The sequence below is a fragment of the Triticum urartu genome, chromosome 1A (genome assembly GCF_056163025.1).
Source record: "Triticum urartu cultivar PI428250 chromosome 1A, HENAU_Tu73, whole genome shotgun sequence".
In the NCBI taxonomy this organism is placed as follows: domain Eukaryota; kingdom Viridiplantae; phylum Streptophyta; class Magnoliopsida; order Poales; family Poaceae; genus Triticum; species Triticum urartu.
The window spans coordinates 376,734,987-376,807,075 of NC_141873.1; the positions used below are offsets into that span (position 1 = coordinate 376,734,987).

Genomic DNA, 72,089 nt, shown 5'->3' on the forward strand with positions numbered 1-72,089 from the left:
ATCACTTTTCCATCCGAGGTCATCTGGATTACCTTTCGAGCACATCTTCAGTTTCATTCGGATCCGAGCTCATCCACTCAGATATTAGAGTTTTTCGTCCGACTAGACCTTTTCACTCGGATGTTAGAGTCTTTCACTCGGATGACTATAATTTCACTCGGAAGATAATCTTTCACTTGGATGACTATATTTCGCTCGGAAGGCAATATCTTACTCGAACGTCAAGTTTTCATTCCGACGGTAATCTTTTCACTCTGCATAACTTCACTCGGATGATAATTTCACTCGGATTACTATATTTTCACTCGGAAGCCAATCATTTACTCTATCGATAAGTTTTCACTCGACCTTTTACTCGATCGGTAGGTTTTCACTCGGATGGCAAACTTTTCACTCGGATTTTCCGACTGAAAACACATCCTGATCTTGATTTGACTCTCCAGGTTGCATACGACCTCGGATTGAGACAAATTTTGTATGAAAAACAACCGGCTCGACGAGATGAAACTTTTTCGTGTTGAAGGTTTTTCAATTCAAGGCCGTCTTGATGATCGAATTACTCGCGCAATCTCTTAGACAAGTGTGTGGCACCTCACGCCATATTTCCGTTAAGGTTCGGTCTGCAGTGTATTGCCTCTAACTTTTGCATATGAACTCGGATTGAGATGATTTATATATTAAAATCGATTGCCTCGACGAGACGAAGACAATTCCTTAAGAGTGATCCTTCATCCGAGGTCATCTTGAAGACGTGATTGGCCAAAAACCACTCGGAACATTGAATTATGCCACTCGTAGTATAGTTTCGGTCCGTAAGATAAGGTCGAATGAATATAACCGAAACATCAAAGTTGTTCCACTCGGCGACGTGAATCTTTTCATGCCGAAAACCCGTTCACTCGAGACCATCTTCATTGCAATCTGTATCTTGCCAAAATCAGGTGTCAACACCCTTTTCTTACGAGATGGAGTCAATCGATCGAGGGATCCGCAGGGGTGAATACTGAAAGTGATGCTCAACAAGTTAGTATATTATGAGAATTGGCGGATTATGATAGAATGGTAATAGCCGGCATTTTGCAGGAGATTCAGGAGCTCGATGCAAATTTTCAGAGCTTCCAAACAAGATTTATTAGTAGGGATGTGAACAAACGGCTCACATGTGTGTTAAACATGCAAGTGAATCTGGGAAGAGGTGTTGAAATATGGGCCCATGTAGGTGTGATGACAGGGGTGATGAGAAGTTTAGTCGCACCCCGCTAGTGAAGAACGAGTTGGACCTCTTTATAAGGGATTCTCTTTCACATCCTATCGAAGCTTGAGAAGAGAAGAGGCTCTCGCGCACTCCTCCTTCGCTGCCGCCTCGCCACGCCACGGGTTTGAGTCGAGCTAAGCTCACACCTATGCGCTTATTTTTGCCGGTCAGAAACGGAGAGTCTTTGACAGACGGACCACGATCTGAGATGTCCGATCATGGGATGTTACCGACTTGGGCGTGGGTTCGGCTCACGTCTCTCCACCCGGATGCACATATATATATGTGAGGTGTTGGCCAACCCTAGCCGCCATGAACAGATCGCATCTGCTCCATGCACACCACCCCTGTCATTCCTTTTGTCGTTGCTGCCATCGGCAACTTCATCCCGTTCACCGCATAGACGGTCGAGGGGAGAGCAGGCCTTCAAAACCCGCCTCTTCAGATCCTGTACGGGAGAGGGGCGATTAGGTTTTTGGAGAGTGACTACGCGACTGCTCGTCTCCGATCGACTACTTCCTCTATGCTGCGTCGTCTTCGTCATCACCATGTCCAGCGACACCTAGGGATGAAAATGGAGTGGAAACTTTCCGTTTTTCCGGAGAAATACGGAAACGGAGAGGAAATATGAAAACGGAAATGGAAATTTGCAAAATGGAAGTGGAAATGGAATTTTTTACGCGGAAACGGAAACAAAAACGCAGCAGTGTTTTCCGGTGGAACTTGCATGGAAACAGAACTTTCCGTTTCTGTGAATATGGAATTTCTGTTTTTACAATAGACCTATAGCTACGACCACTAAAGAGAACACAATGACACAATTAGTAGAATGGATCTAAGACCCAACTGCTACTACAACACATGTACGCAGCTTGACCATATACGCAATTGTCTGGTACTACTACAATACTATGCTAAGTTGCTATTATTTTGTAGTGGTGTGAACAACTCATTAAATTTGTTTTTTTGTGTGTGTATTTCTCTATGATTCAAGGGGTTTCTGAAGTTCCGATCGATGCCTATTTTTGTTTCCATATCTGCTTTGTATTTGCTCCGTGTCCGTTTTCGGTAGTATCTGTTTCCGTATTCATTTCCGAGGTTTCTGTATTCGTTTTCGCTTCTGCAAAAAAATGTGAAAACATTTATGATAGCACTCAGTTTCGTCCGTTTCCGCTCCGTTTTCATCCCTAGCGACACCGAACGTGTCGCTGCCGAGAAGCCCGCCGCTGACCAGAAGGCGGTCGAGGAGGCCACCGCCGGCGCTGCTGCTACGGCCAACTAGAGGGTATAACATGTTTATCCCGCTCTTGTTTTTTTTGTCTTAGCCATACTAGCTATTTGTATAGATATTTCTACTATATGTGTAGTACGTGTTTATTTAGATCGCAATCAGTATATCATTAATTTTGTCAATGCCATGTTTATGATTATTTTCTGAATTAAAATAATTGAAAAATTGCCTATTTACTCAGCACGAGGTGTCTTTGGGTAAACTGTATTCCATCTTTTCTTGCTGATGTTCTGCGGCATGATTGTAATTCTGGCTAAGCATCAATTAATAAGGCCCGTTGATTCGAAAAAAAGGAGTGAGGTTCGGCATCAGCTAATATATCGGACCAGGCTATGATCTGATTTGTGTTTTTGTAGGTTGAAGCCCTGATCATATTGATCCCCGGTTATCAATTCATCATCATCTGAATTCTCGACAACCTTTCTGCCAGGACACCAAATTGACGCAGTTACCGCTAACTGCATGCCGACCGATGCCACATGCTCAATCCAGTAATAAGCAAATAAATACAGGAACTGGACGGAACATGCATTCGGAATATAAGCACATTTGAAGCTATCACGGATGCATATGCATACGATCGAGTCCAAATGAAAAGAGGCAATCAACCCTGACGCGCCAGCTCGGAAGCACATGCACGGCCCCATCTCATCTCACACCGCTTTCCCATTGGAGGCGAGCAATCAGATTCACAATCTCCCTCTATAAATACCACTCGCCATGCACACACCCACTCACACACAGAGCAAGCGCACATCACAAGCACAAGCAGCTCGATCGCACTAGCTTTGCTGCACGACCTGCTAGCTCCGTTGCAAATGGCCATGGCACCCAGAGCGCTGCTCCTCCTGGCCGTCGGGCTCATGGTCGTGGCCTCGGCGAGCGCCCACGGCGGCTACGGGTCGTGCCCCAAGGACGGGCTGAAGGCGAAGGCGTGCGTGAGCGTGCTGGGCCTGCTCAGGGTCAATGTCAACCAGCCGCGCGACGAGCACTGCTGCTCGCTCCTCGACGGGCTCGTCGGTCTGGACGCGGCGCTCTGCCTCTGCACGAATCTCCATGTCAACTTGCTCGACCACAACCTCGACCTCCCCGTCGACCTACGCCTCATTCTCAACAACTGCGGCAAGGTCTGCCCCACCGATTTTCAGTGCCCACACCACTAGATCGAGTATCTTGATGGTGTCATGCCTGGATTTTTGAGCCCTGTTTGTTTATTTGTTGGTACAATGTTGTATTCTTTTGTTTCCCATGATTATTTTGGTTGAATGTTCATCGAATAAAATCAAAAGGTTATTCGTTTCGTGAAGTCGGGCTTTTGGCACTTTGATATCGCCATTGTTAATTACCTGACCAATACGCATGCGCGCGTCAACTAAATGAACGGCCCAACCTGAAAAGTGAAACGGAATTACTGTACACACAACAGTTGCTGGCCGAACTCTGGATGATTGAAGAATCGAATGATGCTGTTCACCTTTGCTCTACGCATCGATGGCTTGATGTGCTGCATCATCTGAAGATCATTCAGAACCCGTCGGCTGTGTAGCAGTGCTCAAAGTGAAAACATTATGGACCAGCAAAAGGATATTATATTCGTATCTGGATAATACTCTAATGTTTCTAAGCAACATGAGATCTTGGACTGTTCTACAAGGGTATACGGTGGGATATATAAATGCATAAAAGCTTGGCCCTTGCGGACTTTTCTTGGGAAAAAGAAGATATGTTAATGCGGAGGAAATTGCATAAATCATCAACTGTTGAGGTAAACCTTGCATAAAACATCGTACCATGCAGGTTTGGTGCAAAAAACACACCATCTATTAGTATAATCTGTTGCAGCTAGCTCTAATCCACTGTTTAATTCCGTTGACATGATTCGGTGGGTGAGTCCCGCTTGTAAGTGTACGTGTGGCAAAAAAAAGGCCACACCGGTCAGCTTACTAAAGCGGCCAATATCACCCAAATCAGTGGTCAAAATTAACCAAAAATAATTAGATCAGTACTAGTTACATATATGACTTATTGGATTTCTTTGCGTTTTCTTGAAAACATGGAACTTTGAATAATTTCATTGTATGAACCAACTAAACTACCAAATCCTCTCAAACATGTGACCTCCTTAAGGTAAAAAATATATTCTAATACCGGCATACGTATATAATTTACTATGTTTTTTTAGATTTTTGTATAACATTGAATTTTGATACAAAAAATTGAATGGTGGTCAGCTGATGTGGTCAGCGGAGGAAAACCCAACTACATGTGTGGAAACATAAACACCAAATTGATCCCTAGTCATGCCTCTGCAACTAGCTCATGTATTGATGATGATCTTGCTCTCCTGATCATGAGCATTGTTATAGTAACAAAGGTGTTATCAATAATGAGAACATATTGTTATCAAAACAATGGTGTTGGATAGACCTAACTTATGAATTACTAAGAGATCGTATCGTTATTATGTTGTCGGTATTTTCATATAAAGTGTTAATGTTTACTTAGTTCCTTAGACCATGAGAATATTGCAAGACAACATACCAAGTAGTTACTTTGGGGTTACCGAACGTCACTCTGTAACTGGGTGACGATAAAAGTATCTTACGGGTATACCAAAAACATATGTCTCAGTATCGATTGTTCAAGACTGAGATTTGCTCCTCTGGTGATGGAGAGATACTCTTTGGGCCCACTCGGTGTTACGGTCATTATTGTCTGGCCAGACACATGATATGTACATCACAGGGATACCGAAATACGGATACGAGTAAAGAGAACAAAAACTGATCGCGAGGATAACATGTATAGTGATCAAGGAGTTAGTTCTAAAGTGTTAATGTTTACTTAGTTCCTTAGACCATGAGAATATTGCAAGACAACATACCAAGTAGTTACTTTGGGGTTACCGAACGTCACTCTGTAACTGGGTGACGATAAAAGTATCTTACGGGTATACCGAAAACATATGTCTCAGTATCGATTGTTCAAGACTGAGATTTGCTCCTCTGGTGATGGAGAGATACTCTTTGGGCCCACTCGGTGTTACGGTCATTATTGTCTGGCCAGACACATGATATGTACATCATAGGGATACCGAAATACGGATACGAGTAAAGAGAACAAAAACTGATCGCGAGGATAACATGTATAGTGATCAAGGAGTTGATCACGGGGATATATAACGATAATATCTAGCCTCGGGTTTTGTAACATATCGCGAAGCAAAGAGAATGGTATTCGGGAATTAAATGTTCACTTGAGATATTCGTGAAAGTTAACAATGGTGTCCAGATCTTGCTGTTAACTATTGACCGGGAAGTGTTCCTGGTCATGTCCACTTATTTTCAAACGTGTAGGGTCACACACTTAATGACTACTACCTCTGTAACTAAATACAGAATGTTTTTGTAGTTGAGGAAAATCGTCTTATATTTAGTTACAGAGGTAGTAGTAATTATAATAAACTAGAGGAATGGGAGAATGTGTGTCAAAAGTATTTCAAATGTATCCAGAAGTGTTCTAGATGGCCCCGAAAGGGTTTCAGGGAAGTTTTCGGAAGGTTCCAAAAGAGTCTAGAAAACTCTGGAACAATTTTTAGGAAAGAAGTCCCTCTTGGACCAACCCAAGAGGGCAGCCTGTAGTTGGCCAAACAAGGCCAAAGTGGGGCGCCCCAAAAGAAGGAAAGGGAGGAGGTCAAATTCTCTTTGGGGGAAATTCTACTTGGGGATAACCCTAATTTGCCTCCTTCCTTTCCTCTTCATGGGGGGGGCCTTGGGACACACAAAATCCTAAGGGGTCTCTCTCATATAGGTATGCTCAACCACTGTCTAATTGGTCTATTGGGTTAGAATTCTAGTTAGACAGGCTCTACTTCCGGTCTAATAGAATTAGACTACTGATTAGATGGAATGCTGCTAGGCATGTCTCTCTAGTTTTCTCAGAACTCTTCTTCACGAATATCGCAGTGCTGTCAGATTAATTACTACTTTGGAACACGTGGCTACATAAGAGGCATCATGTACTTCGACTCTTGATCGGCGAATCGTCTTCGAGAAATTCTCGCGGCTGGGAGGTATAACCCAGCTGCAGAAACTGTCGTGCTTCACCGACTAACTACACTCATTTAGGTACTCTACTCGTCTGTGAGACATCGTTACCCACCATCTTCATAGTGTTCCTAGGTGCAATCGTGTAGCATAATTTCTTTGTTTCATAACACGTTCCCCTATGCGGCATAGGGGGAGGCCTAAATTATCATGAGAAGTGGCGTTGATCGAGTATATTTTTGGGTCGAGAGGGGCGGCACTTAAAAATTTAGTCCTCTAATGCCGATAAGTGATCAGCTAGGTGCGGTTTAGCCACTTGAAATGAAAAGTTTACTCGTCTAAAGCGTCTTAGGGGATCGACTAGAGATGCTCTAAGTTCCCAACTAAACATCCACTACACAGTCACACTGGTTTTAATGGCGATCCTCAAGGCCCAGTACCTGTTGCCGATTTTCGTGCCCCTTGTCCACACCCTTCTCCGCTCTCTCTGCTCTAGGCGATGTCATGTCCTTGTCCATTGGGCTTGCAAACTTGAGCTTGAAACATAATAGGTAAACCGGATTCTGTTTAGCCTTGTATATGTTTTGAGATTTTGCTTCTCAACATCTTTATTATTCAGTATAGGTTCCTACCAAATTAATAAGATTGATGTAACCCCAACAATTGTTGTTGTGGAGTTTGTGCTTTTTCATAAGAAGGTCTCCTTTTTTGTTTACCAACCATGTTAAACAAGAAAAATGGATACTACTCAATGGCCAATGTGTATTCCACGCAATTCATGGGAACTATGTGCTCTCTGATGGACCACGCAGTTTGGAAGGCATGGGCACCACCGAGAGTCAAATTTTCACCTGGTTGGCCATCCAAGGTAGGCTTTGGATCGCCAACCGATTTTTTAGCGACGAGGTTGGACAAATTGTTGTATTTTCCTAATTGCAAGAGAGAGCAAGAATCCGGGATGCACTTTCTCTTCAAGTGTCGTTCCACAATACGTCTTTGGAACTTGCCCAATGAGTGGCTACACCTTTAAAAAAACTGACACTTCCACTTGGAACCTTCAGTCCTCCATCAAAGATTGGTGGGTTAACCTCTCTGGAAAGAATGTCCTGGACCACAAGGCTTTGGCATCTCTCACGATGCTCATTAATTGGATCATTTAGAATGAAAGAAATGCCTGATTTTTTTGACATAAGAGCAAGCCGCCACCTATCTCGTTTAACGCCATCAAGGACGAGATCAAGCATTGGGCCACCCCAGAAGAGTAGTTTCTCCATGTAACATGGGTGCCTTGGTGAAGGAAATATGCCCTAGAGGAAATAATAAAGTTGTTATTTATATTTCCTTATATCATGATAAATGTTTATTACTCATGCTAGAATTGTATTAACCGAAAACTTAGTACATGTGTGAATTCATAGACAAACGGAGTGTCCCTAGTATGCCTCTACTTGACTAGCTCGTTAATCAAAGATGATTAATTTTCCTAACCATAGACATGTGTTGTCATTTGATGAACGGGATCACATCATTAGAGAATGATGTGATGGACATGACCCATCCATTAGCTTAGTATAAATGATCATTTAGTTTTATTGCTATTGCTTTCATCATGACTTATACATGTTCTCTGACTATGAGATTATGCAACTCCCGAATACCGGAGGAACACCTTCTGTGCTATCAAACTTCACAACGTAACTGGGGGATTATAAAGATGCTCTATATGTGTCTCCGATGGTGTTTGTTGAATTGGCATAGATCGAGATTAGGATTTGTCACTCCGTGTATCGGAGACGTATCTCTGGGCCCTCTCGGTAATGCTCATCACTATAAGCCTTGCAAGCAATGTGACTAATGAGTTAGTTGCGGGATGATGCATTACGGAACGAGTAAAGAGACTTGTCGGTGACGAGATTGAACTAGGTATGATGATACCGACGACCGAATCTCGGGCAAGTAACATACCGATGACAAAGGGAACAACGTATGTTGTTATGCGGTTTGACCGATAAAGATCTTCGTAGAATATGTAGGAGCCAATATGAGCATCCAGGTTCCGCTATTGGTTATTGACCGGAGATGTGTCTCGGTCATGTCTACATAGTTCTCGAACCCATAGGGTCCGCACGCTTAACGTTCGATGACGATTTGTATTATGAGTTATGTGATTTGATGACCGAAGTTTCTTCGGAGTCCCGGATGAGATCACGGACCTGACGAGGAGTCTCGAAATGGTTGAGAGGTAAAGATTCATATATTGGAAGGCTATATTCGGACATCGGAAAGGTTCCGAGTGATTCGGGTATTTTTCGGAGAACCGGGGAGTTACGGGAATTCACTGGGGGAAGTATTGGGCCTTATTGGGCTTTAGTGGAAAGGAGAGAAGGGCCACAAGGGGAGACAGCGCGCCCCCATGGGCTGGTCCGAATTGGACTAGGAGGGGGTGGCGCCCCCCTCTTTCCTTCTCCATTTCCCTCTCCTTCCTTCTTCTCCTACTTGGACTAGGAAAGGGGGAAACCTACTCCTACTAGGAGTAGGAATCCCCCCTTTGGGCGCGCCCCTTGAGGCCGGCCCTCCTCCTCCTCCCCTTTTTTATATACGGGGGAGGGGGCACCCCATAGACACACAAGTTGATTTCTTAGCCGTGTGCGGTGCCCCCCTCCACAGATTTCCACCTCAGTCATATTGTCGTAGTGCTTAGGCGAAGCCCTGCGTCGGTAACTTCATCATCACCGTCAACACACCGTCATACTGACGAAACTCTTCCTCGACGTCAGCTGGATCTAGAGATCGAGGGACGTCACCGGGCTGAACGTGTGCAGATCGCGTAGGTGTCGTGCGCTCGGTACTTGATCGGTTGGATCGCGAAGACGTTCGACTACATCAACCGCGTTACTCAACGCTTCCGCTTTCGATCTACGAGGGTACGTAGACACACTCTCCCCTCTCATTGCTATGCATCTCCTAGATAGATCTTGCGTGATCGTAGGAATTTTTTTAAAATATTGTGTTCCCCAACAGTGGCATCCGAGCGAGGCCTATGCGTAGATGTTATATGCATGAGTAGAACACAAAGTGTTGTGGGCAATAATAGTCATACTGCTTACCAGTATGTCATACTTTGTTTCGACGGTATTGTTGGATGAAGCGGCCCAGACCGACATTACATGACGCGTTCATGAGACTGGTTCTACCGACGTGCTTCGCACACAGGTGGCTAGTAGGTGTCTTTTTCTCCAACTTCAGTTGAATCCAGTGTGACTACGTCGGTCCTTGTTGAAGGTTAAAACAGCACACTTGACAAAAAATCGTTGTGGTTTTGATGTGTAGGTAAGAACGGTTCTTGCTAGAAGCCCGTAGCAGCCACGTAAAATTTGCAACAACAAAGTAGAGGACGTCTAACTTGTTTTTGCAGGGCATGTTGTGATGTGATATGGTCAAGACGTGATGAGATATAAATTGTTGTATGAGATGATCATGTTTTGTTAACAGTTATCGGCAACTGGCAGGAGCCTTATGGTTGTCTCTTTATTGTATTAGATGCAAGCGCCATATAATTGCTTTACTTTATCGCTATGCGATAGCTATAGTTGCAAAAGCAATAGTTGGCAAGATGACCATGTGACGACACATTGATAGAGAGCAAGATTATGGAGATCATGGTGTCATGCCAGTGACGATGGAGATCATGACGGTACTTTGGAGACAGAGATCAAAGGCACAAGATGATGATGGCCATACCATGTCACATATTTTTATTGCATGTGATGTTTATCTTTTATGCATCTTATTTTGCTTAGTACACTGGTAGCATTATAAGATGACCTCTCACTAAATTTCAAGGTATAAGTGTTCTCCCTAAGTATGCACCATTGCGACAGTTCGTCGTGCCGAGACACCATGTGATGATCGGGTGTGATAAGCTCTACGTTCACATACAATGGGTGCAAGCCAATTTTGCACACGCAGAATACTCGGGTTAAACTTGACGAGCTTAGCATATGCAGATATGGCCTCGGGACACTGAGACCGAAAGGTCGAACGTGAATCATATAGTAGATATGATCAACATAGTGATGTTCACCATTGAAAACTACTCCATCTCACGTGATGATCGGACATGGTTTAGTTGATATGGATCACGTGATCATTTAGATGACTAGAGGGATGTCTATCTAAGTGGGAGTTCTTAAGTAATATGATTAATTGAACTTCAATTTATCATGAACTTAGTCCTGATAGTGTTTCCAAATTATGTTGTAGATCAATAGCTCATGTTATAGCTCCCTGTTTATTTTTGATATGTTCCTAGAGAAAAATAAGTTGAAAGATAATAGTAGCAATGATGCGGACTGGATCCATGATCTGAGGATTATCCTCATTGCTGCATGGAAGAATTATGTCCTTGATGCACCGCTAGGTGACAGACCTATTGCAGGAGCAGATGCAGACGTTATGAACGTTTGGCAAGCTCGGTATGATGACTATTTGATAGTTTAGTGCGCCATGCTTTACGGCTTAGAACCAGGACTTCAAAAACATTTTGAATGCCATGGAGCATATAAGATGTTCCAAGAGCTGAAATTAGTATTTCAGACTCATGCCCGAGTCGAGAGGTATGAGACCTCTGACAAGTACTTTTCCTACAAGATGGAGGAGAATAGCTCAGCTAGTGAGCATGTGCTCAGAATGTCTGAGTACTACAATCACTTGAATCAAGTGGGAGTTAATCTTCCAGATAAGATAGTGATTGATAGAGTTCTCTAGTCACTATCACCAAGTTACTACAACTTCGTGATGAACTATAATATGCAAGGGATAACGTAAACGATTCCCAAGCTCTTCGAGATGCTGAAATTGGCGAGGAAGAAATCAAGAAAATGCATCAAGTATTGATGGTTGACAAGACCACTAGTTTCAAGTAAAAGGGCAAGGGAAAGAAAGGGAACTTCAAGAAGAATGGCAAGCAAGTTGCCACTCCCACGAAGAATCCCAAATCTAGACCTAAGCCTGAAACTGAGTGCTTCTACTGCAAAGGGAATGGTCACTGGAAGCGGAACTACCCCAAATACTTGGTGGATAAGAAGGATGGCAAAGTGAACAAAAGTATATTTGATATGCATGTTATTGATGTGTACTTTACTAGTGTTCATAGTAACCCCAGGGTATTTGATACCGGTTCAGTTGCTAAGATTAGTAACTCGAAATAGGAGTTGCAAAATGAATAGAGACTAGTTAAGGGCAAGGTGACGATGTGTGTTGGAAATGATTCCAAGGTTGATAAGATCACCATTACACACTCTTTTTACCTTCGGGATTAGTGTTGAACCTAAAATAAATGTTATTTGGTGTTTGCGTTGAGCATGAATATGATTGGATCATGTTTATTGCAATATGGTTATTCATTTAAGTCAAAGAATAATTGTTGTTCTGTTTACATGAATAAAACCTTCTATGGCCATACACTTAATATAAATGGTCTATTGAATCTCGATCGTAGTGATACACATATTCATAATATTGATGCCGAAAGATGCAAAGTTGATAATGATAGTGCAACATACTTGTGGCACTGCCGTTTAGGTCATATTGGTGTAAAGCACATGAAGAAACTCCATACTGATGGACTTTTCGAATCACTTGATTGTGAATCATTTGATGCTTGCGAACCATGCCTCATGGGCAAGATGACTAAAACTCCATTCTCCGGAACAATGGAGCGAGCCACTGACTTATTAGAAATAATACATACCGATGTGTGTGGTCCAATGAGTGTTGAGGCTCACGGAGGTTATCATTATTTTCTGACCTTCATAGATGATTTGAGCAGATATGGGTATATCTACTTGATGAAACACAAGTCTGAAACATTTGAAAAGTTCAAAGAATTTCAGAGTGAAATCGAGAATCATTGTAACAAGAAAATAAAGTTTCTATGATCTGATCGCAGAGGCGAATATTTGAGTTATGAGTTTGGCCTTCAATTCAAACAATGTGGAATAGTTTCACAAACTCATGCCACCTGGAACACCACATCATAATGGTGTGTCTGAATGTCATAACCGTAATTTATTAGATATGGTGTGATCTATGATGTCTCTTACCGAATTACTACTGTCGTTTTGGGGTTATGCATTAGAGACAACTGCATTCACGTTAAATAGGGCACCATCTAAATCCGTTGAGATGACACCATATGAATTGTGGTTTGGCAAGAAACCAAAGCTGTCGTTTCTTGAAGTTTGGGGTTGCGATGCTTATGTGAAAAAGTTTCAACCTGATAAGCTCGAACCCAAATCGGAGAAATGCGTCTTCATAGGATACCCAAAGGAAACTGTTGGGTACACCTTCTATCACAGATTCGAAGGCAAGTTATCTGTTGCTAAGAATGGATCCTTTCTAGAGAAGGAGTTTCTCTCAAAAGAAGTGAGTGGGAGGGAAGTAGAACTTAATGAGGTAGTTGTACCTTCTCCCGAATTGGAAAATGGTTCATCACAGAAATCAGTTCCAGTGATGCCTACACCAATTAGTGAGGAAGTTAATGATGATGATCATGAAACTTCAGATCAAGTTACTACCGAACCTCATAGGTCAACCAGAGTACATTACGCACCAGAGTGGTACGGTAATCCTGTTCTGGAAGCCATGTTACTAGACCATGACAAACCTACGAACTATGAGGAAGTGATGATGAGCCCAAATTCCGCGAAATGGCTTAAGGCCATGAAATCTAAGATATGATCCATGTATGCGAACAAAGTATGGACTTTGATTGACTTGCCCGATGATCGGCGAGCCATTGAGAATAAATGGATCTTCAAGAGGAAGACGGACGCTGATAGTAGTGTTACTATCTACAAAGATCGACTTGTCGAAAAGGGTTTTTACAAGTTCAAGATGTTGACTACGATGAGATTTTCTCACTCGTATCATGCTTAAAGTTTGTCCGAATCATGTTAACAATTGCCACATTTTATGAAATTTGGCAAATGGATGTCAAAACTGCATTCCTTAATGGACATCTTAAAGAAGAATTGTATATGATGCAACCAGAAGGTTTTGTCAATCCTAAAGGTGCTAACAAAATGTGCAAGCTCCAGCAATATATCTATGGACTGGTGCAAGCATCTCGGAGTTGGAATTTATGCTTTGATAAGTTGGTCAAAGCATATAGTTTTATACATACTTGCGGTGAAGCCTGTATTTACAAGAAAGTGAGTGGGAGCACTACAGCCTTTCTAATAAGTATATGTGAATGACATATTGTTGATCGGAAATAATGTAGAATTTTCTGGAAAGCATAAAGTAGTATTTCAAAGGAGTTTTTCAAAGAAAGACCTCGGTGAAGTTGCTTACATATTGAGCATCAAGATCTATAGAGATAGATCAAGACGCTTGATAAAAAATTTCAATGAGTACATACCTTGACAAGTTTGTGAAGTAGCTCAAAATGGAACAGTCAAAGAAGGAGTTCTTTCCTGTGTTGCAAAGTACGAAGTTGAGTAAAGACTCAAAACCTGACCATGGCAGAAAATAGAAAGAGAATGAAAAGTCATTCCCTATGCCTCAATCATAGGTTCTATAAAGTATGCTATGTTGTGTACCAGACCTATTATGTACCTCACCATGAGTTTGGCAAGAGGGTACAATAGTGATCCAAGAGTGGATCATTGGACAACGGTCAAAATTATCCTTAGTGGAATAAGGAAATGTTTCTCGGTTATGGAGGTGACAAAGAGTTCGTCGTAAAGAGTTACGTCGATGCAAGCTTTGACACCGATTTGGATGACTCTAAGTCTCGGTCTAGATACATATTGAAAGTGGGGGCAATTAGCTAGAGTAGCTCCGTGCAGAGCATTGTAGACATAGAAAATTGCAAAATACATACGGATCTGAATGTGGCAGACCCGTTGACTAAACTTCTCTCACAAGCAAAACATGATCACACCTTAGTACTCTTTGGGTGTTAATCACATGGCGATGTGAACTAGATTATTGACTCTAATAAACCCTTTGGGTATTGGTCACATAGTGATGTGAACTATAGAGTGTTAAATCACATGACGATGTGAACTACTGGTGTTAAATCACATGATGATGTGAACTAGATTATTGACTCTAGTGCAAGTGGGATACTGAAGGAAATATGCCCTGGAGGTAATAATAAAGTTATTATTTATATTTCCTTATATCATGATAAATTTTTATTATTCATGCTAGAATTGTATTAACCGGAAACTTAGTACATGTGTAAATACATAGACAAACAGAGTGTCCCTAGTATGCCTCTACTTGACTAGCTCGTTAATCATAGATGGTTAAGTTTCCTAACCGTAGACATGTGTTGTCATTTGATGGACGGGAGCACATCATTAGAGAATTAGGTGATGGACATGACCCATCCGTTAGCTTAGAATAAATGATCGTTTAGTTTTATGCTATTGCTTTCATCATGACTTATACATGTTCCTCTGACTATGAGATTATGCAACTCCCGAATACCGGAGGAACACCTTGTGTGCTATCAAATGTCACAACGTAACTGGATGATTATAAAGATGCTCTACAGGTGTCTCTGATGGTGTTTGTTGAGTTGGCATAGATCGAGATTAGGATTTGTCACTCCGTGTATCGGAGACGTATCTTTGGGCCCTCTCGGTAATGCTCATCACTATAAGTCTTGCAAGCAATGTGACTAATGAGTTAGTTGCGGGATGATGCATTACGGAACGAGCAAAGAGACTTGACGGTGACGAGATTGAACTAGTTATGATGATACCGACGATCGAATCTCGGGCAAGTAACATATCGATGACAAAGGGAACAACGTATGTTGTTATGCGGTTTGACCGATAAAGATCTTCATATAATATGTAGGAGCCAATATGAGCATCCAGGTTCCGCTATTGGTTATTGACCGGAGATGTGTCTCGGTCATGTCTACATAGTTCTCGAACCCGTAGGGTCCGCACGCTTAACGTTCGATGACGATTTGTATTATGAGTTATGTGATTTTATGACCGAAGTTTGTTCGGAGTCCTTGATGAGATCACGGACATGACGAGGAGTCTCGAAATGGTCGAGAGGTAAAGATTCATATATTGGAAGGCTACATTCGGACATCGGAAAGGTTCTGAGTGATTCGGATATTTTTCGGAGAACCGGGGAGTTACGGGAATTCACTGGGGGAAGTATTGGGCCTTATTGGGCTTTAGTGAAAAAGGGAGAAGGGCCACAAGGGGAAACTGTGCGTGCCCCATGGGCTGGTCCGAATTGGACTAGGAGGGGCGGCGCCCCCCCCCCCTCTTTCCTTCTCCCTCTCCCTCTCCTTCCTTCTTTCCTACTTGGAATAGGAAAGGGGGAAACCTACTCCTACTAGGAGTAGGAATCCCCCCTTTGGGCGCGCCCCTTGAGGCCGGCCCTCCTCCTCCTCCCCTCCTTTATATACGGGGGAGGGGGCACCCCATAGACACACAAGTTGATTTCTTAGCCGTGTGCGGTGCCCCCCTCCACAGATTTCCACCTCGGTCATATTGTCATAGTGCTTAGGCAAAGCCCTGCGTCGGTAACTTCATCATCACCGTCAACACGCCTTCGTGCTAACGAAACTCGTCCTCGACCTCAGCTGGATCTAGAGATCTAGGGACGTCACCGGGCTGAACGTGTGCAGATCGCGGAGGTGTCGTGCGTTCGGTACTTGATCTGTTGGATCGCGAAGACGTTCGACTACATCAACCGCGTTACTCAACGCTTCCGCTTTCGGTCTACGAGGGTGCATAGACACACTCTCGCCTCTCATTGTTATGCATCTCCTAGATATATCTTGCGTGATCGTAGGAAATTTTTTGAAATACTGCGTTCCCCAACACTTGGGGCCTTGTAACACAAAGCCTTCTCTCTTCTTAAATAATAGCAGATGAGGCAAAGTTTTTGCCTCCGTTTCAAAAACAAAACACTAAATCCCTTGTATATAGAAAAACCTGTGATCTTATAGGTCAGGTTTTTTCTCGAGAAACACAATACAAACACAGAAAACTAACATATATACACGCACGTACACTCACCTCTTTCAATGTATAGATACCCGTCCTATAAGCACCTCCCACAGATTGTGCCTGTAAATTTAAGGATGACAAACTCATCACAGGGGTCTCGTAGGAGATGGGACGTCGTCTCCCATTGAACCAATATCATTAGAAATCCTGAAATAAATCAAGAAAAATGCAAACATGTGTACCAAGTTTAAGACTTAAAATCAGATGGGTTGGTTTCGCCACAAGAAACCTTCTCTATCAGCTACCCCTGAGTTCAGCACACTTGTGTCTAGTCTGCCCAAAGAGGCAAGCCCAATGAACAAATAGGATAGACTAGACACAAAAGTGAACTCGTGTGTGACAAATGATAAAGTATCGTTCCTAGAGCACCCAGGGATCAAAGAAAATAAACTGGTTGCCGAGGAAGGCAAACAAAAGGGGGGAAGTAAATGCAAATTCAAGCTAAGGCATGGAGATTTCTATCCCTAACAAATATTTTACTTGGTCCAATAATCAAGATGGTCATATTTTTGTTGTATTAGATAGAGTTCTCATTTCTGTGAGTTGGGATGCTCATTTCCCTATCTTCTTTGGTGGCTTTTCCTAGGGCAGGGAGTGATCACACTCCTTTAGTTCTAGATAGGAAAAAATTCTCCACCAAGATGTTTAGATTTGAGAAGTTTTGGTTATCTCAACCTGGATTCAGTGAGCTAGTGCCTAATGTTTGGAATACTGAGTCAAATGCTACTTCTGGTATTGAGAACTGGCAATTTAAAGTTAGACTCCTTAGAAACACAATTAAAGGGTGGAGTATTAATATTAAAGTTGGCACTAAGAGAAAGAAGAAGGCTCTCGTTATGGAGTTTGACATTCTTGGTGTTTTCTTCTGAAAAAAATTCCTTAAACAATGAGGAGATGGATAGAATGAAAGTAATTAAAAAGGAACTAGATGAGAAATGGGAAATTGAGGAAACTACCTTGTAGCAAAGGTCCAGAGATAGAAAAAAATTGGAAGGGGTCGCAATAACTCTTATTTTCACTCTCTAGCTAATTATAGGCACAGGAAAATTCATTTGGCCACCCTTGTGGGCGGAAATGGTCATGTCTCTTCAACTTCTGACATGCTTGATATGGCTACTTCCTTTTATAAGAAATTGTTTGCTTTCGAACCTGCCATTCATCTAGGGATAGGGTTCTGGAATGATTCTGATCTTGTTTCTGTGAGGAGAATGAATTATTGGAAAGACCCTTTTCTAAAAGTGAGATTAAGGAGGCTATTATGAGCTCTTATGCACTCGGTGCTCCTGGCCTGATGGGTTTTCCTTTCTGTTTTATCAAACATTTTGAGACCTGATTAAGAATGATTTTATGGCTCTGGTGAGAGATTTTTGATAATTGTTCTTTGAATATTTATCGTCTTAAAATTGCTATTATCACTTTGATCCATAAAGAACCTAATGATAAGGAAATGAAGAAGTTCCGTCCTGTTCATCTTAATAATTGCGTTGTCAAGATTTTTACTAAGGCCATGACTACCAGGGCCTCTCCTATTTGTGATAGGCTTATATCTCCAAACCAAACTACCTTTATTAAATATAAATTTATTCTTGAATGTGGTTATGGCTCATGAAGTTCATATGACTGGCTGTAGTGGCTTGATCTTGGAACTTGATTATGAGAAGGCTTATGATAGAGTGAGTTGGGATTTCCTTGTGGAAATGCTCACTTCTAGAGGTTTTGGGAGTAGATGGATTGGGTGGATTTGTAGTACTCTCTTTCAAAGTTCCTTCTGTATGAGAATTAATGATACTAATGGACCTTACTTGGGGGGGGGGGGGGGGTAAATGTCTCAAACAAGGGGACCCTCTTTCTCCTCTACTTTTCAATTTGGTGGTTGATGTCTTTTCTAAGATGTTGATCAAAGATTTTAATCATAATTTGACTATTGTTCTACTTCCACATGTTGTTCCTAGAGGCTGATTAGTTTGCAATATGCTGATGACACCATCGTGTTCCTTCAATTATATTGAGCAGGTTGGGAATTTAAAATGGATGTTGTCATGTTTTGGAAAGCTTTCTAGTATGAAAATTAATTTTCATAAAATTGATCTTGATACCCTTCATGTGGAGGATCGATGATGTTGACAATGGTTTTGCACAAATTTTATGTTTCATATTAGAGCTTTCCCCTCCAAATATTTAGGTATTCCTTTGCATTATAAAAGTTGAGGAGGGAAGATTTCCAGCCTACTATTGGTAGGATCATTAAAACAACCTAGTTGGCTTGGTAGAGACCTTTTTTTACAGGGGTAAGCTCATATTTATTACTACCTGCATTGCCAACATCCCTACTTAACTCATGTCTATGATCAAGTTCCCCAAATGGGTCATTAGAGCTATTACCTCTCAGATGGCACACTTTTTGGGGGCAATATAGGTGATGATCACAAATATCATTTAGCTAATTGGGGACTTGTGTCTAGGTTGAAAGATTGGGCTTGGGGCATGCTTGCTTCTTGGAGAAAAATATATTTTGATGGTCGCCCTAATGACTGGATACCCTCGTTAATTTTAAATATAATAGTGGAAATCCAAACCTGCTTTGGTCTAAGACTAGGCTTGGTTCTCCTTTTTGGAAAGGGGTGACTTGGGTATTATCTTGTGCTAAGGTTTTCTATTGATGGAAACTTGGGAATGGCCAAAAGATTGCCTTCTAGCATGACGCCCGGTGCGGTGATTGTTCAATTATGACTAGTTTTTGGGACTTGTTTCAATCTGCCAACAACAAGATGCTACTTTTAGTTTGTTAGCCAATTATGGGACTGTATTGAGCTGAAATTTACTTTTAGAATATTTGTGGATGAGAAATTATTTGCTAGATGGTTTGAACTGATTACTTGCATTAAAATAGTTTCCTTTAGATCTGAGGATGATGCTCCTACTTTTTTTTGCGTGAGAAACTTCCAGTCTATCCATCTTCAATCATGGCAGTACAAAGAACACAGAGGTAATAAAAATGCTCCTATTTGGTTACTTGAACAATCTGGTATTTATTTAGTTAAGTCCTTTTATAAGATGATCGATTGGGGGGGGGGGGGGGGGGGGGGGGATGACCATGATCATAAAGGCTGTATTTGGAAGATTAAAACTCCTCCAAATATTCATGTCTTCTTGTGGCTTATATATAACAATAAAAGTTTGACTAGGGACAACTTAGCGAAGAGACGCCATGTGGCTGATCCTACCTATGTTTTCTATTGTAAACTAGATAGCATTCAACATTTATTTTTGTAATGTATTGTGGCTACCAAAATGTGGGAGACTATTGCTGAAATCCTGGAGGTACATGTTCCTCATTGCTTTGTGGTCTTGTTGTTTTTTTTTTGGGGGGGGGGGGGAGGAGGAAGAATGTTGTTGTTATCAACTTGATTACATCGCTACTTGTGGAGCTTATGGTTGCTATGAAATGAATTTGTTTTCAGGGCCACTCTTGGCGAAGTCTTTATTTAATAATATGGCTGCATGCATCATTCTAATGCAGAGGCCGGGGGTTATCCTCCTTTTCAAAAAAAAACTCCTTGCGAAGTCTGAAGTGTGTCCTAGACATGATAGGATGTTTTGTGCGTCAATGGAGGGTGCTTTGCAACGGTGCTCAAGCTTCACTGCTCCTTGAATGTCTGCACCTATCATAATCGAGGGGGAGCTCCTGAAAGTAGCGTGGGTCGGCTCTATGATATGCCACTCTTCTGGTGGTTAGCATTGTGTGCTTCTGATGTATATCTATGGCTTCCTTCCTGTTGAGTACCTATCAGACTGCTTGCTAGTTTTCGTTAAAACATTGTAATAAGTCCATTGCAGCTACTTCTGGGTGTGACTGAGAGCATTTCAAACGTTGTAGTCTGGCAGTTTGTCTCCGCTTTAATAAAATGTTTGGGCGGGGGGAAACCCCTTTGATTCAAAAAAAAATATCAAGCTGAGGAGGGACTGGCAAGACGCTTATCCTTGGATCACTGTCTCTTTTTGTTCTCTTCGTTATTCTTAATTGGCGATTTTACTGACAGTGAGGCAAAATTTTACTGATAGTGAGGCAAAATAGTAGACCGTGAAGAGGACAAAAGTATGAATATTAGAGTTCAAGAAAGCCCATTAGCCATGCAGGAGATTTAAGTGAACTTTGTTGTGCTATGTAAGAAGAATGTACAAGGCCTCCCGTGTCGCTCTCGCGGGCGGCTCGGGAGAAACCCCAGCCGCCGCCGACAGCCACCCTCGCCTCCCCCCTCCTCCTCCTGCCGCCGCCGGAGGGCGTCCCTGGGCAAAGCCCTCGGCGCCGGCGGCGGCGGGGACGGCTCTCCCTCCTCTTCTCCAGGCGTGGCGGCGCGGGACGCTGGCCGGCGACGGGGACTCGTGGGCGGTCGGGGGCGCGCACCGGCAGTGGTGGCGCAGTGCGCCGGCGTGAGCCGCGCGGAGGCGTGGGCAGCTGGGTCTCCAAGGATCCGACGCCGCTCTGCCCAGGGGAGCTCCAGATCCCGCTCCCTTCGGACGGCGGCCCGTTCCCTTGGCCGGCGGTCCCCGCGGCCGCGACTGGGGGCTGGTGGCGTAGGCGGGTGTGGTGGTCAGCGCAGCGTGGTGAGCAGGCCATGACGGTGCCTGGTGACTGCCATGCCTGGTCTGGGTGCCTCTCTTCGCCCAGATCTGGACCCCTCTGGGGCGGTGGCTCGCACGGCTGGTGCTCTCCATGGTTGCGGCTGGGGGGTCGGTGGTGGCTGCTGTCGGCGGGGTAGGCGTGTGGTGGTGTGGTGTTGTGGCCGGCGGTGAGGGGTTGGGCGCAGGTGGCAGCCGAGACAGAACCAACTCTGTCTGTGCACGTGCTCGAGATGAGCGGCTGTGTTTGCGGATGACTCTTGCTGGACCAAGCGGGGACGCTTGCCGTGGACTGGCAGGAGAGGGGAAGGTCTAGCGCTGCCGGACTCGGTGGCCGGCGTTTGCGGAGTCGGCCGGGCTGGGATGCTTCGGGCGAAAGCCTATTGCCGACCTCGTCGGCAACGATGATGACGACGTCTCCTGGCGCCGTGTCCCTTCGTGAAGGCATCATTGGGGAGCTACCGTTGTCGGCTATTTCTCTGTGTTTTGGGCGAAAGTCTCAGATCCTTCTCTGGATCGGACGATGACGACATCTTCAATGTTGTTTCCCCCTTGGGGGCGTCGTTTCAGGAACCAGGGATCCGCGGTTGGTTGTCTGATGTCTGGGCTGGAGTGTTGGTTCAAGTTGCTGGTTTGTAGGGCGGTGGCGGTGAGGTGCTCTGTGATGGCGACCAGTACCTTGGTCATCCTATGCTGATGGTTGACCTCTCTTTTTGGGGCTCGTGGCGGCGGTGAGGTCTCGGTTTTCGGCACCCTTCGATGGCTTTTGAGGTTTGGTGGCCTGCGGAGTGCTATGGTTCTCTCTATTTGTGATGGTGGCCGTGGTGTCGCTCAGAGGAGGTGTAGGGCTATCTCGGCGGAAAATTGCCCTTCGGGACGGTCTGTGGCTTTCTCTGCCGCGACGTTCCTAGGCAGCAGGATGCTCTTCGATGGTGGCTACGATCTCCTAGCTCTTCAAGGTGCAGAGATCGCATGTAGCAGGCAACTTCTTCTCTACGTCTTCTCGGTGGCGGATGTCCTTTCAACGGATCCAACAAAGCTAGTTCCCGCTCTTCTCGGTCCACTGATGGTGATGGATGCTAAGTTCTTGGTGTTGGCTGCTTGTCATAGCTCGCTTCTGGTTCTTTTTCTGTTGTTCCTTGTTCCATCTTGTATTCTGTTGTTCCTGGTTCCTTCTCCTATGTGTCGGGTGATATCTGTTGTAACTGTCGTGTTGTATCTCAGTCTTATCTATAATGAAAATAGTTCAGGCGGGCTTAGACCGTACTATGCCTTAGACCGTGAATGTACAAAAAAGAATGATGATGATGCACCGTCAAAAAAAAAAAGAATGTACAAGGAACGATAGCACTCTGCCTTAGACCGTGAAGAGTACAAAAGTATGAATAGTAGGGTTTTGCTGATGCATGATCAATGCTCCTTTGAACTGTCCTATGGTTTTCCAGCATCTGCGTTGGGCTCTTTTGCCATCTGCGGCAGCCAAGCCTCTACACTTGACATTTGTTCCAAGTGAACTACGGTTGCTGAAACCTTGACAAATCAGGCAGTGTTTTCAACATCCATCCGTTTACGTTCTCAGCGATTGTTTTTCCGTAGCGATCGTATGAGGAACTCAGAAATGTGTGCCTAGAATAGCATTTGAAGACATGCCAGTTTATGGTGCAATTTCGAAATGCCAAATTCTAAAGGTTGCAGATACTGCTTCAGAACAAGTAAGTACTACTCCCACTACAAGCACCGAACACAAAATAATTTTCTCATGCCGACATAATTTGTGCTTCAAAGAAGCAAATGCCAGCAATGCACAGTTTTTCTAACGCAATACTTCAAAATCCACATGCCCGAGAGCTCCAGCCAAACGAGCATAACATCATCATCACGCTGAACACCACGGCCACAGCCATACAGCCAAGGCACGGGGAACTTCAAACTTACGAGTTTTAGTACATGAGGACATTACGCATAACAGATTTTCATCGCCATCTCCAGATCAGCTACTTTCTAAAGCCCTAACGCATATTGTCTTGATATGCACAAGCAGTATATTATTCTCAAATCAGATTGTTTTACTGCGGTAGACTGTCCTTGGTGCACAGAACCTGGCCTTGTTGTGAGGATTGCTTCGCAGGGTTCAGTTCATGGCCTTGTAGCACCTGAACGCTGCGAACACGGTTGCAGCAGAAGCAACAACAGCAAGAGTGGTGTAGGTGTCGGACCTGTCCCAGGTCTCAAACCAGGTGGGCGTCCGGCAAATCTTCATGCGCCCCTTCTTGCTGGCAGCACCGTTTTCTTTGTCACTCTCTGTCGTAGAGCTCTTGTGGTTCTGCTCAGCTGGAATGTTCTTATCCTGTTTTGCTTCTGGCACATCACTTTGGCAGCAGGTTAACCCTCCTCCATTGCCCTGGCAGCATCCACCTGCAGGTGCAGGGTTGCAAGCAGCACCGTTGGTTCCATTTGCTTCAGGGGATTCTTTGGCGCTTGATTCTTCCTCAGTCAGGCCATTCGTCGCGTGCCTAAGCTCCAGAGCTTTCTTCTGCTGCTCTTCAGACAAACCCAACTGGCCCCTGCAAGGTAGGATAGCACGTGTAAGAACCTCACTTCAAACTTCAAAGAGGGGTATCGCTCTATGGAGCAAATATTGGGCAAAAGATCAATTAAACATGAACAAGACATATCAGGGCTTTATACAACATTTGCGAAACAAGATCACAATCTTTGTTATTTGTTCGATTGCAATGAGATTGATGACAGAAACGACATTTTCAAATTTCTGAAGTCACTCAAAATAAATAATCGAGGGCATCAAAAATACAACACAGTATCCTTGTGTGGCATCACACGAGCAGAATAGTTCATGGAAATGCGTGCTTCAACATAATTCATGAAAACTACACAGGGAGTAAAAACTACCTACAACATGCTGCCTAGATGCTTGCAGTCTGTAGTCTTTAACTTGGCTTACTTTACCATAATAATGCTCAAGAAAAAGAAACATCAGTGACACGTTTTCATCGCTGTATCTTCCCATAACTCAAGATTATGTTACTTGAAGTAACCAGTCATTTGGAAACAGATTAACCAGTGCTGTAGACACTGGCGGAGGAGCCCAATGGGCAAGGTGTGGCAGCCGCCACACCTTGATTCAGCACCAATTTTTTTATACGTAAGCATACACCTTTTCTTTGCGAGAATACCTAAGCATATACTACTTGTCGGTTTTTGATCACACTAGATCGATTCACCCAAGCAAAGCTAGATGGAAGCACACAAATTTTTTCGTACTAGAACACACACAATGCGGTTTTTATAATACTATCAGATTATAAATCAGGCGCAGAATCTATAATGTATAAGCATGTCATTGTCAGGGTCCAGATACAACAGCAACAGAGAAGGACGCAGAACTGAAAATGTTGATAGTACCCAACGACGCTATACAACATAGATACAATAAAAAATGATGGGTTAAATACTACAAATATCATCTTCGGTCACAATTAGCCCATGTAATAATTAGAAGGGGAAGTATACCTCCATAGATGGCCCACAATCTCTCCTTGTCCGATATGTTGACGCAGTAACACAGGCACATCATCAGGAGCAACATAACCATACCTAGAATTAGAAAGACAGTAATCAATAACTGGATTATGATGAGGTATAATCAAAACAGAGTACGCTACAGGAAGGTATTGAGATTATTGGTGCACAACAATGTAGATTTTATGATAGCTTCGGGTTCTTACCAATGACCAGTCACTTCTCCCTTGGCATCTGGACTGAATATGATGACATTTCCTGCATACTTGTGACCTCCAACGTGTGAGCATGCACTAACAGCCACCTGACCATCAAGACCTTGTCCTTCAATCTCTTCCTTGAACCTTGTAATCAGAGCAGGACCGCAAACACCACACCTTTTATCCCTGCTTCCATGGCAGCAGACAAAAACAAAGGAACCTTTTATAGCCTCAGGAGATCCAGGAAGCCATTCAGTATCTTTCACGAGTACTTCTTCCACAAAGTTGTCGACATCAAGGTGGGTCAGCTCTCTGCAAACAACACAACACATATTGAAGAAAACAATCAGTTGACTCATGTATTCCATTACCTAACAGTAGAAAGGGAAAGGCTACATGTTTATTTCTTTCCAGCCTTGCAGGTACCTGTATCGGATCATATCAGGAAAGATCAACACGTCTCCAAGAGATGACTCAGTGCCATCTCCTCCTTCACAAATTGTCAGTTTGGTCTGAGAAAAGTAAAATAGACCATTCATTAGCAATAAAAAACAAACACATGGGAAAGTCTTGTCAAGTAATCTAATTATTATTATTATAAGGTGTCGTGTGCTTCCGTAAGCACAAGTCACATTGCTGAACCATTGGATCACATTAGGATCAGACACATGCACATCTCAGAACTAATTAAAAAGGAAGGGAAACTGACATGCCTTAACAAAAATAATCAGACAACTTTCAAAAATAAAATAATAAGAAGAACACCAGCCAAAGTATACATACTGAACTTAAAAGTGAATATAAGAAGAAAAGTACATAAGGGGGTAAACTGGCGAAGTGTATATGAAGAAGAACATAAGGCTACTAGCTTAGAAAGATTAATAATATTGAACAATAACACTCCAGATTCCCAGAAGTTGTACAGTTGCGAAACAGTGACATACTATCAGAAGAACATACACTTACTAGTTAGTTTGACATGCTTTTCATTAACTTTGTAACTATGTACCAATATCTTTATATGGTGTAACTGCAATTTTTTAGTGTTGTCCTACCATCCAATACCAAGGAGCAAAGACCACATAAAGGAATAAAGAAGCGGAACTTCTGCATTCAAATGCACCATACAAATCATGCACGTACACCTATACAAAAAGAAAAGGAATCGGGCAGTACTTTTCTGATTCTAGTAATATCAACTCCATATATCACATGATCAATGTTCCATAACATATACTCCCTCTGTCCCACAATATAAGACGTTTTTGTAGTTTCAAATTGAAGTGCAAAAACGTCTTATATTATGGGACAGAGGTAGTACTTTACAGATCATGTGATCAATGTTTCATAACTTCAGCTCCATGTATTGCGCTATGTGGATAATATAAAGACAAAAAAAAGAGCAAGCTCTTTGTCCTCTGCACATACATATATGATTACAAAAGTGCATGATGATGAACTCTAGCCAATACTGATGGCAAGCAAGTAACATAGCAAAGGATGCAATCAAATAATGAAATAACATCTAAACAGGAACAAACTGAGCCTAAATTTGAACCAAAATAATTCCCTATTTTTATATGCCTACAAAGATAGGATAACAGGATATACAGACATCAGCCAAGCCACCAAAAAAGTACAGCGTGTGGATTTAAAACAAGCCATATAATCAGAGCCAGATGGGCCAGAAAACCATATGAAACTGCTACAATGAGTCAAGGAACCATACAATTGGATACACAAATTCGTGAACAAAATCCACATAGCGCAATAAGTAAATTGAGAACCCGCCGATTTTATTAACACTGGAAATGGAACCAGATACACGAATTCGTGAACAAAATCCATTATATGCAGTGAGAATCCAACAAAATGACGTTGCGAGTCAAATAATTGGATAGAGTGATCCAATCACCCAAAGCATACCAAACACGTCAACAAAAACACCGAATCACCACCGAAATTCGACTCGCATGGCCCATGTGTACACGCTAGAGTGTGTGGATTCCGAGATAAGTTCAAACCCGAAGAGCACAGTAGTTGAAATTGAAACAGCAACAAGATGATAAGTACAGAGACCCCAATCTACAAACATAACTGACACGAAATAGTAAGCATACCAACACAACTAATCACCATAATTAAGCGAGTTCTACTGGCTAATTCAGAAACAATAAACTGAAACAAGAGCACTCGGAAACTAAATACACTAATCGCAATCGGATCGACTGATTAGCTTTAAGGGTCGCGATCTCCTGCAGCTTCAGGAACCCAGCACCACCATACGCAGTGCTAGCCTAATACTAGTACTAGTAGCAGCTAAATCCGACGCTCGGAGCGACCAGCAAGCAGTTCCCACTCCCAACAACCAAAATAAAATAACACTACCAGAGCAGAAGCATACCAATACCACGTCACAACTCAAAATCAGCCAATTACGAGCAAACCGAGAGGGAGAGGGAGAAGAAATGCTCACGCTCTTCTTCAGATTGGGCTTGCGGGCCTTGATGGCGGCGGCGAGGTGCCGGGGGAGGTGGTCGGACTCGGAGGCCTCGACGTGGGACGGCCACTCCTCAGGGCCCTTGTAGCAGAGGAACACGTGGCGCTCGTGGAAGCCGACCGTCCCGGCGAGCTTCTCCTTACCGAGCTCCGCCCGCTGGAACCCGAACTCCTTGTCCAGGTCGGGGGCGGCGGCGGCGGGGAGGGTCGCGTCCGGCGCGAGGAGGGCGTCGCCGGCGGAGGCCGCCGTGGGGGAGGAGGGGGAGGGGTCGGCCATGAGGAGGGGGAGGAGGCTGTGCTGCAGCAGTCGCCGACGGCTTGGCGAAGGGAGGACCGGCGGAAATGGGATTTGCTTGGAGAGTTTGGGGAAAATGGAAAGCATCTCGGGTTTTATGGTTGGAGTTGTTCTTGCGGGAGGGGAAAAGGAGGCCCCACTGAGAGCGTGTGTGGGTCCGGCTCGCCAGTGAGGTTTGGGTTTCGTTGCTTAGCGATCGTGGGGCCCACGCTAGTGATAGCGGTCAGCTAAACAGCTGGAGTTTCCGTCTTCTCCTTCCTTTACCGTGGCCCTGGGTATGGAACTCTGCAAGTCATGTTTTGCCATTAGTGTCTGTGAGCGGAGCACATCTGTCAGGGAGCGTGGTTAGTTTTCTTTCGAGGATGACAGTTTCATTTAGTTTTTCTATAAATTTCAAAAAAAAACAATATATAGTTTTTCTACAAATGCACTGTAGAACTTTTCAACGGTACTAGATAATTGCTCGTGCGTTACGACGGGTATATATACTCTAGTATGTTAGCTCATATTTTACCTTTTTATATTAATAATTTAATTATGTTTATCAAATTCTACTCCTAATTTACCTACCTAAATATATGGAGTATTTTAGAATTTTATTTCTTAATCACTTATTAGCTTACCACAAAATATATAAATTTATTTGCTAAGTCAATAAAAGGTGAGACAATAAGTCGGCTTTCAAGAAATGGTGCCAGAAAAGTGATGGAAGGTTAGACCCACCTGGTAGGAAAAGGAACACTATCTTTTTTAAGTATAGATATAGAGAAGATAGAGATAGAGATTAAGTATAGACAAAAGATAAGAATAGAGATATAGAGATAGAGATATAAAGATAGAGATAGAGATAGGTAATTCATTTATAAGCCCAGGCTCATCTGCTACTGGTGAGTAGTAGATTCAAAAAAACTGAAATTTTCAGGTATCGAAGATGCTCATGTGCGTCAGGTGCGTGTAAAATTTCGTGGTGTTTGGAGATCTGAGGAGCTTGTGCTAAAAAAATCATCTTCAACTAGTGTTGTTTTCAAAAGTTTTTGAGAGACACAAAGTTTTCTTTTTTGCGACGACCTCCTCGGTTGTTCAAACATCACCAAATTTCAACAATATAACTATCACACAAAGCATTATTTTCATGATCCATAAGCATAAAAAGTCTGTTACTCTTCACATATGCAAAATTATTCTCATCAATAGTAGTGGGGGCAAATTCAATGAAATAACTAGCATGTGACACTTGATTTACATAAAACCAATTGAACATTAAAATTATGATGAAAAGTTTTATGGTTATCATTACTCTTTATAGCATACATGTCATCATAATAATCATCATAGATAGTAACTTTGTTGTCATAATCAATTGAAGCAATTTCCAGAGTAGTGGATTCAACATTAGAAAGTCATGACCTCTCCAAATCCACCTTTATCACTGTAAAAAAAATCAACATCCTCCAAAATAGTGGGATCATTACTAACTAGAGTTGACACTCTTCTGAACCTACTTTTATCATTGTTGTAATCATCATAAAAAGGAGGCATGATATCATCATAATAAATTTGATCATCAAAAATAGGGGACTAAAAAGATCATTTTCATCAAACATAGCATCCCCAAGTTTATGGCTTTGTATATCATTAGCATCATGGATATTCATAAAGTATATACTAACAACATTGCAATCATGTTTATCATTCAAGGAACTCACACCAAACATTACGTTAAATTCTTCTTTTAAAACTTCATAGCAATTGTCAGAATCCATGTTTTCAAGAGAAACTTTATAAAGATAAACAATTTAACACAACTTCACTTCCATTTTTTGTAGTTTTTTCTTTTATAAACCAAATTAGTGAATAAACAATATTCAATTGCAAGATATGAAGAAAATACCTTCAATCACTCACCTCCCTGACAATGGCGCCAGAAATAGCTTGATGTCTAACTACGCAAATTTATTCTTGTAGACTTTGTTGGGTTTCAAGAGCAGAGTTTTGTAGGACATTAGCAAATTTCCCTCAAGTGGATGACCTAAGGTTTATCAATCCACGAGAGGTGTGGGATTAGCTGGTCCTCTGTGAAACAATACTATAGCCAAATACAGGTAATCTCTTGTGTCCTGAACACACCCAATACAATTGTCAGTTGTATAGGTGCACTAGTCGGCGAAGAGGTGATGATAAATGTGTAATATGGATGGTAGAAATAGATTTTTGTAATTTGAACAAATAAAAAAGCAAGGTAGCAAGTAAAAAAAGTAGGCAAAACGACGTCTCGATGCTTGCAAAACAAGGCCTAGGATTCATACTTTCACTAGTGCAATCTCTCAACACCGTTAATGTTGGGTTCTATGGTAGGTGCATCGGCTGCAATATAAAAAATTTCTACGTGCATATCAACCAGGAACATGCTATTGGAGATGGATCATGGATCGTTACCACTAGACGCATAGTGTCGTGCAGCGGAAGTAGAGTTGGGGCAGCGTGTCTCGGGAGTCGTCTCCTCCTTGTCGATCTCCCACGTAACCGATCGGATCCCACGAACAGGTTCACCTAAGCGTCAGGTGCGTGTAAAATTACGTGGTGTTTGGAGATCTAACGGTATCCGTGCGTGCAGGAGGAACGTCGTGCGGTGGACTACTAGGTCCGATCACACAACCCGCGGCTAGTGGATGTGGCTAGTTGCAACACATGCAAAGCCCTAGTGACGGCGCCGAAGCGATCAGCTGAATGAGTGTGCCACACCTCCACTATATATAGGCATCCGTCGCAGGCTCAACACTTGGGCCTCACACAAATCCTAAATCCCAAATTTTGTTTGGCCCGGATCATAGTCCAAGTAGGATCACATCTGACTCATGGAGTCAGATCTAGCCTAATTGGTTCCTTCCCTTAAGCGTGCGACCCTTTAGGTTCAAGTCGGCTTGGTCACAGGTTAGATCACCTCCGACCTGCTCGGCTGGTAGCGGCTGATATGTCTCCAACGTATCTATAATTTTTGATTGTTCCATGCTATTATATTATCATTCTTGGATGTTTTATAATCATTTTTTGGGACTAACCTATTGACATAGTGCCAAGTGCCAGTTGTTGTTTTTTGCTTGTTTTTTACATCACAGAAAATCAATATCAAACGGAGTCCAAATGCAGCGAAACTTTTTATGGATTTTTTATGGACCAAAAGACACCCAATGGGCCGGAGAAGCACCTGGGGGGTGCCCCGAGGGGGGCACAACCCTCCAGGGCGCGCCTGGGTGGGTTGTGCCCACCTCGGTGGCCTCCCGCACTGCCTCTTTGCTGTATAAATACCCCCAATATTCCGAAACCCTAGGGGAGTCGACGAAAATCAATTTCAGCCGCCGCAAGTTCCAGAAACACCAGATCCAATCTAAACACCATCACGGAGGGGTCCATCATCCTCATTGGTGTCTCTCCGATGATGCGTGAGTAGTCTTTTGTAGACCTTCGGGTCTGTAGTTAGTAGCTAGATGGCTTCCTCTCTCTCTCTCTCTCTCTCTCTCTCTCTTGATTCTCAATACAATGGTCTCTTAGAGATTTATTTGACGTTACTCTTTTTGCGGTGTGTTTGTTGGGATCCGGTGAACTTTGAGTTTATGATCAGATCTATGTTTTTATCCATGAAAGTTATTTGAGTCTTTTGATCTCTTATATGCATGATTACTTATAGCCTCGTATTTCTTCTCTGATATTTGGGTTTTGTTTGGCCAACTTGATCTATTTATCTTGCAATGGGAAGAGGTGCTTTGTGATGGGTTCGATCTTACGGTGCTTGATCCCAGTGACAGTAGGGGAACCGACATGTATGTATCGTTACTATTAAGGGTAACAAGATGGGGTATATTTCTACATAAATAGATCTTGTCTACATCATGTCATCATTCTTATTGAATTACTCCATTTCTCCATGAACTTAATACACTAGATGCATGCTGGATAGCGGTCGATGTGTGGAGTAATAGTAGTAGATGCAGGCAGGAGTCGGTCTACTAATGATCATTGCTTGGATATCGTCATGTTTATTTGAAGTTCTATCAATTGCCCAACAGTAATTTCTTTACCCACTATTGCTACTTTTCTCGAGAGAAGCCACTAGTGAAACCTACGGCCCTCGGGTCTCTTCTTTATTATGTTTGCTTTCGCGATCTATTTTTATTTGCTTTTATTTCCAGATCTATTAATTCACAACCCAAATATACCTTGCTGCAATTTTTATTTATTTATTTTATCTCGCATTCCCGCGCGGTCTATTTATCCAATCTACTACAATTTTACCTATCTTTTTACCCGTGAGGGATTGACAACCCCTCTCTTACGTCGGGTTGCAAGTATTTGTTCTTTGTGTGCAGGAGATGTTTATGTGGTGTTGCGTGGTTCTCCTACTGGTTCGATAACCTTGGTCGCATCACTGAGGGAAATATCTACCGTAGATGTGCTGCATCATCCCTTCCTCTTTGGGGAAATGCCGACGTAGTTCAAGCCGCATCAGCGGCCTCTAGCAGGGCGTGCCAACCACCAAGTAGACAATGAAGCCGATTGGCGAACCTGTACAACATGTCAGACTTCTATTCCCTTTGCCACACGATTTATGTTGTCGGGCTCAAGGCGAGTTTGTCATCCTTGTGCTAGCCTGACCTCTTTCTCGTTCTAGTGATGCTGACCGCAAACCAGATTATTTCATAATCCTTGTCGCATGGCCATGCTTATCTTGGTCGGATCACACGAGGGGCCCATGGTATATATCTAATGATTGGAGGGGCAAAGCCCATCTTGCTCGACCATGTCTCGCGGCATGGGTCTGGACAAGCCCGAAACCTACCTTTCTAACTACCCAGTTACGAAGTAGCATTTGGTCAGCCCAAAGCAGGTATGTAACCATCGCGAGTACATGCGACAACTCAGGTCTTAGAACATAGAACGTATGTTGTTCTAGAGACTCACAAATGACATATCGTTGCGTCTCATAGTTGAGTCTGTTCGACTCAGACCTTATCTGGACTCGAATTTGGCTATGTCAAATCCGACCAGATCCTTCTGAGTCCATATTATCTGGCTAGCATCTGATGCTCCATGGCTAGTGAGACCGAGCCATCCACCTTGTCATATGCTAGTCTAGTCGGTTGCACGTCCACATAACCCTTTCGACTAGGGACCTTTTAGGGCAATCATCATAAAAAACGTAGTCCCACAAATAAGTCACGTACTTGCTGATACGCATCATTGATAATGTCCAAGGACTATCTTTATTCATAAACACATAGGAAATATCATCATACATGATTGCCTCTAGAGCATATCTCAAACAGATAACATAATTGGATCACGTGATAACCCCTCAAAGTGTAGCAAAGAATCACTCCAAAGTATCTATTCTATTGGAGAAAGTAGGATGAAATCGTGTAGGTAGCAAAACCACCTTAAAGTAGTCTTTCCAACCAATCTATTGAACCACCCCCAAAGTGTCACAAATAGTTCTAGAAATCATACTACGACAACACCATATGATACATATTGTTTAAATCTAATATATGCCACCTAGATTGCTGCAATGTCACCACGGGTATCGGCAAGTTAGACATGCATCAAGTGATCTCAATGTTGGAAATATGCCCTAGAGGCAATAATATTGTATTATTATATTTCCATGTTTATAATTAAGAATTTATATTCTATGCTATAACTGCTTGATCCTGAAATGTGCGATTCAGTGGAAAACTCATATGCACGCGTGGAATGATAAAATGATAAAACATGATTCATAGTCTCGCCTCTAAGACTAGCTCAAGTGTTGTTAGTGATCATGTTTTTGGAATCTTAGGATATCGTTAAGTGTAACGGTAGTCCTAAAATAACTTTGAGAATATGACACTGAAAGAATGATCATATTGATTGACCCAAACTTATTTGTTATACTTTGAGATGCCAACGTCACAACTCAATTGTTATAACACAGAGAGTTAACATATGCTTTAGTTCCTTAGACCATGATGCTATGAGATTATGCAACTCCCGGATACCGGAGGAATACCATGTGTGCTATCATTATAACCCATCTGTTAGACTTATACATATTCCTTTGACTATGAGATTATGCAACTCCCGGATACCGGAGTACCTTGTGTGCTATCAAACGTCACAACATAACTGGGTGATAATAAAGATGCTCTACAAGTATCTCCGGAGGTGTTTGTTGGGTTGGCATAGATCGAGATTAGGATTTGTCACTCTGAGTATCGAAGAGGTATCTCTGGGCCCTCTCAGTAATGCACATCATAATAAGCCTTACAAGCAATGTGAATAATGATTTAGTTGCTGGATGATGCATTACATAACGAGTAAATAGACTTGCGGTAACGAGATTGAACTAGGTATGGAGATACCAACGATCAAATCTCGGGCAAGTAACATACCGATGACAAAGGGAATAACGTATATTGTCATAACGGTTTGACCGATAAAGATCTTCGTAGAATATGTGAGAACCAATATGAGCATCCAGGTTCCACTATTGGTTATTGACTAGAGAGCTGTTTCGGTCATGTTTACATAGTTCTCGAACCCGTATGGTCCGCACGCTTAACGTTCGATGATGATTTGTATTATATGAGTTATGTGATTTGGTGACTGAATGTTGTTCGGAGTCCCGGATGAGATCACGGACATGACGAGGAGTCTCGAAATGGTAGAGAGGTAAAGATTCATATATAGGACGATAGTATTTGGATACCGGAAGTGTTCCGGGGGTACCGGGTACATATCGGGTCACCGGAAAGGGTTTTGGGCACCCCCCGGCAAAGATATGGGCCTTATTGGGCCAAGGGCGGGACAGACCAGCCCCTAGTGGGCTGGTGCGCCCCCATATGAGCCGGCCTATGTGGAGAAAGGAAAATGGGAGGAGGAAATGAAACAGAGGGACCCTTCCTTTCCCCTCTCTCCTCTTTCCTTTCCCCCTCTGGAGAAAAGGAAAGGGGGAGGCCGAATTGGAGGAGGCCCCCAAGTAGGATTCCTCCTACTTGGGGTGCCCCATGGCTGTCCCCCTCCCCATCCCACCTATATATATGTGGGGAGGGGGCTCCTAGAACACACAACAAACATTGTTAGCTGTGTGTGACGCCCCCCTCCACAGTTTATGCCTCCGGTCATATTCACGTAGTGCTTAGGAGAAGCCATGTGCGGATCACTTCACCATCACCGTCACCACGCCGTCGTGCTGACGGAACTCTCTCTCGACACTTTGCTAGATCAAGAGTTTGAGGGACGTCATCGAGCTGAACGTGTGCATAATTCAGAGGTGTCGTACGTTCGGTACTTCATCGGTCGAAACGAGAAGAAGTTCGACTACATCAACCGCGTTGTCAAACGCTTCCGCTTTCGGTCTACGAGGGTACGTGGACACACTCTCCCCCTCTCGTTGCTATGCATCTCTGATGTCACTTGAAGCTACGTAGGTATTTCCCCAAAGAGGAAGGGATGATGCAGCACTGCGGCGGTAGGTATTTCCCTCAGATATGAAACCAAGGTTATCGAACCAGTAGGAGAACCAAGCAACACAACGTAAATAGCACATGCACACAAATAACAACTACTCGCAACCCGAACTGTAAAAGGGGTTGTCAATCCCTTTCGGGTAACAGTGCCAGAAATTGGCAAACGGACGTGGGAGAGTTGCAAATATTGATAGATCGAACGCCAAATAAAATAAAGTGCAGCAAGGTATTTTTTTTGTATTTTTGGTTTAATAGATCTGAAGATAAATGCAAAGGAAAATTAGATCGCAAAGGCAAATAATATGAGAAAGAGACCCGGGGGCCGTAGGTTTCACTAGTGGCTTCTCTCGAGAAAAATAGCAAACGGTGGATGAACAAATTACTGTTGGGAAATTGATAGAACTTCAAGTAATCATGACGATATCCAGGCAATGATCATTATATAGGCATCACGTCCAAGATTAGTAGACCGACTCCTGCCTGCATCTACTACTATTACTCCACACATCGACCACTATCCAGTATGCATCTAGTGTATTAAGTTCATGGAGAAACGGAGTAATGCAATAAGAACGATGACATGATGTAGAAAAGATCTATCTATGTAGAGATAGACCCCATCGTTTTATTCTTAGTAGCAACGATACATACATGTCGGTTCCCCTTCTGTCACTGGGATCAAGCACCATAAGATCGAACGCACTACAAAGCACCTCTTCCCATTGCAAGATAAATAGATCAAGCTGGCCAAACAAAACCCAGATATTGGAGAAGAAATACGAGGCTATAAGAGATCATGCATATAAGAGATCAAAGAAACTCAAATAACTTTCATGGATAAAAAGATAGATCTGATCATAAACTCAAAGTTCATCGGATCCCAACAAACACACCGCAAAAAGAGTTACATCATATGGATCTCCAAGAGACCATTGTATTGAGAATCAAACGAGAGAGAGGAAGCCATCTAGCTACTAACTATGGACCCGAAGGTCTACAAAGAAGTACTCATGCATCATCCGAGAGGCACCAATGGAGGTGGTGAACCCCATTCGAGATGGTGTCTAGATTGGATCTGGTGGTTCTGGACTCTATGGCGGCTAGATCAATATTTCGTCAACTCCCCTAGGGTTTTGGGAATATTGGGGTATTTATAGAGGAAAGAGGATGTCTGGGGGCACCCGAGGTGGGCTCAACCCACCAGGGCGCGCCTGGGCCTCCTGGCGCGCCCTAGTGGGTTGTGCTCTCCTCGGAGCACCCCCCCAAGCGCAGCCATGGCCCATTAGGTGTCTTCTGGTCCATAAAAAATCTCCGTAAAGTTTCGTGGCATTTGGACTCCGTTTGGTATTGATTTTCTGTGATGTAAAAAACATGCAAAAAACAGCAACTGGCACTTGACACTATGTCAATAGGTTAGTACCAAAAATGATATAAAATGATTATAAAACATCCAAGATTGATAATATAACAACATGGAACAATAAAAAATTATAGATACTTTGGAGATGTATCAATCTCCTAGATAGATCTTGCGTGAGCGTAGGAAATTTTTGTAACTGCATGCTACGTTTCCCAGTAGTGGCATCCGAGCCAAGTCTATGCGTAGATGATATGCACGAGTAGAACACAAAGAGTTGTGGGTGATCATAGCCATACTTCTTACCACCAACGTCTTATTTTGATTCGGTGGTATTGTTGGATGAAGCGGCCCGGACCAACCTTACATGACCATGTTCATGAGACCGGTTCCACCGACAGACATGCAACTTGTTTTGCATAAAGGTGGCTGGTGAATGTATGTTTCTCCAACTTTAGTTAAATAGAATTTGACTACGACCGGTCCTTGTTGAAGGTTAAAACAATAAACTTGATGAAACATCGTTGTGGTTTTGATGCGTAGGTAAGAACAATTCTTACTAGAAGCCCGTAGCGTTGTGGCACCCCGGCTCAGTGCAACCGGTTTACCATGCATTGCCAACCCATAGGCCATGTCTTCTGGCAACACACAACATCTTGGTACAGAAAACAACCGCTTTATTGATGCTAGCGGGTCATAGTTCATATTACAATAGGTGGCGAGGCCAAGCGGCACACACGGTGCGGCTGAACAATATGTACATTATTTAGTGAACATAAATGGGGCCTCGGTCATAACAACTACGCGGTAGCGGAACGACGTCGTAGCGGAACTCCATAGCACAGGGACACCGATGTGGACACGATCTAGACTCGGACATCACTCCTTTCCAATGAGACTTTCCTGAAAGCTGGCATGACACGCCAGGTCATTCATTGAATGTACTTGCAAGCTCACAACAAACATAAACATAATGACAAGCAATATCATGATATTTAACCTATTGCTTTACTAATGCAACATCATATCATACATGCAGTGATCATGATCTTGTGATATAAGTCCCTCGGACTTGCTTACCAAACGGTGATCGCTCTCGGATCACAAACGGACCAACCTCGTGGTCTTTGATCGGGTTACCTCGTAACCAAACAGTGATCTTACTGAGATCACAAACGGACCAACAACTTGGTCTCCATCAACACCATGTTTTCCCAAACATCATCTTCTCAACGGTGCAAAGTTCATATCTTAGTGTGCAAAATTAATTAAACATTGACCCATGGTGTGACCTACTTTCGAGCGTGTTCGTAACCGTGGACTCGGCTATCGATAAATTTAATACACTCTGCAGAGGTAGCGCACTATACCCACACCACGGAACCCGTGGCCTCGCACTCCCATTCGGGTGGACCAACGGCGTTCCGACGAAACCCCTCCGTTGCCATGACACTCTCCCGGACACTCCGACTCACTCCCCACTGGGCTAGTCCTGGGTGGCCCCGTGTCTACCAAAGACACCAATAGCCACCATCGTGGCAAAACATAAACGGTCCCAAACGGGGACAAGGTACCATAACAACAACAACGGGCATACAAGGTTATGTCTGCTTACCGGGCCAGGGTATCGCACGCCCATAACCTTCCCTTGTTGGAGGCACCGGCCAGAGGCATGACAACAGACCGAATAAAGGCCTTCCCATAAAGGCAAATGTGGTTGCACTGGGAAAACTCGATTCAGTGGCACCATGACCCGATCAACTATATGTTCAAGTTGAGTTATTATCAGGTTCAACTTAAGGTGGAAATAACCGGTGTCATGATATGCCATGAAAATGCATCACAAACATATGCAACATATATCAACGGAAATAACTAGGTCAACCATATCCACAGTAAGCATAGACATCAACAGCTCATAACACCCCTCTGGTTATGATTTATCATCACTTTAGACAGAATCTTTACTTAGCAAATTTATCATTTATCTCATTTAAGAAAATAACCCAAAAATAATTATTTATATCCATAACCATATTACTTCTTCCTAACAAATATTACTTCTAGTTACTTAACCAACCAAATTAGCTTCAAACTTATGTAAACTAAGCATATCAACTCAAACAAGCAACCAACACAATATAAATATTATTCTAGTGATTTAAATGCATGGATTAAACCATTAATTCAAGTTAAAAAATCACAAATATTGTAATGGCACCATGAAAATGTTGTTGTGGCTTGCCTTAGTGCAGATGAGGTTCACAATCCTCCTAGTGATCCTCAAGCTTCACTTTCTGAAAAAAATTATAAGCACAAAAAGAAAACATCAAGAACCCTTCTGAAATTCACCAGGAAATCTAGACAGTAGAGAAAAATCTCATTTTTGGTGATCTTCTATATTTCTTCATAAAGAACACAATGCGAAAAGAATCAATTCATTTGGACTTATGGTTAAAAAGTTTTGGCTGTTTGAAGCTCTCTGGATAATATTGAATTTTGAATTTAAATAAACAGAACTAGGGGGTGACATCGAAGGCGTAAACCTCACGGGCGCCACCACTCATATCGCTTTAGCGCGTATAGAGTGGCTGACTAGTGGGCCCCGCTAGTCAGGTGAGAGGGAGGGGGAGAGGGAAACAGAGGGCGACGAGGCTCCACCGGAGCACACACCTACGAGGAGGGCTCCTTGGCCAGAACTGGAGGGGGGATCGAAAGAGGAGACGGAGGCGCACCTGCCCGTACTCGTAGGTTAGCTAGGAGTGGTCGGACGGCGTCGAAAACGGCCTCTCCAGCGGCGACAGAAAGCAGAAGTCGTCGGAGTTGGAGACGACGGCGACTAGAGGCAGTGCCAGGGGCTCCAACCGGGCGGAACGGCACCACCGAGGCACGGCGGAGGCCTTGGCAGGGTGGCCCGAGCCTGGGAGGGGCTGGAGCTGCGGAGACGACCTGAGGGGATCGCCGGCGAGCTCGATCTCGGGGACGGCGGCCCGTGGCCTGCCCGGCCAGGCTACGTCTTTCTACGAGTTTGTGGAGTGTGTGTGAGGAGTGGATGATGCTCGAGGAGGCTAGGGAGAGCTCTATTTATAGCCGAGCGATGAGAGGGGCTCGGGCTCCGCCGGAGGACACCTGGACACGGCGCCCGGAGATGAACGGCGTCAGTGAGCGAGGGGGAAGGCGACGCAGCTCACGCGGGCACTGTGGGCGAGCAGAGACGAGCACATGAGCGAGGGGGTGGCGACGAACACAGTGTGCAGCGCACTGTTGGGTTGGCCGGACTGCGCCCGTGCTCGCTAAGGCGAGCTCCGGCACCGGCGAGCGCCAGGAGAGAGTTATGAGGGTCGGGACGATGATCGGGGTGAAGTTTGGCAAGGTTTGGCAGGCGGGGAAGCGATCACGCAAGCAACAGAGGCGCAGGCGCGACGCAGAGCGCGTCAGCCGTATGCCAGCACGCGTGGACGAACGCGGTCATCGCGTGAACTCTGACCTCAGGCCGAGCTAAGCCTAAACTTGATGTCTAGCGTGTAGTCCATGGTAGATTGAGAGGTTACCACACTTTGGTTTGAGCTCAGGCGCAGTAACATGGATTTCAACTTCCTGGTAAGTTTCTAGACAGTAACTTTGAGAGCTTACTGTGGTCAAAATACTGAGAGTTGGGAGCTGGGCTTTGGAGTTTAGCAATCATCTACTAAGGTGATGATACACAAGAAAATTCAGCCACAAATGAGCAAGTAAAATGGCGGTTGTTTTAGAAACTACCATTTCTATCCAGAACAGAAAATATTTTATGTAGCAAAAATATTCCAAAAAGTGATGAAATATTTTTGCTCAGGAAGATGCCCTAGGGTTCAAAGAATATTTGGGAATTTTCTCAGATTTTTGTGGGCAAGAAAAATTGGGGTTGCTTTGGAACACAAGGGGCTAGTTAGGGTTTTAGAGAGAAAATGAATATTTTTCATTAGAAATATATTATTTTGAGATGGATCAGAGAAGAAATGATGGCTTAGGGAGAGAAATAAGTCACTTGGGTGAAAGTCAAGGGGGTACCCATGTGTTTAAGTCCATCTGAAGTGATTCAAAAATTTCAAATTCAAATCCAAACCAACTGAAAATCAGGCAAAGAGAAGAGGGCAAAAACCAGGTTGTCACAAACCTCCCCCACTTAGGATGAATCTCGTCCTCGAGATTCGGTTGATTGGGAAAACCATTCTGGATAATGTGTCTTTAGAAATTATTCTCGTTCCCAAGTCAATTCTGCCTCTGTGTGATGCTCCCACTGAACTTTGTAAAACCTCCTTGCTACTACAAGTGACCCTTTCCATCTGATCCAAAATTCTGACCGGTCTCTCTTCATATGTTAAATCCTTTGCCAACTCTATTCCTGTCATAGCAGTCTTTTTCTCAGGCGGCGATATGCATCGCCTCAACTGTGAAACATGAAACACATTGTGCACTTCCGACAATTCCGGGGTTGTTCCAACTGATATGCAACAGTACCCACTCTGGACATAACTGGGAATGGACCAATAAATATGGGTGCCAACTTTCCACGAGTCTGGAATCTCTTGACTCCTTTCATAGGAGTGACTTGGAGGTATACGTGTTCTCCAGGTTCAAAACTGATCTGTCGGTGCTTTGCATCATAATAACTCTTCTATCGAGATTTGGCCAATTGCAATCTGTCTTGGATTTTGTTGACTTGCTTCTCAGCTTCTATCATGAGATCTGTTTCGAAAATACGGCTATCTCCAGTTTGAGACCAATTTAAAGGAGGGCGGCACTTACGGCCATACAAAGCTTCATACGGTGACATCTTTAGACTGGTCTAGAAGCTGTTGTTGTATGAGAACTCGGCATACGGCTGGCAGTCTTCCCATTTAGGCCGTTGGGCTAGAGCGCAGGCTCGTAGCATATCTTCGAGTATTTGGTTTACCCACTTAGTCTGTCCATCAGTCTGAGGATGATAAGCGGTACTATATTTTAGCGCTGTCCCCAAAGCTTGGTGGAGACGTGACCAGAAAGCAGAGGTAAAAAGTGACCCCCGGTCAGAAGTGATTGTTCGAGGCACTCCATGCAGACTGACTATTCTGGACACATACAGTTGTGCGATTTGATCGGCTCGATATGTGGTTCTGATAGGGATCAAGTGAGCAACCTTGGTTAAGGTGTCCACTATGACCCAAACTGCATCGTTGCCTCGCTGAGTTTTAGGTAGCCCTGTGACAAAATCCATGCAGACATCATCCCATTTTCATTGTGAAACTTGCAATGGTTGGAGAAGTCCGGCTGGCTTCTGATGTTCTGCCTTCACCTTATTGCATATGTCGCAACAGACCACAAAATAGGCAATGTCTTTCTTCATTCCATCCCACCAGAATATTTGCTGAAGGTCTTCATACATTTTAGTACCTCCAGGATGAATAGAATACGAAGATTTGTGTGCTTCCGACAGGATTTTCTTCCTTAAATCCGCCTGACTGGGTACACAAATCCTTCCACGAAATCGGAGGGTGCCATGTTGATCCTTAGAAAAGTCTGAAGTTTGTCCTGCTAACATACTCTTGGCACGTTTCTGCAGGATGGTGTCACCTGGCTGGGCCTTGCGGATCTCTTCCTCGAGTGTAGGTACAACTTCCATAATATTAGCAAGACCAGCATCAACTATGACCAGGTTGAGCTGAGCAGTCTCCTCTTGAAGTTCAGGAGGCAAGGATTCCATTATGGTATTCAGGCTGACAGGCTTTCGGCTGAGTGCATCGGCAACCATGTTGGCCTTACCCGGGTGGTAATTTATTCCAAGATCATAGTCCTTGACTAACTCAAGCCATCTTCGTTGATGGAGATTTAAATCTGGCTGAGTAAATATATACTTGAGACTTTTGTGGTCGGTAAAAATTTGGCACCTCTTCCCAATGAGGTAGTGTCTCCAAATTTTTAGAGCATGAACCACCGCGGCCAATTCCAGATCATGAGTAGGATAATTTCCCTCGTGGGGTCGTAGCTGTCGCGATGCATATGCCTTGTCGTCTTGCATAAGTACGCAACCAAGACCCTGTCTGGAGGCGTCGCAGTACACATCAACGCTGCGGTAGATGTCTGGAAGAGTCAACACAGGTGATGTCTGATGTCTACTACACAACCTTCTTCTTGTAGACGTTGTTGGGCCTCCAAGTGCAGAGGTTTGTAGGACAGTAGCAAATTTCCCTCAAGTGGATGACCTAAGGTTTATTAATCCGTAGGAGGCGTAGGATGAAGATGGTCTCTCTCAATTAACCCTGCAACCAAATAACAAAGAGTCTCTTGTGTCCCCAACACACCCAATACAATGGTAAATTGTATAGGTGCACTAGTTCGGTGAAGAGATGGTGATACAAGTGGTATATGGATGGTAGATAAAGGTTTTTGTAATCTGAAAATATAAAAACAGCAAGGTAACTAATGATAAAAGTGAGCGTAAACGGTATTGCAATGCTAGGAAACAAGGCCTAGGGTTCATACTTTCACTAGTGCAAGTCCTCTCAACAATAATAACATAATTGGATCACATAACTATCCCTCAACATGCAACAAAGAGTCACTCTAAAGTCACTAATAGCGGAGAACAAACGAAGAGACTATGGTAGGGTACGAAACCACCTCAAAGTTATTCTTTCCAATCAATCTGTTGGGCAATTCCTATAAGTGTCACAAACAGCCCTAGAGTTCGTACTAGAATAACACCTTAAGACACAAATCAATCAAAACCCTAATGTCACCTAGATACTCCAATGTCACCTCAAGTATCCGTGGGTATGATTGCACCGGGATGATGAAGATGGCCACCGGAGAGGGATTGCCCCCTCCGACAGGATGCCGGAACGGGTCTAGATTGGTTTTCGGTGGCTACGGAGGCTTCTGGCGGCGGAACTCCCGATCTATTGTGCTCCCCGATAGTTTTAGGGTATATGGATATATATAGGCGGAAGAAATACATCAGCGGAGCCACGAGGGGCCCACAAGGGTGGAGGGCGCGCACAGGGGGGTGGGTGCGCCCCCCTGCCTCGTGCTCTCCTGTTGATCCCCTGACGTGCACTCCAAGTCTCCTGTATTGCTTTCTTTCCAAAAATAACTTTTCCGAAGGTTTCATTCCGTTTGGACTCCATTTGATATTCCTTTTCTGCGAAACACCGAAACAAGGGGAAAACAGAAACTGGCACTGGGCTATGGGTCAATAGGTTAGTCCCAAAAATAATATAAAAGTGTATAATAAAGCCCATAAACATCCAAACTTGATAATATAATAGCATGGAACAATCAAAAATTATAGATACGTTGGAGACGTATCAGCATCCCCAAGCTTAATTCCTGCTCGTCCTCGAGTAGGTAAATGATAAAAACAGAATTTTTGATGTGGAATGCTACCTAACATATTTATCCATGTAGTTCTCTTGATTGTGGCAAGAATATTCAGATCCATAAGATTCAAGACAAAAGTTTAATATTGACATAAAAATAATAATACTTCAAGCATACTAACTAAGCAATTATGTCTCTTCAAAATAACATGGCCAAAGAAATCATATAGTCTGGCTATGCCCCATCTTCACCACACAACGTATTCAAATCATGCACAACCCCGATGACAAGCCAAGCAATTGTTTCATACTTTTGATGTTCTCAAACTTTTTCAATCTTCACGCAATATATGAGCGTGAGCCATGGATATAGCACTATAGGTGGAATAGGATGGTGGTTGTGGAGAAGACAAAAAGGAGAATATAGTCTCACATCAACTAGGCGTATCAACGGGCTATGGAGATGCCCATCAATAGATATAAATGTGAGTGAGTAGGGATTTCCATGCAACGGATGCACTAGAGCTATAAATGTATGAAAGCTCAACAAAGAAACTAGTGGGTTTGCATCCAACTCGCTTGCTCACGAAGACCTAGGGCATTTTGAGGAAGCCCGTCATTGGAATATACAAGCCAAGTTCTATAATGAAAGATTCCCACTAGTATATGAAAGTGACAACATAGGAGACTCTCTATCATGAAGATCATGGTGCTACTTTGAAGCACAAGTGTGGTAAAAGGATAGTAGCATTGCCCCTTCTCTCCTTTTCACTCATATTTATTTATTTATTTATTATTATTTTATTTGGGCCTTTTCTCTTTTTGTTGTGGCCTCTTTTTTTCTTTTTTTTTATTTTTCGTCCGGAGTCTCATCCCGACTTATGGGGGAATCATAGTCTCCATCATCCTTTCCTCACTGGGACAATGCTCTAATAATGATGATCATCACACTTTTATTTACTTACAACTCAAGAATTACAACTCAATACTTAGAACAAGATATGACTCTATATGAATGCCTCCGGCGGTGTACCGGGATGTGCAATGACTCATGAGTGACATGTATGGAAGAATTATGAATGGTGGCTTTTCCACAAATACGGTGTCAACTACATGATCATGCAAAGCAATATGACAATGATGAAGCGTGTCATAATAAACGGAACGGTGGAAAGTTGCATGGCAATATATCTCGGAATGGCTATGGAAATGCCATGATAGGTAGGTATGGTGGCTGTTTTGAGGAAGGTATATGGTGGGTTTATGGTACCGGCGAAAGTTGCGCGGTACTAGAGAGGCTAGCAATGGTGGAAGGGTGAGAGTGCGTATAATCCATGGACTCAACATTAGTCATAAATAACTCACATACTTATTGCCAAAATCTATTAGTTATCGAAACAAAGTACTACGGGCATGCTCCTAGGGGGATAGATTGGTAGGAAAATACCATCGCTCATCCCCGACAGCCACTCATAAGGAAGACAATCAATAAATAAATCATGCTTCGACTTCATAACATAACGGTTCACCATACGTGCATGCTACGGGAATCACAAACTTTAACACAAGTATTTCTCAAATTCACAACTACTCAACTAGCACAATTTTAATATCACCATCTTCATATCTCAAAACAATTATCAAGTATCAAACTTCTCATAGTATTCAATGCACTTTATATGAAAGTTTTTATTATATCCCTCTTGGATGCCCATCATATTAGGACTAAATTCATAACCAAAGAAAACTACCATGCTGTTCTAAATACTCACAAAATAATATAAGTGAAGCATGAGAGTTCATCTATTTCTATAAAATAAAACCACTACCGTGCTCTAAAAGATATAAGTGAAGCACTAGAGAAAATGACAAACTACTCTGAAAGATATAAGTGAAGATCAATGAGTAGTCAAATAATTATGCAACTATGTGAAGACTCTCTAACATTTAAGAATTTCAGATCTTCATACTTTATTCAAACAGCAAGTAAAACAAAATAAAATAAATTGACGCTTCAAGCAAAACACATATCATGTGGTGAATAAAAATATAGCTCCAAGTAAAGTTACCGATGAACGAAGACGAAAGAGGGGATGCCTTCCGGGGCATCCCCAAGCTTAGGCTTTTGGTTGTCCTTGAATATTACCTTGGGGTGCCTTGGGCATCCCCAAGTTTAGGCTCTTGCCACTCCTTATTCCATAGTCCATCAAATCTTTACCCAAAACTTGAAAACTTCACAACACAAAACTTAACAGAAAACTCGTAAGCTCCGTTAGTATAAGAAAATAAATCACCACTTAGGTACTGTTGTGAACTCATTCTAAATTCATATTGGTGTAATATGTATTGTATTTCAACTTCTCTATGGTTCATACCCTCCGATACTACTCATAGATTCATCAAAATAAGCAAACAACACATGGAAAACAGAATCTGTCAAAAACAGAACAGTCTGTAGTAATCTGGATCAAACGTATACTTATGGAACTCATAAAATTCTCAAATAAATTGATGTACGTGAGGAATTTATCTATTAATCATCTAAACAAATAATTAACTAAATATCACTCTCCAATAAAAATGGCAGCAATTCTCGTGAGCGCTAAAGTTTCTATTGTTTACAGCAAGATCAACAAGACTTTCCCCAAGTCTTCCCAAAGGTTCTACTTGGCACAAACACTAATTAAAACATAAAACCACATCTAAACAAAGGCTAGATGAATTATTGATTACTAAACATGATAAAAAAGTAAGGAACAAAAATAAAGTTGGGTTGCCTCCCAACAAGCGCTATCGTTTAACGCCCCTAGCTAGGCATGATGATTTCAATGATGCTCATATAGTAGATAAGAATTGCGACATAAAGAGAGCATCATGAAGAATATGACTAGCAAATTTAAGTCTAACCCACTTCCTATGCATAGGGATTTTGTGAGCAAACAACTTGTGGGAACAAGAATCAACTTGCATAGGAAGGTAAAACAAGCATAACTTCAAAACATTAAGCACATAGAGAGGAAACTTGATATTATTGCAATTCCTACAAGCTTATATTCCTCCCTCATAATAATTTTCAGTAGCATCATGAATGAATTCAACAATATAACCAGCACCTAAAGCATTCTTTTCATGATCTACAAGCATAGAAATTTTATTACTCTCCACATAAGCAAAATTCTTCTCATGAATAATAGTGGGAGCAAAACTCAACAAAATAATTATCATATGAGGCATAATCCAATTGAAAACTAAAATCATGATGACAAGTTTCATGGATATCATTATTCTTTATAGCATACAAGTCATCATAATAATCATCATAGATAGCAACTTTGTTCTCATAATCAATTGGAACCTCTTCCGGAATAGTGGATTCATCACAAAATAAAGTCATTGTTGGAAATATGCCCTAGAGGCAATAATAAATTGATTATTATTATATTTCCTTGTTCATGATAATCATTTATTATCCATGCTAGAATTGTATTGATAGGAAACTCAGATACATGTGTGGATACATAGACAACACCATGTCCCTAGTAAGCCTCTAGTTGACTAGCTCGTTGATCAATAGATGGTTACGGTTTCCTGACCATGGACATTGGATGTCGTTGATAACGGGATCACATCATTAGGAGAATGATGTGATGGACAAGACCCAATCCTAAGCATAGCACTAGATCGTGTAGTTCGTATGCTAAAGCTTTTCTAATGTCAAGTATCATTTCCTTAGACCATGAGATTGTGCAACTCCCGGATACCGTAGGAGTGCTTTGGGTGTGCCAAACGTCACAACGTAACTGGGTGACTATAAAGGTGCACTACGGGTATCTCCGAAAGTGTCTGTTGGGTTGGCACGAATCGAGACTGGGATTTGTCACTCCGTGTGACGGAGAGGTATCTCTGGGCCCACTCGGTAGGACATCATCATAATGTGCACAATGTGATCAAGGAGTTGATCACGGGATGATGTGTTACGGAAAGAGTAAAGAGACTTGCCGGTAACGAGATTGAACAAAGGTATCGGGATACCGACGATCGAATCTCGGGCAAGTATCGTACCGATAGACAAAGGGAATTGCATACGGGATTGATTAAGTCCTTGACATCGTGGTTCATCCGATGAGATCATCATGGAACATGTGGGAGCCAACATGGGTATCCAGATCCCGCTGTTGGTTATTGACCGGAGAACGTCTCGGTCATGTCTGCATGTCTCCCGAACCCGTAGGGTCTACACACTTAAGGTTCGATGACGCTAGGGTTATAAAGGAAGTTTGTATGTGGTTACCGAATGTTGTTCGGAGTCCCGGATGAGATCCCGGACGTCACGAGGAGTTCCGGAATGGTCCGGAGGTAAAGATTTATATATGGGAAGTCCTATTTTGGTCACCGGACAAGTTTCGGGGTCACCGGTATTGTACTGGGACCACCGGAAGGGTCCCGGGGGTCCACCGGATGGGGCCACCTGCCCCGGGGGGGCACATGGGCTGTAGGGGTGTGCACCTTGGCCTATATGGGCCAAGGGCACCAGCCCCAAGAGGCCCATGCGCCAAAGGATAAGGAAAGGAAGAGTCCTAAAGGGGGAAGGCACCTCCGAGGTGCCTTGGGGAGGAGGGACTCCTCCTAGCCGCACCCTTCCTTGGAGGAAGGGCCAAGGCTGCGCCTCCCCCCCTCTCCCTTGCCCCTATATATATGTGGGGGGTGGGAGGGCAGCCATACCAATGTTCTGGTGCAGCCCTCCCCTTCTCCCAAGTCCTTCTCCTCTCCCGTGGTGCTTGGCGAAGCCCTGCAGGATTGCCACGCTCCTCCACCACCACCACGCCGTTGTGCTGCTGCTGGATGGAGTCTTCCTCAACCTCTCCCTCTCTCCTTGCTGGATCAAGGCGTGGGAGACGTCACCGGGCTGTACGTGTGTTGAACGCGGAGGTGTCGTCCGTTCGGCACTTGGTCATCGGTGATTTGGATCACGACGAGTACGACTCCATCAACCCCGTTCACTTGAACGCTTCCGCTTAGCGATCTACAAGGATATGTAGATGCACTCTCCTTCCCCTCGTTGCTGGTCTCTCCATAGATAGATCTTGGTGACACGTAGGAAAATTTTGAATTTCTGCTACGTTCCCCAACAGTGGCATCATGAGCTAGGTCTATGCGTAGTTTCTATGCACGAGTAGAACACAAAGTAGTTGTGGGCGTTGATTTTGTTCAATATGCTTACCGTTACTAGTCCAATCTTGATTCGGCGGCATTGTGGGATGAAGCGGCCCGGACCGACCTTACACGTACTCTTACGTGAGACTGGTTCCACCGACTGACATGCACTAGTTGCATAAGGTGGCTAGCGGGTGTCTGTCTCTCCCACTTTAGTCGGATCGGATTCGATGAAAAGGGTCCTTATGAAGGGTAAATAGCAATTGGCATATCATGTTGTGGTTTTTGCGTAGGTAAGAAATGTTCTTGCTAGAAACCCATAGCAGCCACGTAAAACATGCAAACAACAATTAGAGGACGTCTAACTTGTTTTTGCAGGGTATGCTATGTGATGTGATATGGCCAAAAGGATGTGATGAATGATATATGTGATGTATGAGATTGATCATGTTCTTGTAATAGGAATCACGACTTGCATGTCGATGAGTATGAAAACCGGCAGGAGCCATAGGAGTTGTCTTTATTTATTTATGACCTGCGTGTCAACATAAACGTCATGTAATTACTTTACTTTATTGCTAACCGTTAGCTGTAGTAGTAGAAGTAATAGTTGGCGTGACAACTTCATGAAGACACGATGATGGAGATCATGATGATGGAGATCATGGTGTCATGCCGGTGACGATGATGATCATGGAGCCCCGAAGATGGAGATCGAAAGGAGCAAAGTGATGATGGCCATATCATGTCACCTTTGATTGCATGTGATGTTTATCATGTTTTTGCATCTTGTTTGCTTAGAACGACGGTAGTAAATAAGATGATCCCTCATTAAAATTTCAAGAAAGTGTTCCCCCTAACTGTGCACCGTTGCGACAGTTCGTTGTTTCAAAGCACCACGTGATGATCGGGTGTTTGATTCTAACGTTCACATACAACGGGTGTAAGACAGATTTACACATGCAAACACTTAGGTTGACTTGACGAGCCTAGCATGTGTACAGACATGGCCTCGGAACACAGAAGACCGAAAGGTCGAGCATGAGTCGTATGGTAGATACGATCAACATGAAGATGTTCACCGATGTTGACTAGTCCGTCTCACGTGATGATCGGACACGGCCTAGTTGACTCGGATCATGTAATCACTTAGATGACTAGAGGGATGTCTATCTGAGTGGGAGTTCATAAGATGAACTTGTTTATCCTGAACATAGTCAAAAAGGATTTTGCAAATTATGTCGTAGCTCGCACTTTAGTTCTACTGTTTAGATATGTTCCTAGAGAAAATTAGTTGAAAGTTGATAGTAGCAATTATGCGGACTAGGTCCGTAAACTGAGGATTGTCCTCGTTGCTTCTTAGAAGGCTTATGTCCTTAATGCACCGCTCAATGTGCTGAACCTCGAACGTCGTCTGTGGATGTTGCGAACATCTGACATACACGTTTTGATAACTACATGATAGTTCAGTTAAACGGTTTAGAGTTGAGGCACCGAAGACGGTTTTGAAACGTCGCGAAACATATGAGATGTTTTGAGGGCTGAAATTGGGATTTCAGGCTCGTGCCCATGTCAAAAGGTATAAGACCTCCGACGATTTTCTTAGCCTGCAAACTAAGGGAGAAAAGCTCAATTGTTGAGCTTGTGCTCAGATTGTCTGAGTACAACAATCATTTGAATCGAGTAGGAGTTGATCTTCCAGATAAGATAGTGATGTTTCTCCGAAGTCATTACCACCAAGCTGCTAGAGCTTCGTGATGAACTATAACATATCGAGGACATATATGATGATCCTTGAGATATTCGCGATGTTTGACACCAAAGTAGAAATCAAGAAGGAGCATCAATTGTTGATGGTTAGTGAAACCACTAGTTTCAAGAAGGGCAAGGGCAAAAGGGGATGCTTCATGAAACAGCAAATCAGTTGCTGCTCTAGTGAAGAAACCCAAGGTTGAACCCAAACCCGACACTGAGTGCTTCTGTAATAAGGGGAACAGCCATTGGAGCAGAATTTCCCTAGATACTTGGTAGATGAGAAGGCTGGCAAGGTCGATAGAAGTATATTGGATATACATTGTGTTGATGTGTACTTTACTAGTACTCCTAGTAGCACCAGGGTATTAGATACCGGTTCGGTTGCTAAGTGTTAGTAACTCGAAACAAAAGGCTACGGAATAAACGGAGACTAGCTAAAGGTGAGTTGATGATATGTGTTGGAAGTGTTTCCAAGGTTGATATGATCAAGCATCGCACGCTCCCTCTACCATCGAGATTGGTATTAAAACCTAAATAATTGTTATTTGGTGTTTGCGTTGAGCATAGACATGATTAGATTATGTCTATCGCGATACGGTTATTCATTTAAGGAGAATAATGGTTACTCTGTTTATTTGAATAATACCTTCAATGGTCTTACACCTAAAATGAATGGTTTATTGAATCTCGATCGTAGTGATACACATGTTCATGCCAAAGATATAGGATAGTAATGATAGTACCACCTACTTGTGGCACTGCCACATAAGTCATATCGGTATAAAACGCATGAAGAAGCTCCATGTTGATGGATCTTTGGACTCACTTGATTTTGAATCACTTGAGACATGCGAACCATGTCTATTGGTGTATATGCATGAAGAAACTCCATGCAAAGGGACCGTTTGGACTCACTTGATTTTGAATCACTTGAGACATGCAAATCATACCACATGGGCAAGATGACTGAAAGCTTCGGTTTCAGTAAAATGGAACCAGAAAGCAACTTGCTGGAAGTAATACATTTTGATGTATGCAGTCCAATGAGTGCTGAGGCGTGTAGTGGATATCGTTATGTTCTTACTTCACAGATGATTTGAGTAGATGTTGAGTATATTTACTTGATGAATCATGAGTCTGAATTATTGAAAGGTTCAAGTAATTTCAGGGTGAAGTTGAAAGATCGTCGTGACAAGAGGATAAAAGATCTATGATATGATCATAGAGATGAATATCTGAATTACGAGTTTGGCACAGAATTAAGACATTGTGGGCGAGCGGAGACGAGCACAGGAGCGAGGGAGCAGCCCAACATGATAAGACATAAATGCCCTTCAATTATATGACCGTTAGGTGGGTAGATATTTTGGGACAGATGGCGCATAGCACAGCAACGGTCAGAATTTTGAGTATCAAAATCCTCAGGGCTATCATGTTCCTCATTGTGTAGGCAATCCGCACTGGCGAATTCCTAACTCCTCAGTCAGAACAAATTCCTCAGAGATCAGAAGAACTTCGTCTCTGTCACTGAAGAAATTTGACTGAACTGTATGAGATTTCTAATGGCTTCACTCGAAGGGATTGGTAGGTTTAGGATTTGAGTTGAGCATCACTTGGAAATTTTTCCTTAGTATTTCCTCGACCCCCTTTAACAGTACGGTGTTTCCTATGACTCAAGAAAGAGAAAATGAAACTACGAAAACAAAAGTCTTCATACTTCATGTTCCTCAAATGAATACCAAGTCTTCAGGATTACACCAATTTCTTCACTTTCAAAGTCTTCAGAAAGTCTTCAGAAATTCAAAGTCTTCAGTTAAAGAAGTTCATTTTTAGGGGTCGACTTTCTCTGTAAATATCAAACTCCTCATAGACTTATAGACCTGTGTACACTCACAAACGCATTAGTCCCTTAACCTATAAGTCTTCAATACACCAAAATCACTAAGGGGCACTAGATGCACTTACACAACACCTCTATTAAAATGCTTAAGGAAGTTATTTTCCCAAGGTTTGGAGTCCCTAGATATTTAATGACTGATGGTGGTTCACACTTTATTCATGGTGCTTTCTGTAAGATGCTTGCTAAGTATGATGTTAACCGTAGAATTGCATCACCCTATCATCCTCAGTCTAGTGGTCAAGTTGAACTTAGCAATAGAGAAATAAAATTAATTTTACAAAAGACTGTTAATAGGTCCAAGAAGAATTGGTCTAAAAAATTAGATGATGCACTTTGGGCTTATAGAACATCATATAAAAATCCTATGGGTATGTGCCCTTATAAAATGGTTTATGAAAAGCTTGTCATTTGCCTCTTAAGTTAGAACATAAAGCATATTGGGCAGTTAAAGAACTCAATTATGATTTCAAACTTGCTGGTGAAAAGAGGTTATTTGATATAAGCTCCTTAGATGAGTGGAGAACCCAAACTTATGAGAATGCAAAGTTATTCAAAGAAAAAGTTAAAAGATGGCATAACAAAAGAATTCAAAAGCGTGAGTTTAAAGTTGGAGAATATGTTCTTTTGTACAACTCTCGTTTTAGATTTTTTTTGCAAGAAAGCTCATCTCGAAATGGGAAGGCCCATACATCATCGAGGAGGTTTACCGGTCTAGAGCCCTCAAAATAAATAACTCTGAAGGTACTAACCCGAAGGTTGTCAATGGGCAACGAATACAGCATTATATTTTAGGTACGCCTATCAATGCTGAAAGTAATATTATCCAAACTTTGACACCGGAAGAACACATAAAAGAGTCCTTCCGGAACACTCCAGAATCGTGAAAATAAAGAGGTACGTGATACGTAAGTAAACGGACTTCAAAAAATCCACAAAAATATTTTTTATCAGTTTTGGAATATTTTAAAATTTTGGAAATAAAGAAACTTCCTGGAAGCGTCCCCTAGTGGGCACAAAACACCAGGGCATGCCCAGGTGGGTTTTGCCCACCTGGGACACCTCCCGTACTCCGTTTTTCTACCATATACTTGTCCTCCAAGATATAAAAAATCTATATATACTTCCTGAACCTGTTGATCACCGTATCGCGAAGAAATCCTCTATTCTCTTCCGTTTTCTAATTATATTGAAGGGCATTGATGCACAAAAAAGTATGATGCATGTCCATTTTAATAAGGCATGGCATGGCAAAATGCAACAAACAATACTACAAATTAAGTGGAGCTCAATATGCAACGAGATGCATATTGACAAAACACCACATTCAATTATTTAGTTCGTTGTCACTTATAAACAAGACAAGATTTAAATGTTGGTTAACATGGCAAGAGGTGAAGCACAATTAAACTACACTATCTAAGCAATTTAAATGGGGCCAGAAACAACAAACAACAATTTCAAAAAGTCCCCACATGCATTCAGCAATTTAAAGCAAACAACAATTTTAAACGTTTTAAATGTTGTTATCATGATGCGGATGACATATGCAAGTTTTATGCAATTTTATGAAAATGTTGACATGAGCATGATACGAGGCATTTGTCGCCATGGCGGAATGAAAAAGGTGCCACGACGATGAAAATGAAAATGATGCCACGACAATATTGCGAGGATCCGGCAACTCGATTGAGATACCGATGCAAAAGAGAAGTGTGCGGATGTATGAAACACACAAGAGATGGTGGGGTGCTCCCGGTTACCGGGTTCCCACGGGTTGACGGCATGGCAACAAGGAGGAACACGCAAGCGGAGATTCGAACATGGTGCAAACATGGGCATCTCATCCAACACATCACATGCATACGGTCCACGGGCGTCATTCCGGCGGTTATACCTTCGAAGCGTGCAATCGATATGGGACGAGTTCGACGCGGTGTAGATGGAAGTAGAGGTACTCACGGTCTTGTCGGATCCATGGTGACAGTAGTGGTACACGGTTCAAGAGGAACTTGACGGATTCGAATCCCTTCGGAGATGTCGTAGTACTTGGGGTCTTCGAACTTGCCGGTCTCGTTCTTGCGACAATAGTCATTCACGTTCATAGTCGCACAAGTTTCCGTAAATGTTCGGGGTCACAGCAAGGGACTTGGCGGTCCATGTAGTTGAACTTCGCGCATCCGAAGGGTGCTTGGTGAATCCCCGTAGTCGTAGGGGAACTTAGCGTCCCCGGGTCGAGGGTAGTGGTCCCCTTGGCGCTGTAGTCGTACATGAACGTCGGGGTACTTGATGGTCTCGGTCTCCAAAGTGGTACAAGGGGAGATGCACGGTCGTGGTCATCTTCAGACCTGGGGCTCCATGATGGAGCCGTGGTGGTCTTGCAGCAGCAGCAAGGGCGTCGAGGAGGAGAGGGTCGTGGCGTGGAGGCATCCGACAAGGGGAACACCGAGCCAAGGCGAAGGTCAGCAGGGGGTGACCCAGTTACAGCGGCAGTGAAGGGAGGCGGCCCAGGTGCGTGGAGCGGTCGCGGCGAGGGAGACGGGGCGCGGTCAATGCACGCGCGAAGCAGAGGAACTTGGCGCTGCAGCTGCGGGACAACGGGAATGGCCTGGACGCGGCTGAAGGTCGGGGATGGACGCTGACATGGCAGGAAGGCGATGACACCTGGTAGTAGCGAAGGAGCGGGCGCGACGCGCGCAGCAGAGTAGCGGCAGTGCACGTCCATGGCTGAGGTCGGGCGGAGGTCTGGTGGTGAGGCGGGAGGAAGGAGAGGCTGGCATGGTCGCGCGCGCAGGGCGGTGGCCTGCTTGGCGGCGGAGGACGCGGGCTTGCGAGAGCTTGAGGGACGGCGCGACGGAGGCAAAGGAGGTCGTCGGCGAGGATGACCGGGAGCAGGGGGCGGCCAAGGCGCGCGGCGCGAGGGACCTATTCCTATGCGTGTGGCGGCGCAGGAGGACGAAGGGGAGAGGGATGAGGCTGGCGGATCGGGAGCCTCTCCCGCTCGGGACGATGATGGCGGGGGCGAGCGAGTGAGAGGGAGAGAACGAGGGGATCGAGGGAGAGATGACGGCGTGCTGCGGGAAGGAGATGGGGATCGAGCCAGGTGTGGGATCTCGATCGGCTAGGGTTAGGAGGAATGGATGGGCCTGTTGGCTGGGCCATGATGCAAATGGGCCAGCCTGGCTGCAGGTTGCGGCTGGGCTCTCTGTCCCCCTCATGTTCTTTAACAAAAAAGAATTAGAGAGGAAAATAAAGGGAGGGTTAGGGAAAGATTTTGCGCATGGCATTAATTTCCCCGAACTGACAAAAATGAGTTTGACCCAAGAAAATTAGAAGTGGCATGATCGAAAGATATAAATTCAAACTCATTTGAATTTAATTCAAATGGGTTTGAACTAGGACTTGGTAAAAGGAAGGTCCAAAAATGTTCGGATTTTTGGTGGAGCTTGGATAAGGGACAAAAGAATTATCGACAACGTTTGAGAGTCGAAAACCGAAAGAAGGAGAGGTCAAAGGATTTAACATGCAAGTGTGTTGAATATTGGGAGGATAAGATATATGTTATAAAGAGAAATCACCATGTGAATTCCTTCGATTTAAATGGAGCAAAGATCCATACGATTTTTTTAGATGATTTTAAAAAAAAATTAAATGACATGATGCAATGCACATGATGCAAAGATGAATGCAACCAACAAAACAAATCACACGACGAATCTCGAAATCCATGGAAGGCATCTAAAGCGCCGGTGTAACACCCACGATGCGGCTATATCTCCCACGTGTCGGGGCACGACTTAGAGGCATAACCGCATGGTAGGCATGTCATAAGAGGGGTAATCTTTACACATCCCATGTACTGAATAAGAAAGGGATAAAGAGTTGGCTTACAATCGCCACTTCACACAAATACAAGTTAAACATACATCATCCAGAATACAATCAAGGTCCGACTACGGAGCCAAAATAAAAGAAAGACAGCCCCAAATGCTAGATCCCCGATCGTCCCAACTGGGCTCCACTACTGATCAACAAGAAACGAAACAAAACAACGATCAAGATCTTCATCAAGCTCCCACTTGAGCTCAGTTGCATCATCTGCACTGGTATCATCGGCACCTGCAACTGTTTGGAAGTATCTGCGAGCCACGAGGACTCAGCAATCTCACACCCGCGAGATCAAGACTATTTAAGCTTATGGGTAGGAAAAGGATAGTGAGATGGAGCTGCAGCAAGCACTAAGCATATATGGTGGCTAACATACGCAAATAAGAGCGAGAAGAGGAGCAACACAGCGGTCGAGAAGCTAGAAATGATCAAGAAGTGATCCTGAAAGCTACTTACGTTCAAGCATAAACACAAGAACCGTGTTCACTTTCCGGACTCCGCCAGAAAGAGACCATCACGGATACACACGCGGTTGATGCATTTTAATTAAGTTAAGTGTCAAGTTCTCTACAACCGGACATTAACAAATTCCCATCTGCCCATAACCGCGGACACGACTTTCGAAAGTTCAAACCCTGCAGGGGTGTCCCAACTTAGCCCATCACAAGCTCTCATGGTCAACAAAGGATATTCCTTCTCCCAGGAAGACCCGATCAGACTCGGAATCCCGGTTACAAGACATTTCGACAATGGTAAAACAAGACCAGCAAAGCCGCCCGAATGTGCCGACAAATCCCGATAGGAGCTGCACATATCTCGTTCTCAGGGCACACCGGATGAGCAGTCCGTATAACTAAAACCAACCCTCAAGTTTCCCCGAGGTGGCGCTGCAAGGGGCTCTAGTTTGGACCAACACTCAGAGGAGCACTGGCCCGGGGGTTAAAATAAAGATGACCCTCGGGCTCCGGAAACCCGAGGGAAAAAGGCTTAGGTGGCAAATGTTAAAACCAAAGTTGGGCCTTGCTGGAGGAGTTTTATTCAAAGCAAACTGTCAAGGGGTTCCCATAACACCCTACCGCGTAAGGAATGCAAAATCAAGGAACATAATATCGGTATGACGGAAACTAGGGCGGCAAGAGTGGAACAAAACATCATGCATAAGGTCGAGCCTTCCACCCTTTACCAAGTATATAGATGCATTAAAGTAAATAAGATATATTGTGATATCCCAAACATATCCATGTTCCAACAAGGAACAAACTTTAGCTTCACCTGCAACTAACAAAGCTATAAGAGGGGCTGAGCAAAAGCGGTAACATAGCCAAACAACTGTTTGCTAGGAAAGGTGGGTTAGAGGCTTGACATGGCAATAAGGGAGGGATGATATAGCAAGTGGTAGGTAGCGCGACATAGCAAAAGAGCGAACAACTAGCAAGCAAAGATAGAAGTGATTTCGAGGGTATGGTCATCTTGCCTGAAATCCTACAAGGAAGAAGAACGAGTCCATGAAGAAGACAAACGGACGGAGTCGAATGAATCCTCACAACTCCGGAACGAAACCAAAGCTAACGAGAGAAGCAACCCGGAAGAAGCAAGCAACATAGTAAACAACCATCACATAAACATGGCATGATGCACAACCAAGTATGATGCATGTCCGGTTTAAATATGCATGGCATGGCAAAGTGCAACAAACAATACTACAAATTAAGTGGAGCTCAATATGCAACGAGTTGCATATTGACGAAACACCACATGACTTATTTAGTTCCCTCTTGGTTATGTACTCGACAATATTAAATGTTGTTAACATGGCAAGAGGTGAAACATGAGTAAAAATACACAGTTAGGCATTTTAAATGAGGCCGGAAATAACAAACAACAATTCCGGTAAATCCCCATATGCATTTATCAATTTGGTGCAACAACAATTTTAAACATTTTAAATGTTGTTATCATGATGCGGATGACATTTGCAAGTTTTATGCAATTTTATGAAAATGTTGATAAGAGCAAGATATGAAGCATTTGTCATCATGGCGGAAACGAAAGGGGTGCGACGGCAACGAATCCTAAAAATGATGCCACGACAACATAACGGTTCCGGTAACTCAATTGAGATGCCGGTGAAAAAGATAGGGCGTGAGCGAGTTGAGCAAGATGGTGGGGTGGTCCCGACTATCGGGTTCCCACGGGTTAGTGGCATGGAAACGAGTGACAAATCAGACACGGTGTAAACATAGGATCCATCTCATACAACACATGCATTCGTTCACGGACGGTCGTCTCGAGGTTATACCTTCGAAGCGTGCGTTTTCGAAACGGGTCGAGTTCAATGCGGTGTAGGGGAAGTAGGCATTCTCGGAACGGTCGTAGTGGAAGTAGTGGTACTATCGGTCATCGGTGGTCAACTTGGCGACGGGAGTTGTACATGGGTCTTCGGCCACGGAAGTAGTCGTACAACGTTTTTGTAGAGGTTCGGGGTCACGACACGGAACTTGACGTCCACGGGGTCTTCGAGGATCGACGGTACTTGACGTCCAAGTGGTCTCTGGGGTACTTGGCATTTGTGCTACCCGGGTGTTCGGTGACTGAAGTTGTACATGGTCCATGAATCGTCGATCGTTCGGGGTCCGACTTGCGGGTCTTGCCGACATGAAGGGGTGCTTGGCGAGTCCGCGTAGTTGTACACGGGTCGTTGCACACATGACGAATACGAGCCTTTCGGGGTCGGTCTTGGCGAGGGATTGTCGTGGTACTTGTTGGTCTCGGTCGAGGCAGCAAAACGTAGTCGAACTTGAGGTGGCCTTGACGATCCCAAAACGTTCCTGCTCGAGGAGGTCTCTGTCTTGGTCTTCACCGGGCGTGGTACTTGGCGAAAGGGATCCCTGAAGGCGGCCTTGCGCCCCTGGATTCGGTGGCCTTGGCAATGACAAAAAAAAGGCAGCGGGGCAGCAGCACGTAGACGACGCAAGTGACAGGGAGCTCGGCAAGAGGTGTCACGTGCAGGAAGCGGAGCCGGCTGGTCGGCATGGCGAGTGAGGGAGTCCTGGATTAGGGGGTCTCCGGACAGCCGGACTATATCCTTTGGCCGGACTGTTGGACTATGAAGATACAAGATTGAAGACTTCGTCTCGTGTCCGGATGGGACTCTACTTGACGTGGAAGGCAAGCTAGGCAATATGGATATGGATATCTCCTCCTTTGTAACCGACCTTGTGTAACCCTAGCCCCCTCCGGTGTCTATATAAACCGGAGGGTTTTAGTCCATAGAACAACATACAATCATACCATAGGCTAGCTTCTAGGGTTTAGCCTCTCTGATCTCGTGGTAGATCAACTCTTGTAATACTCGTATCATCGAGAACAATCAAGCAGAACGTAGGGTATTACCTCTATCAAGAGGGCCCAAACCTGGGTAAACATCGTGTCCCCTGCCTCCTGTTACCATCCGCCTTAGACGCATAGTTCGGGACCCCCTACCCGAGATCCGCTGGTTTTGACACCAACATTGGTGCTTTCATTGAGAGTTCCACTGTGTCGTCACCATAAGGCTCGATGGCTCCTACGATCATCGCCAGCGACGTGGTCCAGGGTGAGGCTTTCCTCCCCGGACAGATCTTCATATTCAGCGGCTTTACACTGCGGGCCAATTTGCTTGGCCGTTTGGAGCAGATTGAGAGCTACGCCCCTGGCCATCAGGTCAGATTTGGAAACTTGAACTACATGGCCGATATCCGCAGAGACTTGATCTTCGACGGATTCGAGCCCACGTGCCGCGCAGTCATGACGAGCGAGACGTAACTCTACCGTCGGACAGTGTTCGGGAGATCGCATCCGCATCTACTCCGGCTTTTAATTTGGAGCAAGTCGCGGCATCCGAGAGCGGAGGGATGGACCCCGCCATGGAGGCCGCACTCTCAGCGGCGATAGAGCCGGATACTGACTTCACCCCTTACGAGAGCCGTGTTGCCGAATCACTGGATTCATCCTCAGCCACGGACTCCGAGCCGCTCGTATCCGTGCCCGTCGAGTCCGACTGGGCGCCGATCATGGAGTTCACCTCCACGGATATCTTTCAGCACTCACCCTTTGGAAATGTGCTAAATTCATTAAGTCTCTCTCCCTGTCCGGAGAACCTTGGCCGAACTATGTCCGACTAGAATGGGATGCGGACGACGAAGAAATTCGCTCGGGCCCACCCACCACCCACTTAGTAGCCACTGTCGACGACTTAACTGACATGCTAGACTTCGACTCCGAAGACATCAACGGTATGGACGACGACGCAGGAGACGAACCGGAACCACCGCCCACAGGGCGCTGGACCGCTACTTCATCACATGACGTGTACATGGTGGACACCCCCAACAAAGCCAATGGCGATGAGAAAGCGGAGCATGACCCCTCCAAGAAGCAACCCGAGCGCCAACGTCAGCGGCGCCGCCCGTCCCGCCATAGCAAAAACAGTGATAATAATAGTCCACACGACTCTGGAAAAGACAACAACTGCACCACCCCGGTGGCAGGAAATGATCAAGATGCAAATTGCAAACATAGTACAGATCATACATCCGAACACGATGACGCCGAAGATAAGCCTCATCAATCCCCGTCTAGGGAAGAAAACAGTCCGGACAAAGATGCACCCATCATCCCGGAAACACACTTGGAGCAAGAGAACCTCCGCAGAAGGCTTACTGCCACAGCGAGAATCCTAAAGAAATAGAAGCAAAGGCTCAAGGTCGCACAATATATGCTCAACAGCAAGTGGAACAACGTAACAAAGTATGGTAGAAACTACCACCCAAATAGCTATCCAAAGCGCAAGCTATTACCAAAATTCTATGATGAGGCCTTAGAGCCCATACAACCGATAAGTGACATGGCGAACCGGCCGGATCCACCACCCCGTGATGCGATAGAGCGGCTAACAAAGTCACGCATAAGTCAACACACGTTCTACGTGAGAACTTGCGTCAAAAATCCGGCGCGAACAGATCTATCTATTGATCTAGGAAGTGCACTACGGTACACAACGAACACCGAATACTACAACCGTCCAAACACTATGGCGCATCCCAATACAGGGGTGCCGCACACCCACTATGTTTCACTGATGAGGTGCTGGATCATGAATTCCCAGAAGGATTCAAACCGGTGAACATAGAGGCGTACGACGGAACCACAGACCCTGGAGTCTGGATAGAGGACTTCATCCTCCATATTCATATGGCTCGTGGAGATGATCTCCACGCCATTAAATACTTGCCCCTCAAGCTTAAAGGGCCAGCTAGGCTCTGGCTGAAAAGCCTCCCCAAAAACTCAATTGGAAGTTGGGAGGAGCTCGAGGACGCTTTCCGGGCCAATTTTCAAGGGACTTATGTCCAACCTCCGGATGCGGACGATTTAAGTCATATAATCCAACAATCCGGAGAATCCGCCCGAAAGCTTTGGAACAGGTTCCTCACCAAGAAGAACCAAATAGTTGACTGTCCGGACACCGAAGCCTTAGCAGCTTTTAAACACAGCGTCCGAGACGAATGGCTCGCCAGACACCTCGGTCAAGAAAAACCGAGAACAATGGCATCCCTAACAAGCCTCATGACCCGCTTTTGTGCGGGCGAGGACAGCTGGTTGGCCCGTAGAAGCACCAGCGACCCAAGCACATCCGAAGTAAGGGATGGCGATGGTAAACCACGACGCAACAAAAACAAGCGTCGAAATAAAGAAGGTAGCCCAGATAATACGGCGGTAAACGCCGGATTCAGGGGCTCCCGACCAGGTCAGTGGAAAAAGCATTTCAAAGGCAGCAGAGAAGGACAATCTGGCCTAAACAAAATTCTTGACAAACTATGTCAGATTCACGGCACCCTAGAAAAACCTGCAAATCATACCCACAGAGAATTTGGGTCTTCAAGTGTTGGAAATATGCCCTAGAGGCAATAATAAATTAGTTATTATTATATTTCCTTGTTCATGATAATCGTTTATTATCCATGCTAGAATTGTATTGATAGGAAACTCAGATACATGTGTGGATACATAGACAACACCATGTCCCTAGTAAGCCTCTAGTTGGCTAGCATGTTGATCAATAGATGGTTACGGTTTCCTGACCATGGACATTGGATGTCATTGATAACGGGATCACATCATTAGGAGAATGATGTGATGGACAAAGACCCAATCCTAAGCCTAGCACAAGATCATGTAGTTCGTATGCTAAAGCTTTTCTAATGTCAAGTATCATTTCCTTAGACCATGAGATTGTGCAACTCCCAGATACCGTAGGAGTGCTTTGGGTGTGCCAAACGTCACAACGTAACTGGGTGGCTATAAAGGTACACTACAGGTATTTCCGAAAGTGTCTGTTGGGTTGGCACGAATCGAGACTGGGATTTGTCACTCCGTGTAAACGGAGAGGTATCTCTGGGCCCACTCGGTAGGACATCATCATAATGTGCACAATGTGATCAAGGAGTTGATCACGGGATGATGTGTTACGAAACGAGTAAAGAGACTTACCGGTAACAAGATTGAACAAGGTATCGGGATACCGACGATCGAATCTCGGGCAAGTATCGTACCGCTAGACAAAGGGAATTGTATACGGGATTGATTAAGTCCTTGACATCGTGGTTCATCCTATGAGATCATCGTGGAACATGTGGGAGCCAACATGGGTATCCAGACCCCGCTGTTGGTTATTGACCGAAGAGTCATCTCGGTCATGTCTGCATGTCTCCCGAACCCGTAGGGTCTACACACTTAAGGTTCGGTGACGCTAGGGTTATAGACATATTAGTATGCGGTAACCCGAAAGTTGTTCGGAGTCCCGGATGAGATCCCGGACGTCACGAGGAGTTCCGGAATGGTCCGGAGGTAAATATTTATATATGGGAAGTCTTGTTTTGGTCGCCGGAAAAGTTTCGCGCATTATCGGTATTGTACCGGGAGTGCCGAAAGGGGTCCGGGGGTCCACCAAGGGGGTCCACCTGCCTTGGGGGCCACATGGGCTGTAGGGGTGTGCGCCTTGGCCTATATGGGCCAAGGGCACCAGCCCCAAGAGGCCCATGCGCCAAGAGATAAGGGAAAGGAAGAGTCCTAAAGGGGGAAGGCACCTCCTAGGTGCCTTGGGGAGGATGGACTCCTCCCTGGCCGCACCCTTCCTTGGAGGAAGGGCCAAGGCTGCGCCCCCCTCTCCCCTGGCCCTATATATAGTAGGGGGAAGGGAGGGCGGCTACACCTAAGCCATGGCGCCTCCCTCTCCCTCCCATGACATATCTCCCTCCTCCCGCAGCGCTTGGCGAAGCCCTGTTGGAATCCCGCTACTTCCACCACCACGCCGTCGTGCTGCTGGATCTCCATCAACCTATCCTCCCCCTTGCTGGATCAAGAAGGAGGAGACGCCGCTGCTCCGTACGTGTGTTGAACGCGGAGGTGCCGTCCGTTCGGCGCTAGGATCATCGGTGATTTGGATCACGACGAGTACGACTCCATCAACCCCGTTCTCTTGAACGCTTCCGCGCGCGATCTACAAGGGTATGTAGATCCACTCCTCCCTCGTTGCTAGATGACTCCATAGATAGATCTTGGTGACACGTAGGAAAATTTTGAATTTATGCTACGTTCCCCAACAGTGGCATCATGAGCCAGGTCTATTGCGTAGTTTCTATGCACGAGTCGAACAAAAAGTAGTTGTGGGCGTTGATTTTGTTCAATATGCTTACCGTTACTAGTCCAATCTTGATTCGGTGGCATTGTGGGATGAAGCGGCCCGGACCGACCTTACACGTACTCTTACGTGAGACTGGTTCCACGGACTGACATGCACTAGTTGCATAAGGTGGCTAGCGGGTGTCTGTCTCTCCCACTTTAGTCGGATCGGATTCGATGAAAAGGGTCCTTATGAAGGGTAAATAGCAATTGGCATATCACGTTGTGGTTTTGCGTAGGTAAGAAACGTTCTTGCTAGAAACCCATAGCAGCCACGTAAAACATGCAAACAACAATTAGAGGACGTCTAACTTGTTTTTGCAGGGTATGCTATGTGATGTGATATGGCCAAGAAGAATGTGATGAATGATATGTGATGTATGAGATTGATCATGTTCTTGTAATAGGAATCACGACTTGCATGTCGATGAGTATGACAACCGGCAGGAGCCATAGGAGTTGTCTTTATTTATTTATGACCTGCGTGTCAACTTAAACGTCATGAATTACTTTACTTTATTGCTAAAGCGTTAGCCATAGTAGTAGAAGTAATAGATGATGAGACAACTTCAAGAAGACACGATGATGGAGATCATGATGATGGAGATCATGGTGTCATGCCGGTGACAAGATGATCATGGAGCCCCAAGATGGAGATCAAAGGAGCTATATGATATTGGCCATATCATGTCACTATTATTTGATTGCATGTGATGTTTATCATGTTTTTGAATTTTGTTTACTTAGAACGACGGTAGTAAATAAGATGATCCCTCATAATAATTTCAAGAAGGTGTTCCCCCTAACTGTGCACCGTTGCGACAGTTCGTCGTTTCGAAGCACCACGTGATGATCGGGTGTGATAGATTCTTACGTTCGAATACAACAAGTGTTGACGAGCCTAGCATGTACAGACATGGCCTCGGAACACATGCGAAACACTTAGGTTAACTTGACGAGCCTAGCATGTACAGACATGGCTTCGGAACACAAGAGACCGAAAGGTCGAGCATGAGTCGTATGGTAGATACGATCAACATGAAGATGTTCACCGATGTTGACTAGTCCGTCTCACGTGATGATTGGACACGGCCTAGTTGACTCGGATCATGTAATCACTTAGATGACTAGAGGGATGTCTATCTGAGTGGGAGTTCATAAGATGAACTTAATTATCCTGAACATAGTCAAAAGGTCTTCGCAAATTATGTCGTAGCTCGCGCTTCAGTTCTACTGTTTAGTTATGTTCCTAGAGAAAATTTAGTTGAAAGTTGATAGTAGCAATTATGCGGACTAGGTCCGTAAACTGAGGATTGTCCTCATTGCTTCATAGAAGGCTTATGTCCTTAATGCACCGCTCAGTGTGCTGGACCTCGAACGTTGTCTATGGATGTTGCGAACATCTGACATACACATTTTGATAACTACGTGATAGTTCAGTTAAACGGTTTAGAGTTGAGGCACCGAAGATGTTTTGAAACGTCGCAAAACATATGAGATGTTTCAAGGGCTGAAATTGGGATTTCAGGCTCGTGCCCACGTCAAGAGGTATAAGACCTCCGATGATTTTCTTAGCCTGCAAACTAAGGGAGAAAAGCTCAATTGTTGAGCTTGTGCTCAGATTGTCTGAGTACAACAATCATTTGAATCGAGTGGGAGTTGATCTTCCAGATGAGAAAGTGATGTTTCTCCGAAGTCATTACCACCAAGCTGCTTGAGCTTCGTGATGAACTATAATATATCAGGGACATATATGATGATCCTTGAGATATTCGCGATGTTTTGACACCACAAAAGTAGAGATCAAGAAGGAGCATCAATTGTTGATGGTTGGTGAAACCACTAGTTTCAAGAAGGGCAAGGGCAAAAAGGGATGCTTCATGAAACGGCAAATCAGCTACTGCTCTAGTGAAGAAACCCAAGGTTGAACCCAAACCCGAGACCAAGTGCTTCTGTAATAAAGGGAACAACCACTGGAGCAGAATTACCCTAGATACTTGGTAGATAAGAAGGCTGGCAAGGTCGATAGAAGTATATTGGATATACATTGTGTTAATGTGTACTTTACTAGTACTCCTAGTAGCACCAGGGTATTAGATACTGGTTCGGTTGCTAAGTGTTAGTAACTCGAAATAAAAGCTACGGAATAAACGGAGACTAGCTAAAGGTGAGCTGGCAATATGTGTTGGAAGTTTTTTCCAAGCTTGATGTAATCAAGCATCGCACGCTCCCTCTACCATCGAGATTGGTGTTTGCATTGAGCATAGACATGATTGGATTATGTCTATCGCAATACGGTTATTCATTTAAGGAGAATAATGGTTACTCTGTTTATTTGAATAACATCTTCAATGGTCTTGCACCTAAAATGAATGGTTCATTGAATCTCGATCGTAGTGATACACATGTTCATGCCAAAAGATATAAGATAGTAATGATAGTACCACCTACTTGTGGCACTGCCACTTGAGTCATATTGGTATAAAACGCATGAAGAAGCTCCATGTTGATGGATCTTTGGACTCACTCATTTTTGAAAAAAGATTGAGACATGTGAACCATGTCTATTGGCATATATGCATGAAGAAACTCCATGCAAATGGACCGTTTGGACTCACTTGATTTTGAATCACTTGAGACATGCAAATCATACCACATGGGCAAGATGACTGAAAGCCTCGTTTTCAGTAAAATGGAACTAGAAAGCAACTTGTTGGAAGTAATAAATTTTGATGTGTGCAGTCCAATGAGTGCTGAGGCGTGTAGTGGATATCGTTATGTTCTTACTTCACAGATGATTTGAGTAGATATTGAGTACATTTACTTGATGAATCACGAGTCTGAATTATTGAAAGGTTCAAGTAATTTCAGGGTGAAGTTGAAAGATCGTCGTGACAAGAGGATAAAATGTCTATGATATGATCGTAGAGATGAATATCTGAACTACGAGTTTGGCACAGAATTAAGACATTGTGGAAATTGTTTCACAACCAATACAGCCAAGAACACCATGGTGTGATGGTGTGTCCGTACATCATAACTGCACCCTATTGGATATGATGCGTACCATGATGTCTCTTATCGAATTACCATGATAGTTTATGGGTTAGGCATTAGAGACAACCACATTCACTTTAAAAGGGGCACCACGTAATTCCGATGAGATGACACCGTATGAACTATGGTTTAGAGAAACCTAAGCTGTCATTTCTTGAAAGTTTGGGGCTGCGACGCTTATGTGAAAAAGTTTCAGGCTGATAAGCTCGAACCCAAAGCGGATAAATGCATCTTCATAGGACACCCAAAACAGTTGGGTATACCTCCTATCTCAGATCCGAAAGCAATAAGGGATTGTTTCTAGAATCGGGTCCTTTCTCAAGGAAAAGTTTCTCTCGAAGGAATTGAGTGGGAGGATGGTGGAGACTTGATGAGGTTATTGAACCGTCACTTCAACTAGTGTATAGCAGGGCACAAAGAGTTGTTCCTGTGGAACCTACACCAATTGAAGTGGAAGCTTATGATATTGATCATGAGACTTCGGATCAAGTCACTCCCAAACCTCGTAGGATGACAAGGATGCGTACTACTTCAGAGTGGTACGTAATCCTTGTAGGGTTTCGTAGTAATTTCAAAAAATTTCCTACGCACACGCAAGATCATGGTGATGTACAGCAACGAGAGGGGAGAGTGTTGTCTACGTACCCACACAGACCGACTGCGGAAGCGTTGATGCAACGTAGAGGAAGTAGTCGTACGTCTTCCCGATCCGACCGATCCAAGCACCGTTACTCCGGCACCTCCGAGTTCTTAGCACACGTACAGCTCGATGACGATCCCCGGGCTCCGATCCAGCAAAGTGTCGGGGAGGAGTTCTGTCAGCACAACGGCGTGGTGACGATCTTGATGTTCTACCGACGCAGGGCTTCGCCTAAGCACTACAACGATATGACCGAGGTGGAATATGGTGGCAGGGGGCACCGCACACGACTAAGGAACGATCACGTGGATCAACTTGTGTGTCTAGAGGTGCCCCCTGCCTCCGTATATAAAGGAGCCAAGGGGGAGGGGGCCGCCGGCCAGGAGGAGGGTGCAGGAGGAGTCCTACTCCTACCGGGAGTAGGACTCCCCCCCAATCCTAGTTGGACTAGGATTCCCCGAGGGGGAAAGAGAGAGAGGGGGGGCGGCCACCTCTCCTAGTCCTAATAGGACTAGGGGAGGGGGGAGGCGTGCGGCCATCTTGGGCTGCCCCTTTCTCCTTCCCACTAAAGCCCATTAAGGCCCATATGGCTCCCGGGGGGTTCCGGTAACCTCCCGGTACTCCGGTAAAATCCCGATTTCACCCGGAACACTTCCGATGTCCAAATATAGGCTTCCAATATATCAATCTTTATGTCTTGACCATTTCGAGACTCCTCGTCATGTCCGTGATCACATCCGGGACTCCGAACTAACTTCGGTACATCAAAATGCATAAACTCATAATAACTGTCATCATAATGTTAAGCGTGCGGACCCTACGGTTCGAGAATAATGTAGACATGACTGAGACACATCTCCGGTCAATAACCAATAGCGGGACCTGGATGCCCATATTGGCTCCTACATATTCAACGAAGATCTTTATCGGTCAGACCGCATAACAACATACGTTGTTCCCTTTGTCATCGGTATGTTACTTGCCCGAGATTCGATCGTCGGTATCCAATACCTAGTTCAATCTCGTTACTGGCAAGTCTCTTTACTCGTTCCGTAATACATCATCCCGCAACTAACTCATTAGTTGCAATGCTTGCAAGGCTTTATGTGATGTGCATTACCGAGAGGGCCTAGAGATACCTCTCCGACAATCGGAGTGACAAATCCTATTCTTGAAATACGCCAACCCAACATCCACCATTGGAGACACCTGTAGAGCTCCTTTATAATCACCCAGTTACGTTGTGACGTTTGGTAGCACACAAAGTGTTCCTCCGGCAAATGGGAGTTGCATAATCTCATAGTCACAGGAACATGTATAAGTCATGAAGAAAGCAATAGCAACATACTAAACGATCGGGTGCTAAGCTAATGGAATGGGTCATGTCAATTAGATCATTCAACTAATGATGTGACCTCGTTAAGAAAATAACAACACTTTGTTCATGGTTAGGAAACATAACCATCTTTGATTAACGAGCTAGTCAAGTAGAGGCATACTAGTGACACTAAGTTTGTCTATGTATTCACACATGTATTATGTTTCCGTTAATACAATTCTAGCATGAATAATAAACATTTATCATGATATAAGGAAATAAATAATAACTTTATTATTGCCTCTAGGGCATATTTCCTTCAGTCTCCCACTTGCACTAGAGTCAATAATCTAGATTATAATGTAATGATTCTAACACCCATGGAGCCTTGGTGCTGATCATGTTTTGCTCGTGGAAGAGGCTTAGTCAACGGGTCTGCAACATTCAGATCCGTATGTATCTAGCAAATCTCTATGTCTCCCACCTGGACTAGATCCCGGAAGGAATTGAAGCGTCTCTTGATGTGCTTGGTCCTCTTGTGAAATCTGGATTCCTTTGCCAAGGCAATTGCACCAGTACTGTCACAAAAGATTTTCATTGGACCCGATGCACTAGGTATGACACCCAGATCGGATATGAACTCCTTCATCCAGACTCCTTCGTTTGCTGCTTCCGAAGCAGCTATGTACTCCGCTTCACATGTAGATCCCGCTACGACGCTTTGTTTAGAACTGCACCAACTGACAGCTCCACCGTTTAATGTAAACACGTATCCAGTTTGCGATTTAGAATCGTCCGGATCAGTGTCAAAGCTTGCATCAACGTAACCTTTTACGGTGAGCTCTTTGTCACCTCCATATACGAGAAACATATCCTTAGTCCTTTTCAGGTATTTCAGGATGTTCTTGACCGCTGTCCAGTGATCCACTCCTGGATTACTTTGGTACCTCCCTGCTAAACTTATAGCAAGGCACACATCAGGTCTGGTACACAGCATTGCATACATGATAGAGCCTATGGCTGAAGCATAGGGAACATCTTTCATTTTCTCTCTATCTTCTGCAGTGGTCGGGCATTGAGTCTGACTCAACTTCACACCTTGTAACACTGGAAAGAACCCTTTCTTTGCTTGATCCATTTTGAACTTCTTCAAAATCTTGTCAAGGTATGTGCTTTGTGAAAGTCCAATTAAGCGTCTTGATCTATCTCTATAGATCTTTATGCCTAATATGTAAGCAGCTTCACCGAGGTCTTTCATTGAAAAACTCTTATTCAAGTATCCCTTTATGCTATCCAGAAATTCTATATCATTTCCAATCAGTAATATGTCATCCACATATAATATCAGAAATGCTACAGAGCTCCCACTCACTTTCTTGTAAATACAGGCTTCACCGAAAGTCTGTATAAAACCAAATGCTTTGATCACACTATCAAAGCGTTTATTCCAACTCCGAGAGGCTTGCACCAGTCCATAAATGGATCGCTGGAGTTTGCACACTTTGTTAGCTCCCTTTGGATCGACAAAACCTTCTGGTTGCATCATATACAACTCTTCTTCCAGAAATCCATTCAGGAATGCAGTTTTGACATCCATCTGCCAAATTTCATAATCATAAAATGCGGCAATTTCTAACATGATTCGGACAGACTTAAGCATCGCTACAGGTGAGAAGGTCTCATCGTAGTCAATCCCTTGAACTTGCCGAAAACCTTTTGCGACAAGTCGAGCTTTGTAGACAGTAATATTACCGTCAGCGTCAGTCTTCTTCTTGAAGATCCATTTATTCTCAATTGCTTGCCGATCATCGGGCAAGTCAACCAAAGTCCACACTTTGTTCTCATACATGGATCCCATCTCAGATTTCATGGCTTCAAGACACTTTGCGGAATCTGGGCTCACCATCGCTTCTTCATAGTTCGTAGGTTCATCATGATCTAGCAGCATGATTTCCAGAACAGGATTACCGTACCACTCTGGTGCGGATCTCGCTCTGGTTGATCTACAAGGTTCAGTAGTATCTTTTTTTGAAGTTTCATGATCATCATCATTAGCTTCCTCACTAATTGGTATAGGTGTCGCAGAAACAGTTTTCTGTGATGTACTACTTTCCAATAAGGGAGCAGGTACAGTTACCTCATCAAGTTCTACTTTCCTCCCACTCACTTCTTTCGAGAGAAACTCCTTCTCTAGAAAGGATCCATTCTTAGCAACGAATGTCTTGCCTTCGGATCTGTGATAGAAGGTGTACCCAATAGTCTCCTTTGGGTATCCTATGAAGACACATTTCTCCGATTTGGGTTCGAGCTTATCAGGTTGAAGCTTTTTCACATAAGCATCGCAGCCCCAAACTTTAAGAAACGACAACTTTGGTTTCTTGCCAAACCACAGTTCATAAGGCGTCGTCTCAACGGATTTTGATGGTGCCATATTTAACGTGAATGAGGCCGTCTCTAAAGCATAACCCCAAAACGATAGCGGTAAATCAGTAAGAGACATCATAGATCGCACCATATCTAGTAAAGTTCGATTACGACGTTCGGAAACACCATTGCGCTGTGGTGTTCCGGGTGGCGTGAGTTGCGAAACTATTCCACAATTTTTCAAATGTACACCAAACTCGTAACTCAAATATTCTCCTCCACGATCAGATCGTAGAAACTTTA

The 72,089-nt window shown here is 44.0% G+C and overlaps 2 protein-coding genes across 2 annotated transcripts; one reads left to right on the plus strand and one right to left on the minus strand.

Annotated features, from left to right (window-relative positions):
• Positions 1-3,287: 3,287 nt before the first annotated feature.
• LOC125533998 (cortical cell-delineating protein-like) lies at positions 3,288-3,852 on the plus strand. Its single transcript, XM_048697310.1, has one exon. It carries the CDS (start codon positions 3,365-3,367, stop codon positions 3,707-3,709), a length of 345 nt encoding a protein of 114 aa, XP_048553267.1. The 5' UTR covers positions 3,288-3,364; the 3' UTR covers positions 3,710-3,852.
• Positions 3,853-23,143: 19,291 nt separating this feature from the next.
• Positions 23,144-27,903, minus strand: LOC125513145 (uncharacterized). The gene is made up of 5 exons (XM_048678184.2): positions 27,484-27,903; positions 25,434-25,519; positions 25,014-25,319; positions 24,799-24,882; positions 23,144-23,831 (listed from the first exon to the last, which is right to left on the minus strand). The coding sequence occupies exons 1-5, from the start codon at positions 27,886-27,888 to the stop codon at positions 23,399-23,401; spliced, it is 1,314 nt and encodes a 437-aa protein (XP_048534141.2). The 5' UTR covers positions 27,889-27,903; the 3' UTR covers positions 23,144-23,398.
• Positions 27,904-72,089: the final 44,186 nt, after the last annotated feature.

Bases quoted from the DNA above. Each gene is read 5' to 3' on its own strand.
- LOC125533998 (XM_048697310.1), top strand. From the start codon at position 3,365: ATGGCCATGGCACCCAGAGCGCTGCTCCTCCTGGCCGTCGGGCTCATG.
- LOC125513145 (XM_048678184.2), bottom strand. From the start codon at position 27,888: ATGCTTTCCATTTTCCCCAAACTCTCCAAGCAAATCCCATTTCCGCCG. The intron at 25,320-25,433 runs GTACCTGCAAGG...TGTTGTTTGCAG, and splicing joins CCTGATATGATCCGATACAG to AGAGCTGACCCACCTTGATG. The intron at 23,832-24,798 runs GTATACTTCCCC...CCTACCTTGCAG, and splicing joins ATTGTGGGCCATCTATGGAG to GGGCCAGTTGGGTTTGTCTG.